At 38.5% G+C, this 60,948-nt stretch overlaps 1 long non-coding RNA gene across 5 annotated transcripts; it reads right to left on the reverse strand.

Annotated features, from left to right (window-relative positions):
• Positions 1-30,532: 30,532 nt before the first annotated feature.
• LOC135301306 (uncharacterized) lies at positions 30,533-49,694 on the reverse strand. Of its 5 annotated transcripts, none has more exons than XR_010363051.1 (4): positions 49,623-49,694; positions 47,297-47,462; positions 36,615-36,724; positions 30,533-30,663 (listed from the first exon to the last, which is right to left on the reverse strand). It is a non-coding gene; the product is annotated as an uncharacterized LOC135301306 (long non-coding RNA). The 5 variants fall into 5 exon arrangements; XR_010363053.1 differs by lacking the exon at positions 30,533-30,663 and adding an exon at positions 35,459-35,580; XR_010363052.1 differs by lacking the exons at positions 30,533-30,663; positions 36,615-36,724 and adding an exon at positions 41,683-44,034.
• Between the last annotated feature and the right edge of the window lie 11,254 nt (positions 49,695-60,948).

Raw genomic sequence — 60,948 nt, forward strand, 5'->3', positions numbered from 1 at the left:
CTTATTGCAGCACAACATTAGGCTTCTCTTTTAAGGAGAAGTTTTATTTTAATTTTACTGCGGATGGTGAGTTTCTATATAAATGTTATGGATGAATATTTTTTCACATATGGAAAGTGTCGCTAAAATGTGGAACTCATTCCCATAGGAAGTCACAGAAACTATAAATAAAAAATACTTAATAATGACAAATTCATGACTAAAATACTCACCAGTGCCTGTTAAATATCCTGGCACAAATGTAAACTCCAGCTAAGCATGTTCCAGACTTGCAACTGCTACAATGGAAGGTGTTGTGAAGCAGTGTGCAATTGCTTTGCTTTTAATTAACTCTTAAGCTGACATCTCTGATACCAGACTAGATAAAGGCTCATTATGAGTGTGTAGAATTTTAAGTATTAGATCTTCCTCTCACATGATAACTTTACTCTTTCCAAATGCAGATCTTGTCATAGAACACATAATTGCCAGAGATATTTGTATATGCCTCCAAGGAATGCCAAGCAGGGTTTGATGAAGAGAAACCTTAGTCCATGTCACACTTTCAAAGGAATTTTAATGAGGTATCTTTGGGAGCTGACTTTAGTTAGTACCATTCAAAAGTTTGGTCATTGGCCCTTTTTTTTCCTTTGTCCAGAAAAGAGAGACTGCTACCCTTCAAAAAGTGGTGTCTCAGACCTTTTTGTGCTATGGCGAGCTACAGAGACCACATCACCTTGCTCTGGAAAAGCATAGCTAGGATTTGAGAATGTCTGGCATGGGTTAGTAGAAGACAAAGGAAAGCAGGCTTCAATATCACTAAACCTGTACTAAGCTCTTACATGGAAAATAAGACTGCAATGACAAAGTCCTGAAGAATAGATCTTCCTGCCTCAGATTTGGGAGGTTAAGGGGCTCTTTTGTCACTGGCAAATCTTTTATGTATGACAAAGGTGAAGGTGACACACTTTGGCAAATAACTGTACTTCTTATGTGCTGCTTCAAAGAAGTTGAAGGATGTTATGAAGGTATATGTACGTACAGAGATTAATCAGTTTTCCTAGAAATAGGTGTATCCCAGATATTTTTAATAAATATGAAATTATTTTAAGAGATTTATGTTGCTATTCATAATACAAGCAAAAAGAATGTCAATGTAAAGTGACTTAGACATCTATAAAATACTTTCATAGGATCATAAAATGGTTTGGGTTGGAATGGGTTGCCCAGGGAAGTGGTGGAGTAACCATCCCTGTAAGTGTTCAAGAAACTGGATATGGCACTTAGTGTATGATGTAGTTGACATAGTGGTGCTCACTCAAAGGTAAGACTCAATGATCATGGAGGTCTTTTGCAACCTTAATGATTCTATGACTGAGATGTTTCATATCCACCATGTTTCACACTGATTTAGTAAAAATTAAAGAAAATGAATGGTGTCTGTAATAATACAATAAACAAAAAATTACAGTGTCAGGAGTTCTCCCTCTTGACATGCCTGTGTGTTTTGATCTACACTGGTGTTTCACAGCATAAGTCTAACCAATGGGACAGATGCAGACATTGCATTAGGTGTATGACCCCGTGGTTCTGTGCTCTGTTCAGAAGGACCTAGTAGTGGCTGATACCACGTGAGGCTTCAAAAAAAGGCAATAACCCTAACTAAAATAAGAAGTTGGCAGTGTAGTCCTGAATCTGATTTCAAGGCCCTCCTGAATCTGGGATAAACAATTGCTTTGCCTGTGATTCTTATAGGTTCAACTAGGCAAAAAAAAAAACCAAAGAGGTAAATACAGTTTTGATTCTCTTCCTCCCATAGCATCAAAGAGTGTTCTGGTTCTGTGGTATTACTCAGATTCCCTTATTGCTTTGTTTTCAGGAGAAATAGGACTTAGCAATAGCAATAGGTATGCTAAAAAGGAGGTAAGTGAACAGATGTGCAGAGAAAATCACTGGGTGGAAATCTCCCCCTTGGGCTACTAAACATATTGTATATGAACTCCTCATAAAAGCTCTGCATCCCTTGGCTCTCTGATAGTAATTATGATCAACCTGCAACCAAGCTGCTTAAAAGTTTGCTCAGCAGCTACATTTGCTCAGAGTTCCCAGAGGCAGCCATGAGTCAGTGGAAACAAATTTAGTCTGTGTGACTTTGCACAGCCTTCTGCTCACAATTACAATCAAGATGGATGGGAGGCACTTCTCTGATTTTTTCCTCACAAGGGGGCCCCTCTGGGGACCACACATGCACTGCTGCAGTTACAATCCAGCAGGTCAATAGCAGGACAGAAAAGTGTAGTTAATGAATGATCCAAGATTACTGCCAGTCTGTGTAGTGTCATTATAAAGGGATGCAGAACTACGTGTAGAATTACATGAAAAATATTGGGAAGGCTTAATTTCCATAGAAATATCCTATTTTTACCCTTTCCCTCCACATTCTGGACAAAATCTATGCTACAAATATCTATACATTTCCCTGTTCAACTCCAATGAACATAAAAGGAGGTTGACACTAATCTTGTCGCTAAAATGCCTTTAGATTGCATGAGCACTACATCTAAACACCATCCACAGGAATGGCACAGTACCCTGGCATAGATATAATGCTGGTTTGAACCAGGCTGAGGGGCAGTAGCAGGCTGGCAGGCGGTGTTTAGTCAGCCTATGTTGTGTTTTCTTCTAAGTTTTGGGCTTCTGCTCTTGGGCTGGCAGCACAGCCAAGAGTTAGGTAGGTGAAAGATAATATAGGCCAAGACTGACAAATCAGTAGTGCTGGTTTAGGAAAAGTCAGTTTCTGGCCCCTAAATCTCACTGTCTTGTTACACTGGTACAAAATGAAATGAAGATATGTTTTTCTAAATTAACACAAGAATTGGACTCCCAGTGTCCATGTGTCATTACACTGTGATCTTAAAACAAGAATTTAGCAGACAGTTAAGACGTTTTCCAGTGGAAAACAGGTTCAGCATTAACTGCAATTGTTCCATCCTATCCTTTTTCAAATATTTTCCTAGATTTTTCTGAATAACCAGGACAACAATATAGCAATTATATGTGTTAGTGGTGTGTACAGGTTTTAAGACACCACAAACAGTCCCTCAGCAGCTAGCAACATTACAGTTAAATCACATGGGGGATCATAGTGCTGCTGACTTCAAGAGTTTCTATGTTCCCTCTCCCTGACATCCCAAATCTGGATGCTGGCTTGTTACCCTGAGCCACAGTGCACCATATTTCTTGTTGCACATTTTGCAGCCTTGTTCCATGGGGTTTCCATCAGGATGGTTTCCACTGGTTATTTGGATAAGCTGCCCAAAAGCAGTGCTGTGTCTGGATGCCAATATTGCCAAGGAAGTGCATTTCAGGCAAGACAATGAACTGTTATGGGGAACTTTGGGAAGGCAGTTTTGGGGGGGTACAGACAGACAGCCCCTGCTGGTACCAAAAATGCTGCTGAACATGCTGGCTTTCTATTCAGGCCTGCCTGTGCCCAACATCTTAAATAAGAGCAGTATGCAGCTGTTTAGGGATGCTGCTGCTTTGCATCTAAAGTTCTCTGCTAATAAGTCAGCAGGACTGTCTCCTTGGAAAGGCTGTGATTGCAGGGCCTGGAGGCAGACACCTCTTATTCTGCTGCTGCTTGCAGGCAGTTTAAATCCTGGATTATAAGCTCCAGGACAGAATGGATATGTTGCAGGACTTCCACACCCCAAAACTGTCTAGGAGTGTCATTGCTACTTGCATCAAAATGGTTGGAAAATATCTGCTTGTGCTGCAGTCACATGTCACTTACACTGCAGAGGAGGTTTACCCTGAATCTGACTGCGCTCCAGATCTCAAAAGCATCTTTCATTTCCTGGTCTTTTTGGTGTCTGAGTCAGGAGAAATTAGACTGCTTGGACACTAAATTACTTGAAGCACACAAAATAGTACAGTTTTTATAGTGTATCTGCTCATTAAGTACTCATCAGTAACCTGGTTTATTCAAGAGCTTCACATATTACACAGCAGCATCCCAAACCAGCTGCCAAAGGGGAGGCTGGTCTCCCAGCCCCCACAGCATATCTGAAGACAGCATCCATCCCTGCTGGCTTCCTTGCTTTTGCAGTCTCAGCTGGGCAGTAGCCTGCTTTCCACAGCAGGAACAGAGAGACCCCTTCTCCAGTGTAGCTGGGAAAATACAGTCTGGAAATTCAGATGGATAGACTGCATAAATTACTGTCCTAATATTACTGCACTGGATAATTACTGCTAATGCATGTCTTCCTATGGCACAGTGACATCTACAGTCCATGTTTAAAATGAGTATAGAATTTTCTTAATGTCATGCTGTTCTACACTTTAGGTCTGTTCTGCTTGAAAGGAAATGCTGCCATTGTCTTTGGTGTTCAAGTGTTGTACTGCAGAATGATATCAACACAGTGTGCTCAAGTTCTGGACCAGCAGGACAGGTGCCAGCTTCAGCCTAAAAGATCTATGACTTGTTATTTTCATCCTGAGCCTGCCTTGTGACTGCACTTCCCATAATAAATGCACAAACAGGCCCTTCTTTTCTGTGTGAGTGCAGTGATGCTCAGCCCTTTTCTAATAACTGTAATGTGTCTCAGGCTTTTGGCCATCACTTTCATCCCCTGCTCTTTTTTGGTCTGAAGTGCTTGCTGGCTGTTGACCACGGAAGCCTAATTAGATGTGTTTTCCTGGGGTGTTTACCATTTCAAGGAAACTTTTTATTTCCAGCACTCCCAAGACAAGTGACTTCTCTTTGCATAACTTCCTTAATGAACTTTTCATCTTCTCTTTCATTTGTCTAAACTTAACTTCTTGCCCTGTTTATTTAGCATTAACCCATCAGGCTGGGCTTTTCCCAAGTTGTTCTGAGCCATCTGCCATGCTTTTTGTTATATAAATACAAAGATCAAAACTTCATCTATGTAAACTTTAGCACATTGAGCTGTTTAGAATATAAATATGGAGAAATCTTCTCCAGGTGGTTCAGGTGAAACACCTGGAGCTGAACCAACTCAGACCATGGTCTGAGACACAAACAGTGATTATGTCAAAACAGCTGGGCATGGGAGATCTTTGCAGACCTTTGGTCTGGGTGTTCTTTCCATCTTTCTTCTTACCTAGTATCAAACTGAAGTTGGGAAAGTCAATATTTTCCTCACCATTTTCCAGACCTTGGTATCTCACAGGCCCTAACATCAGGGAAAGAGATACAGGGTTTAGGAATTTCCACAGTCTGCAGTTGCTTTTTGAGATGCAGACAATGTCTCCCAAGGGAAGTGCTGAATGAAAACAAGTCTGATCTATTACTTTCTCAACTCACCTATCAGACCCATGCTGATGCATTAGGTGTGGATAATCTGTGGACAGGATCATTTGTCCTGGCAGTTCTATCTAGTTGAAACCTGAATATGTTTACTTTTAGTGCATTTGATCAGGCCAAATTCCAGTAACTGACTAAGCAGAATTTAGGTGGTTTTGTCCAAACTGTGTGATGAGGATGCTCAGTTGCTCCTTGACTTCTCAGGGTGAGTAATTTCCAAGAGCATCTTACATTTTGTCTGGACAGCTGAGAATAATATCTTTTTCATTTCTGAATAATTTTCCTGGATGGTCTGAACAATTTGACATCTAGGTGAAATCTCAGCTCAATCAGAAGCCAGAAAGTAGGTACCCCTCTCCTTCTGTTATGACATGCTCAGTCCTGCTGCAGCTTTCAAAATGCAGCAGAAGAAATCATTGAGAATGGGCTTAATGCTCCATGAAGATGTATATGCTTTCTTTTAAAATGATGATGGAGCTGCCTTTGTCATGCCATCTAATTAGCCTGGATGTCCATGGAAGATGGGGAAAGATACTGCAGGCATTCAAAATTTTGGGCTACTCAAGGCAGCTACCTTAGCTATGAAGCAGAGTACTCAGTGTCCTCATTTTCTTTATTTGTTGAGGGAAAGGGTTGTCTTTGGAAGTCAGTTCACCTAAGACAGTATAAGGCTCCCTTATCTTTTTCTCCACTCTGTGACGTGCCAAGGCAAGATTCTCTGCAGCTTGTTTTGTACCTTCAGAGTGAGGCACAACTTCTTGGACACATAAACCACTTTTTCCAGATCTATTCTAGTGCCTTATGCAAGATGTTATAAATTCTTTCTTAGTTTGGATAGCTCCTTCTTATTCTTATTCTTCTCCAGCTTTTGCCTTCAGTGAAAACAAGAACTTCAGCTCCATTCTAAGCCAATTGCTGTGTGCTTTTGCTGTGGCATTCCACTGAACCACACTTTGTAAGATCTGAATGTTTCATGTTCTTTCACTGTTAAAATGTCTAGTCCTTGTGCTATACTGCCTTAGACATGTTATATAAATACATGTTCATTTGCTTTCACTGTATTGACACATTCTTCAGCTATGTCTGCTTTCAGCTCCTTTTGTTCGGTTACAATCTCAGGAAGACTTCAGCATTCCTATTGTATGCATCTTCCTTTCTGTGTTCTTCATGGTGAAATGCTATCTGCAATCTCTTACAAAGTTGATAATTTGTTCAAATTCTTGCATCACCTTCCAACATCTCTTTGTTTTGACTTGCAGAGTTTATTGAAGAACACCTGCTCTTGTGGATTGTGATTTTAATACTAAGATTCCCCCCTGTTTTTTTTTTGGTTTTTTTTTTTTTGCCTTGGGCCTATTTTTATTTTTATTGGATGCCAAGTAAGACATTTTTGAAGTCCAGACATTGTTTGTTTAGAGTCTGATGATTTTATTTCTGGGACGTAGTCCCTCTCCAAATGGTAAATTTGGCTCTTTCATCTTGGCCCATTCTCAAACTGTGGTTTCAGTTTCTGTTTGAGCTTTACATACATACATGCTTTGTTCTCTTGTGGGAGACACAGCTTCTCCCGCTGCCTTCTGCCACAGCATTCCCACATCACAGAACAGGACCCATTCTTCCTGCTGCCCACAGCCTCCCAGTGCTCTGTGGATTCAACATGGGGGCTCCTCCTCTCCTCCTGCACCCTGTCCCTCCTACCAGAGTGCCTGGGCTGCTCGTGCTGCTGCAGTTGGGCTCCCCCACTTTTTCACTTCTCTTCTACCTATCAATCTTATTTGTAGTTTGGCCAGGCCAAATTATGACACTAACAATTTTGGACAGTGCCAACATTTTCACTGTGCTCTTATCTTACTTTAAGAAATTAATCACTGAGAAAAAAAATGTAGACTATGTTAAGAAGTTTTTGGAGAGTTGATATTTGAGGAGTTTCATTACCTTCTAGAGCAAAAGAGGTAAAGAAAGTGGTGAAGGAGGAGGGAGCAGAGTTTTTTTTTTTTACTTTTTTTTTACTTTTCTTTAGAGTTTTTTTCCTGCTGTATTACTTGAAGCAACCAGGCACTGTTGATCACATAATAAACCAACATAATAAATTTTTTCTTATGATTGTTCAGGAAAGTATTGAGAAAACCTTCAGCATGACTTAAGGGATGTGCAGTGATTAGTGTAAAAAAATTTAAGCAATAATACTTATATTTGAGGTAGGGATATGAAAAAATACTTATATTTACACAAAATATGGTGGGCAGAGAAAAATGAAATTTAATAACAAGAAATATTCACAGAACTGTGTCATTGGACTGTTTCTGCAAGATTCTTATAAAGTGCAGTGGATGTTAAATATTTACGAAAAATCACCTTGTCCAGTCCTTGAGTCCTTGTCATTATCTGAGTAGTTAAGAATCTGGAGCAAGATGTCTTGAGGACAGTCATTCATAAAAATCAATACATTGCAGAAATTTCAAAGTTCTGAAAAGGTTCCTTAAATGCTGTGGCTGTTGCAATTTCCTTGTTTTATCACAAAAAATACAACAAACAAAGACACGAGAAAATAAATCAAAATGAATGAAAGCTTTGCTTCACCTCCTGTAAAGGAGATGAAAGATTAATGTCCACAGGGCAGATGACTTCTCAAGGAGGGTAAAATATGTTTTTTTACCCTTAAGCAAGGTAAAATATTTTTTTTTATCAAGAATCCACTTCGGATCCTGAAAATCCTGGAGGTTATAATTTAGCTTTCCATATTCATTTTTATGAATGCTTACAAAATCTGGGGTTGGACATGATTTGAAATTAGAAGGATAAAATTATAAAAACTGTGGAGGCCACAGGCCTCTAAAGAGTGACTGCACCATCTACACTACAGTTATTAAACATTTACTAGGACAGCCTGCAGGGTCCTCTCTGTTGTCTTAGCTGCGCAAAACCTCATTGATGTTAATGCGTGCCATTTGCCTTAGGAGAGAAGTTCTTCCACTATCTCTGTGAGTTTTTGCACTTCAGTTTAAGGATCTGACAGGAAGAGGTCTTACACTATTTCTAGACAGTGCTATAAGAAAGTTAATCTCTCATCGGCAGTTACCTCAGAATGAAATTTGTATTTTTGTAGTTTCCCCAGCTGAAGCTAGCGGCTGATGTTCTGGCTTTTATTAGATCCTACTGGTAACAATAATTCCTCATGGGTCCCCAGTGAAATTTTGTGATGAAAGACAGCTATTAAAATGTCAGTCACAACCTGCTCTTCCTAGGAATCTGCTGAGAGATGAATGCAACAAAGATGCAGAGAAAAGCCGAGGGTGCACAAGTTCAGGTTTGAGATTGTGTCTTTGGGTCTACCATCTACTGTGCCATTGACAATAGACAATGAATTCTGCAAATTAAGAAATACATGAGAGAATATTATAGAGAAGGGCATTGCTCCTAGGACTCTTAGATTTGAAGATTTTCTTATATGAGTTTATGTGTGGTAGGCCAGGGAGAGAAGGAGTATAATTGTTTCTATTCCAAAGCCCTTGCTAGACAAGGATGAGACTATAGAGGTTAAGAAACCTGACCTAAGAAAGAGTGAATAAGGAAATGTTGTTAAAATTCTACATGTAAAAATTATTAATTCAGGAGTTTCAAGTCCATCAGATGTTGAGGCAAAGCTTAATAAAGGACTGCATGCACTTCAATCACTTCAGAAGAACTTCCTCAGAAAATAACTTTGAACAATATGGATATTTTGTTTTTCCAGAAGACAGATACTAACTTCATATTAACTCAAACTTTGAAACACTTCAACATAGAAATAATTATAAACTGTACAATAATATTAAATGCACTTTTTATCACTAAATTCAAAAGGACATATTATAAGATTTATGTTCTTGTGGAACAGCTAATCCGGTAGATGGGGAGAAGGTGAAGCAAGTCAGGCTGACCGGAGAGGTCAAAACTCACTGGTTTTATCCGAATGAGATATGATGCCCAACATTCCATTATAAAACCGCAGCTATCATCACTGGGTTTTTTGCATTTTCTTTATGACTGTTCCACACTGGGCAGAGAAACAGAAGGTTGGCTAATGTTTGGTTATGATAAATCTTTGGTGTATCTAGGTTTTTGACTTTTTTTCCTGCTGTTCCATAAGTTCATGTTTAAAGACTCAGTGGAATGCTGCAAAACTTGATCTTTTTCTTTGGGGACAGGTTTTCTAATACATAGTTTAACTATCCAGGTTTACTCTGTAAATGACAATTTAGTCTTGGAAGAAGACCTACTGACTTTGTCTTCCAACAGGCCAGTATGAGGAAGAAATGAATTATTTCATTCTCTGACATAATTATTTAGTACTGCAAAGTTGTTTTTTATTTCTGTTTCTATTTCTTGTCACTGTGCCTTTAAAATGCATATTTGTCTGAGACATGATTTACACTCTGGAGTTAGGAAATCTCAAAAGTTCTGATTGCAGAAAATTAATCTGAATTTGTTATTTTTATTTTTCTCTTTGTTCTGCTTTTAAAACAAAGTTTTAGTTTCTTTCTTATTAGAGAGCATCAAGAGATCCCTGGAAGTAGAAATAAGGTACCTGAAAGGAATTAATTGAATTTCAGAAAGCAAACTTTCTGTGCACTTTATAAAGTCTTTTGTTTTCTGTTTTTCATAAATAATTCTTAAATTCAATTGAAATAACTGAAAAAGTTCAGTGTTTTTCGTTTGCGTCATTTCAAAGGTTTAAAAATACTAGTGAATTTTTCAGATTGGGCACTCCATCAGTAAATTCAAGATATCCCTAAAAAAAATTGAGTCGTAGAAGTGCACTTTGTTCTTAGGAGTCCAGTAGAAATTTTAGCATTAAGATACATGTGTATTTGGGCATAAATCCTGGGATTAAAACAGAATAAGCTTGTGGCTGTAAGCTTGGTATAATTACAGGCTCAGCCTTAGCTCCAAGTGTAGATATGGCCCACAAGACCAAAATGAACTTGGTATTGAAACATATGTAAAAATACATTACTAACACCTAACTTTCCCAGCTCTTTCAGTCCAAGAAGCTTACAGTGCACTTGCTAAAGATACACAGACAGTTGCTTTCTTGTATTTGAAATGCCAAGGGTTCTTTCTAGGCAGTGAATATGACCCTTTCTTATGTTTCACACCTCAATTTTTTAAAATTTTGACCAGCAATTTAAAATAATATGTTTTCCCTAATTCTGTGCTTTTTAGACAAAGTCTTTACCATTTTCAAAATCCATACTGAAAATGAGACCTTGCTTTTTATCTGTGGGATTCATTTTGAGATGGAGCTCTGAAATAATGGTTAAAGGGTAAGTATGACACAACTGCAAAACATCTGTGAAAACAGAAATGAATTGACAGTCTTGTTGGTACATGATGAGATACGGCCTAATGACTTGGTTTCACACAAGAATTTTTCATGCATGGCTAGTTTTAGAAACCTTAGCTGACACACAGCTTCCTTCTTGAAGGTTCACTCAAAATAGATATGATCACTTAAGGCCATTCAGTGTGAATAAACGTTTCAAGTTTAAGCTCTGAGTTAATGGGAGGTGTGGAAGGATAAAAGAAATCTATTGGAGGAAGCTGTGGCTGAGTTAGTGTGGTCAAAACAAGAAGGCTTTTTTCTGTTAGGGTTTTCAAGAGCAGCATTGCTAAACAAAATATAGTTGAAGATCCCTTCACTTTTCATTATTTTTGGCATAAATAGGCAATTTAGACGTGAAATTTGCTTTTCCATTCATATTTGAAGAAGAATCCTTTCCATCTATCATTTTCAACTGCTGTTCCTCCCCTTACCTTCCAAACAGCTATTTTTTTGCACTGTTGTGTCAAAGAGACAAGTAAAAAAGAACCCAACTTTGAATATTGTAAAAAAGCATTACTCTCATTAGCTGAAAATTAGCATTTGGATTTTATTCCTCCTCACATGATTGGCGAGAGTGAGGAGAATAAATAACAGTCATTAGGGTTAAGCATGTTTTCTGTCACTTTAATGCAGGTATTCCCCATACCTGAGTAATGAGTCAATCTTTCCCTGCTTGTCTATTCTCATTTGACCCAACTGCAGTGTGAGATGACTCAGAAGCAACACTGGTTTCAGAGTATTTATATAACTTAAACACAAGGAAGTAGAATTTAATTCAAGCAGTCGGGCCAGAAAAGTGTTTCTGCACTGGTTGTAGGAAAGTCATGAGGTATAAGATTATATAGGTATATCCTATACCCTGACTTGCTGTATCCTGGGTTTTACTGGAATTATCATCATACAATATTTTAATGAGGAAATGGCTGCAGCTTCTCACTGGGAGCTGCTGCTCTGCCATGTTTCTTCAGACACCCCTGAATAAATTAGAAGAGAACATCTCAGCTCATCTTGGCCTTGCCTTGTCCTCTACCTGGTTCCCAGTATGGAGGAGGGTAGGATTGAGAACCACATGAGAGTTAAGCACACAGGAGGCCCTTACACTGAACATCATGGTGCCAGAGCACCTGGAATCACTGCAAAGTGTTGAACCACATTTTAACTAAGCTTGTTCATCATTGGTGCTACCCTGCTATTCTGCTTTAAGTTATAGAAACAGTGATCTCTGCTGTCTTAACTTCCTCATAGGCTAAATGTATTAGTATTAACCAGACCTTTTATACTGGGCCAAAACCCCTTGAATAGTATTTTTTATACCTGCTTTGTGCAACATTTTTTTTTCCACACAAACTCTATGCTGAATTTCAAGCTTAAAATAGTTTTACTGTGCAGAGCTTTGATTTCCCCACGCATAAAGCTACAGAATTTGTGTAAAAAAGAAATGCAGTGATTTTTGGGAGCGTACTTCATACCTTTCTAACAATATGAATGCTCCTTAATGTCATCCAGCATACTTCTAAAGCTGTCATCCAGAAAATGTCTGTCAAAGTCTTCATCATTATAACTGAGTTTTCAGTTCTTAGATTCTTACTCAGAACCCTGGAAGTCAGAACTGGAAAATATTGTCCATGGCATGGTGTTGAAACCAGACATTATTTTGCTGTGTTCCTGAATTTTTGTTGAGCTCATGATTTTAGTGCTCTGCAACCTGTAAAGTTTGTCCCTTTGTGGTAGTGGTGGGAGGCAGGGGAGGAAAGGTTGGGGTTTGGGTGTCTGGTGGTTTTTGTGGATGTAACTGTGGAGATTTGTCCAGATTTTCAGATGAAACAATTGTCTAAACAAGAGGGAACCTGTTCCAGATTAGCAGCACAGTACAAAAATTTTAAGACCTTAACCCTGTGGTGAAACTCCTTACGATCCAAGTAAGATTATTTTCTCTTTTGTTTGTTAAGACTGCTGTCAAAGCCATTTCTCCTGTCCTGACAGTAGAATCACAGAATTTTTTGGGATGAAAAAGACTTTTAAGATCATTGAGTCAGACTGTTAATGCATGTCCATCAGGTTTTGAAATGCCACATATATGTATCTTTTAAATACTTCCCATGATGGTGATTCTACCATTTCCCTGGGCAGCTGATTCCAATGCTTGACAACTATTTTGGTGAAGAAAATTTTGCTAACACCCAATCTAAACCTCCCCTGGTGCAACCTGAGTCTGTTTCCTCTTGTCTATCACTTATTACTTGGTAGAAGAGACAGACAGACAGACAGACAGGCTCCCCCCTTTCTAGATCCTTCTGTCAGGTAGAAAGCGCTAAGGCTTCCCCTGGGACTCCTTTTCTCCTAGACTGTTTAATCCTGTCCCTTCAGCATGTCCTCAAGACTTGTGCTGTAAACCCTTCACCATTTTCCTTCTGTGGACACACTCTAGCCCCTCAATGTCCCTCCAGTAGTGAGGAGTCCAAAACTGAACACAGTATTTGATGTGCCCAAAACTGAACACAGTATTTGATGTGCCCAAAACTGAACGCAGTATTTGAGGTGCCGCTCACCAGTGCCGAGTACAGGGGGAGAATACTGATGAGATAGACTGAAGAAGTAAGATTTTAAACAGCCACCATGAAAACTCTTTGATAAGCAAGTCAATCAATGAAAAAGCATTTTTCATGTCCCTGGAGAAAGTCAGCAAAAAAAAATTCAAGTTGCTGTAGCATTTGGTTTTAGAAAATGAGGAAATACTGAGTTGCCAATCAGAAATACAAAAGGAGGAGAAATGTCTTGTTCCTGTTTTAATGAGCTTTTTTGTTTATATTTTATATAATACATTTATATTTTATATTTTTATAACAACATTTTATATTTTGTTTTTAAGTTCAGCTTATTAGGAATCAGCATATGGTTGCTTTCAACTATGAAATATGCTCTGTTTCACTACATATTGAAGATTATTTTCTTGTTTTTAATAGTGACCTTTAAATTTGCCATTTAGAGACAAACTCTTGGTGCTGGTGTTGTTTGGGGATTTTGAGGTGATGGGGTGGTAGGTCTTGTTGTCTGGATGACATAGCTACTCTTTCTTCTGTTGCCTTTTGCTCTTTGCATTGTGCTCTCCGTGGTGTGGCACTACAGGAAAAAAAAGCTCTTCAACTGTACCCATGGTAACAAAAAGGGGTGTATTTTCTGTCTGGTTTGAATCAGCATTTTCTGTATGAAATCCTGTTTATCTGCTGTATCCTGCAAAGCTTTCAAGGAGATGATGAAAATCTAAGAGCAGGACCTTGTCCCCATATGATAGCCTTATTCGAGCCCTTGTCCCTCAAAGTCTTTTTTCAGTTCATGTGGTAAAACTACAAGTGAAGAGCAGGAAGATTTGTCATTCTGACCTAGGAGATACATATGACTTTTTAGGAGATCTAACCAAGTAAACATTGTGCTGTTAACTGGGACTGTGATCTTGAGCCTAAAATCCCGTGGAGGAGTCAGAAGATTTCCAAAATAATGATGGTGCTTCTCTTGAAATGATGGCTCACACCACTGAAATTGAGTGGGAAGGAGTAGGTGAATAAATTCTCTTTCATATTTTCTTAAACTAGACTTTTTCCTGATCAGATTTTGATCCATGTCTTATGGCAAGGATATATCAACTTCCTCTTTCTACAGCATTGCTGATCTCATCCTGGGTGATGTATAGCAGCTCTACTTCTTCCTTCTCCCTGATTGAAATGTAAAACTTTACACAGAAAATTTGTGCCTTGCAATAGTTCCATGGAATGCTTTACTAAACTCTCAGCAGGAAATGCAGATGTTAACCCTGTAGTTATCAAAGTAGTTCAATGCACTGACTATAGGATGTATTTTTAATGTGATCAGATTTTTTTTCCCATTTTCTGAGTGGGGTTTCCTGAATACTGCAGCAGAATCTCCAGTTCTAAAGTGAATAGCAAAGAAAAATGGGAACAGGGACAATTTCTCTCTTCCAACTAATTTCAATGCATTAAACACACTTTCACTATGAAAGGGACTACTATACAGCCCAAAGTTCAAACAATTGAGTTCTTTCATTCCAATGATGCTCTGTATCACACTGAAATCATTACAGAGCTTGGTCACTGCAAGTCACATCCTTAATAGGTGGCAAGGGTAACCACATTAAAGAGGGATATTTTCTCTAGACTTATTTATCTCTTTCCAGACTTCCTAACTTCTTAAAAATCTTATTAAACACTAGATTTAATGTACTTAGCCTAATTGCTGTCTCCACAACATTAAAGAATGTCTGTTACAGATAAAAGAGAACACATTAACTTTTCTCACATTTTTTCCACTTTTTCTACTATGATTTTTTCCTAGCTTCTTAATTGAAAGAAATCGCTTATTTTGAATTCTATTGCAATTTTTAAGAAAAGGATCTGAAATATATATCACATTCCAGGTGATACACAACTCCAACATTTTAATTTCAAAACTCACTCACCATTTCTATTTTAATATGAAAGCAAGTCATGTATTAACATGATTGTCTATCATGTCTTGAAGAATTCCTTTTTCTTAATCCTGTATCTGAATTAGCTTTGATATCTGAACTTTTTTAATAATTAAACAATATCATCAAGTATTTTTTTGCAATTAGTTGCTGCAGCTGGGCATAGGGCAGCTTGGAAATTGTGGTGTGCTTTTTTAGTAAAATTCATTTGTGCTAGTCTGCCTGGCAAGGAGTGAAGGAAGTCTGTGGCTCTGGTCCATTTTGTGATGCAGGTGACAGTTTTTCCAAAGTTCACCAACAGGCATCTTGGGAGCCTGGAGATCTCCTGCTGCAGAGGCAGGAGTGAGAAAATCCTTGGTGACCAGGGGGTGAGCACTCCAGTGAGATGTAATTCAGCAGAGGTAAGCCGAGTAGATGACAAAGGCCTAATTAAGACCAATGCCTGTAAACTGGAGACAGGGAAATTAATGTTGGGATTATAGTGTCATAAGATCACAGGATAGCTCAGAATGGAAGGGTGATCAGAAGTCACCAGTCCAACCTCCTACTGAGAGCAGCATCACCTCTGATCTCAGACCAGTTGCTCAGGGTTTTATCCAGTCAGGTCTAACCACCCGAATGGATGCAAAGCACAGCTTCCCTAGAGAACTTGCTCCAGTTCTGATCTGGTAGGGAAAAATTGTTTCCTGTATCCAGTAAGAACCTTTAATGACAGAGACACATTTATATTGTTGTGCACTATTGGGATAGATCTGCCACAGAATTTGGGAAATTCCACATTTATTGTTACCTTCATGACTGGATAATTTTCTGGGAAACTTATCTTTTATCAAAGGTAAGATAATATTTTCTGTATATACACCTGTTTCTTGTGGCTTTAATTTAACAAATACATGAACACGTAGCTAGCTGGAAGAGCTGAATGAGGCACTTTTGACAATAAAGGAATTGTTGCCTTTTTAAAATAACAATTTCAAATCTCTTTTAATTAAAATTGCTAAAATTATAGTAAAAGAATTTACAGGAAGTGAAAAATTGGTTAAAGGAATTGTTGCCCTTTCTAATCTTTCATTGGATTTTGAACTTCAATACTTCTGAGACATTCCTATGGCATTTAATTATCAAGTGACTTGGAAAAGAACAAAAATATTCTCAGAAACTTGTGAATAACCTAGTTTTTGCTTGTGCAAAGCCATTAAAAACCCTTTTATTTTGTAAAAATAAAACAAAAATGCATCAGACTGTTGTCTTTCATGTGATAGAAAGACACAGCATATATGGTTATCTGTCTGGACCACCACCACCCTGACCCCTGTAATGCTTCAAAATCTTTATTTGCTGAGTGATAAAATTTACTGATATTTTGATTATCAAGTACATGCCGAGAATAGGGACACAGAGGTAGTTTTGAGGTTCTTCTGACATTCCTTTGCTGTTGCTGTCATAATAACCTGTAAGCAGGTGGCTGCATGGTCAGAGAAGGGGCCTATTGCTGGGACACATCATTGTTATATTAATGCATTTTTGTACCACTTTGTACCCTCAGGTTTCTGAGAGGTTCCATCTTAAATGAGAAAATGCAGCAAGATCAAATTCAATGCAGATGCCACCAGTCCATTCTGTATCAACCCCCAAACCAGGAATGCAATGACACATGATGGACTGAACCCAGTTTCACACTATACATTTAGCGGTGGGCAATTAAAGCATACAAACTTTGAATTATCCAAACTAGAAATGCTTAACCTCTGTTTAGCTTTGGACTGTACAACTTAATCAGCAGATGCATGACAACATTGTTTATTTATCTAAAGCTATTTATTTAATTCAGCTGTCATATACATTCAAGACCTAGGGTACAATCGTGTTCTGATTCCCCAAAGGCGATGGTAGCATCCTGTTCTCATTTTTGGATGAGTTACACTCTCACAGTCTGCCTGAAGTGCAGGTGCTGCCTAATTGTATAGTACAAAGAGATTTGACTTCAGTGGAAATTTAGAAAAAGGAATAGTCTTGTGTAATGCCTACACACTTCTAAAAAGGCTTTGTCTGGAGGGAAAAAAAAGAGAAGCTTGAATCTGAATCCTATCCAAGGATTTTCTTTGTTAACGAGCTGAATGAGTCCTAGCGTGCAGATAAAAATACAGATAAAGGGGAAAAATTGTGTGTGGTACAATGGAGAGATAAGGTTCCATTTGGCATGGGCTTGTGTGGGCATCTACAACTTGGCTGCTGTGCTGGTGGTGTTTCCAGCACTGGGAGTCAACACAGCCCTCCTTCCCAGGTTATGTTCCTTGCTCTGCTGCCTCAAAGGTTCCAGCGATGTCTTTCTACTTCTGTTGTCCACCAGGAGTTGTGCAACACCTGCCATATGGTGTATCAAATATGACCACACACATAAAAATGGGACTGGGAACAAAAGTGGATGAAACTGTGAGAACTTTGGTGGTTTTGAGTGAGGGTTTTGCAGTAAATAAGTTTCAGCATGAGACATGAAAATTACTATTTTAACTAATTTCTTCATCATTGGTATCTAACGACCTTTAAAATTTATCCCTACTCAGTTTTTTAAAAATATGATTTCTGGATTTCGATTGTTCCTTTTATGAAAATCATCATAATTATGATTTTATTCCATTAAAATATTTTTCTTTCTTAGAACTGTGAAAAAATTTTCAAAAAATAATAATCTTTTTTCACTAGCATTTTCAGTAATAAGTCTTGCCTTTGCTAAAAATTTGTGCCCTTGAAAAACAGACTAATATTAAATACCTAACTATGCACACCAAAACTGAATATTTATTTTATAATAAACATCAAAGATAATAATAATGCTAAGTTAGAAATGTCTTGGGGGTAGGGGGGAGAGGGGAAATAAATCACTCAAGTCTTGCTTTTGATACATATGTTTTTCCATATGAAATTCTTGTTGGAAGCCCTGCTACATAAGAGACTACAGCAACACTGCAGTGAGCAGACACAGCAGCTCTGGTTCAGCTCACCTGTGCTGCAAGGCAGCTGGGCAGCCTTGGCACTGAAACTGAAATGTGCTGCAAGACCAAGCTGAGGGCTGAGACCTTGGAGCTGAACAAGGATTTGAGAAAGAGCTGTCTGAGTAAGCTCTTGTTTAAAGGGTCATGAGTGTTTTTACACAGGCAACGTAGCACCACACAAAAAGTTGGAGACCCACCACAAATATATGACGATTTTACGATGTCTTAAAGAGGATATCTGTGTTTAAAAATCTACTGATAATCAAATAATGTTTATTTCCATATGTAGTAAGACTTCCCATGATCAATTTCCATTTTAGCAGTGAAGTTCAGTATTCTGGGACTACAAGATAATTTACTTCTTAATGCTAATCACTTAGAAGGTTTGGAAAAAATTAAAAGAATACTTTTACTGTGTTCTTTGTAGTCATAACAGATGGTGACTAGGTTTTGAAAATTAACCAGAGGCAGTAGTGATACTGGGTTTTAAACAAGGCTGTAAAAATTTGGTACTCCCTGACATGGCTTGAACAACTAGGACCTACAGAAAAAGGTTTTTAATCTTTTTGACCAGAAGTAAAACATATCATTGGAGATGAAGTTTGTATCCCTGTGACTGTTATGTGGAATAATGACATTTATTTTATGATCTTGATGTAAATGTCCTAAGTGATAAACTGACTAAAATGTATTTTACATGTAAAAAACCTGGTGAAACTGTGGTGCTCTGGAGCACCTTCCATGCATGTTTGAAGTTAAAAGAAAAACAAATTTGAGAACAAAATCAAAATAGGCATTTGTGCTAGAACTCCATGTATTACAGGAAGTGTTAGGGGTTAGAACATAATATTTTCTTACTTCTAAAAAAGATGAAGGGAAAGACAAGGGACCTTGTATGGACCTTATGTGAAGATTTATTGTTATCAGCCACATCTATCTGAAATAATTTCCTGTTGCTCCATCAGGCCCAAATTTATCCCATGGATGCCCTTTTCTAGCTGTGTTGTTTATGCATGTCATTATATATAAACCATGAAGTCTGATGCCCTTCACAGTCATAACAAAACGTTTGTAGAGATGGGAAATGAGGGATATCACAACACCACGTCTCCAGCCTTCCAATTGTTGTTGACCTAACAGTGTATATCCTGTAGTATTTCATAGATACTCTGCAAACATATGGTCTTCTGGTTGTTGTTTTGGGTGAAGATTTGTCATTTTCATATAAAGATAGAAATTAAAAATAAACTTCTCTACCAAATTCTGGAAGAACATTAAATAGGTAATTAGCAGCACCATAGATTAATTTGTATCTGCTTTGGAAATTCCAGATTTTCATCTAAGCACTGTGGATTCAAATTGTTTTTTATGAGAAAGCATTTTTGAGAAATTAAAGTGCTTTATCTATCTACCTGATCTAACCTTCAGCTAATTTGAGCTATTTTAACTTTGAAAAATGATCTGATTAAATACACTGGTGGGAAAGACACAACATTCATCAAAACCCTTCTAAAAGGGTTCAGACTTCAGAAATGGAAGCAGAGGTTCACCACATGAAGACATTTCTCCAGTGATGGCAGATTTAGGTGACAAGTTACTGATCATTCTGGTTCTGCTCACAGCTGTTGGTGACAGCTCACTCTTGCTCTTTTTTCCTAGACAGCAGCCTAGATGAGGGCTGCAGAGGTCTGGGGCTCTGGTTTGGAAGACAAAATGCTGATAAATCAAACACAGACTACTCCTGCTTCAAGGACCTTTTCCCACAGAGATAAAAAACCACCTTCATCCTCAGGGAGCTAATCTCCTCACCCTTCATTGAGAGTCTGAGAAAGACCAAGTAAGAGTCCCAGAAGGGAGTGTTATTTAGATATTCTGACTTGGTGTCTGTAGAATTCTACCTTCTGTTGCCTCTGGAAGGTGTTTTCTCTGGGACTAAAACTCAAAGAATGCCTTCTACATAACCAGGCTGGTGGAGAAAAGAGTCAGTTTGTGAAAAGGTAGGATATAAAAAGCTCTCCAGATGGAAGCTGTCATTCCATGACCTGGGTATGCCACAGTGTGGGTACCCCCCAGAGTTTCTACTCCTCTTCCATGTAGTCATAATAGCACAAAATGGCCTTTTTTGCCTCAGACAGTAAAGCAGTAGGAGGTCCTTTTTTATCTCGAGGTGTGTGACTGCACAGCAGGAAGAACTGACATAATACAGCTTTCAAGTATTGGGCTCATCAGAAGTTTGAAGCAGACAATGAGTTTGTGGCTTTAATAAGAAAAATATTTGGAAAAGTTGCTGAATAACCTGAGATTTTTGTATTGCATTATGGGTCTTCCTACATTCCAGGAGTAGGTGTGTTCCTGAAATTACTGGAACTTAGATATTCAGCATGGGATTCCTGCTAGTCAATTCTGGATGTCCACGATGAAGATGACTGTAAACTACTCTTCTAGACTCCTTTTATAGTCATTAAAATGTGAGTAAGCATTCCTAGGATGCAATTCATCTAATATTAGTGTAGATGTTCAGTACAGCACAGCTGAGTCATCCTCCTGAAGTGCCTAATCCTCCCCAGTAAACACGAATTTAAAAACCTGACTTCAGGGTCTGCTATTAGGTGACATAACTTCCACCCATAAATTACCATATTTTCTTCAGCCTACCATGCTGTGGGAGATAGAGGTACTCTACCTTTGATTACCATATTTCTGTCATTTTGAGAGATGCTAAGCACTGAATGGAAAAAACAGGAATTATTTATAATTAATTTTGAAGGCATCCAGGAAGACTTCAAATTACAGGTCAAAAATATATTAAGAATATTAATAAAAGAGGGACATTTAACTAAAGTATCCATTCAGTTGAAGAAAAGATAGATGGAATGCCAAAGAATGAGCTAGTGGAGAAACTAAAAAGTTAGTAGAGAAGGAATACTATCACTACTGGAGTCCATTAATAAAAGTGGTATTTTTAATAATGAACTAAGTGGCTGCATGAAAAATTCCTTTGGTTGTACTGAGAAATGAATCAGGTATGTGACCAGGTGCATCTCTTGCACAGTCTCTGTATCCTAGTTTTCAGAGGAACCCTCAGTTTGGTGTGCACCTGCCCATCTTTCCATCCCTTGTCAGCATTTGAACCTCTGTATTCAGCTCTGGGTGCCAGAAATGGGCCACCTGGGCTTCAAGAAGGAACATATTGCAGTCCAAGAATGGGAGACTTCCAAAAAGCGGGAATTTATAAAACAAAGATAAAACAGAAACAGAATGATGCTCTCATGAACATTATGGAGAATCCCCCTTTTTATTTTGACACAGCTATCACAGGTTTATGCTGGCACATGGAAGCTATGCCAAGAACCCAACCTAACTAACTTGCTGCCCCTAGAATATTTTGGTCTGAACACAAAAGTAGGCTAGGGGAAAGGAAGTCATATACCCATTTATCTGGTAGGCAACTGGGGCCTAAGTAAATCAGAGAGTGTTCACAAAGCTTGATGATCTGAATCAGTAAGGATTGCTTCTCTTCTCAGCAGTTTACAGGAGTATCTCAGTGGATATTCCTTTCTCTTACTCAGAGATCTGCATCATTACTAATTCTGAAAGAATTAGACAAAGGACAAAAGACAAAATTTTACAAAGATTTATTTCTTCTAAGTTTATTTTTAATAAAAATAACTTTTCTCATGCTTTGATCATTCATCTTGTTCTGAGATAGTAGTATTCTTTTTCCTAATTGCACTCATAAATTTTTAACTAGTACCTGGACTAAGCTAAGTTACAGTGGCATTTTACTGCACTGTAGACTACAGTTATATGGAATGAACTTAATCAGATGAAATGAACAAAGGAAGAATCTGTAGTGCCAGATCACCTCCCATGAACTTTTGTGTATTTGTGCAGCTAATCTCTTAATTGGATTTTTATGAGGAATGTTTGCATATTTATCCAGCTTAGTTGTTTTCTGTTATAGACATGGCCCCTCTTTGCTCTGAATGTCTAGAGTTCTGTTGAATACTTTATGCAGTTCTGTGCTTGGAAAACACAGAGGCAAACAAACACTATGGGAAAAAACAAAATACAGAACATATCGTGTGACAAACTGTTACATTAGTACCCAGGTCATTACTATCAGACAAATCTGCTTCCATGAATAGCTGCATTTTTCATTCTTCATTCATTGCACAAGGAAAGAATGGCTGAAAGTGCTACTATCAAGGCTGGATTCCCTCCAGCCAGCAAGGTCATTGTTTGCAAAACGTTACAGGCACAGCGCGGGGTGGCACTCTACTGAAGCAAGGCCCTTGTAGGATATATGCAAAGATGTGGAATTTTCCACTGACCGAGACAGGTTCACAATCCTACAGAGGCATACTTTGGTAGGGGACCGTAAAAATAACACTGTGATGGATTGAGTAATATGCAACTAAAGGTTAATGTAATTACCAGGAAAAGTCCTCTGCTAATTACAGACTGTCCTGTCTTTTAAAGCTGTTATAATCACATTGCTTTCAGAACTGCAGCTGAAGCTCAGTTAATGCAGTCTGCTATTTGTGTGTATGTGACAACTTGAGTCAGCTCCAGTGCTCTCTCAAAAATGCATTAAACAGTGATTTTACTGTCTCAGAGGTGATGAACAGGAGCCTGACAGAGCCTAAGGTGCTTCTATTACTGAAAAGAAAAGGTCAGGAGCAAAACAGAGGGCTGAGAGCATGTGCCAAGCAGAGAGGGCAAAGATTATTTGAACAACTGCTTCTGCTGGCTGGAGGCAGAGGTGAACTGTGGTGTCATTTCTCCAAACTCTAACCAATATCCCATGTGCCATATCCCATGTGCCCGCCAGTCCTTACAGCCTTCCCCTTCCACAGCTCAAGCTTAAGTAAAATAGGCAGTGGGAGCTGCCCAGAACAGCCTTCAGAACCTGGTGAATTCAACACTTTAGAATTTACTCTACACAACAGAGGACATGATAAAAACATTTATTCTACAGTGTAAGACTTAGTCTCAATGATTTAAGATCTAAATACACAGGCCAAGCATAAAAAATGCATTACAAGGAAGTGTTGTGACTTCTAAGAAGTTCTCTTGCACTCCAAATACTGCTATAGATCAAAAAATAAGTTATGTACCTAAATACTGCTATAGATCAAAAAAAATAATGTACCCAAACCCTGTGCATATATCTATTGATTTTCTCTGTATCTTCCAGATGTGAATAAAATGAAAATAGAAATAAGTACATACAAAACTAATAATAATTTTATCAACAACAGTGATAATATAGTATATTTTAATATGCTGTTATGAAAAGAGCCATAGGGCAATTTGTGAATGCTGGGGGTAGGATTCTTGCCTGAGACAAACCCTGCTCAAACCGTGTCCTGCAAAAGGAGGTCTTGATTCCATGTTCATGTGTGATGGCAGCTAAAATGAAGGAAATTAATCCCTAAAAACAGCACTGTACAAAAGTCTGGACAGATGCTGAGACACATGGGCACTGGGGTTAGTGCAGGAGTTGTAATTAGAATAAAAATTGGGGATTAACTGCTGTTTCTGTCAACTGGCATCAAGCAAGAACCTGAAAAGGATTTGTTCATAGCTATGGCCCTGAGAGAGCTCAGGAAGTGTTTGGGTCTGATGGTTGTGGAAAAAACAGGCTGGGAACTATGACAAGGAGTGCTCTCAGGGTTTTGACTCTATGATGCACAGGAAAGAAAAATTTCTTTGTCCATAGTTTGCAGATCCTCACTTGTGTTCAAGAAAATACCTGATTCCATAATCATCTTGTATAAAGCAAATGCAAGGGACTAAATATGTCCCAGCAAATGAAGTGACTTGCATCTCTCCCAGCAGAAACTTCTGTTTGGTCCTTGAGTCATTACGTGGTTGCATTTTGGCTTGAGTGGGCACACTCACTCCTACTAATTTTCCACACATCTTAGTAGCATGACAGAGCATTTTGCATTTTCAGTGCTTATTCTGTAACTTAAGAGATTTTTTTGAGCTGGAAAACCAGCTGTTAGCAATTACACCCTTAGGTGACTTCATTTTAGCACTGGGGAAAAGACTAAGAGCTCTTGGGAGAGTTTTTGGTGCCTTTCCCCTCTCTTTAATGTACTTTTCTAAATTTGCTCTGCCCCTGCAGACTTCCACAGGAAGGCAGACAAAGCAGCAGCATCAGCAATTTCAATGGCAGAAATCTGCAAACCTTGTCAAGCTTGTTCCCATAGCTGATCCTGATCCCAAAGGCAAATGGGGCAACTACTCCTCCATGTTCATGTCCAGAGGTACAGAGAAGACTTCTTCCTGGATTTATTATAAAAAATAAATCCTTTTGATGGGATCAAAAGGCCAATTTATATGATTCTCCAGCAGCTGTGATCACAAGTGCTGACTGGTGTATGGTGAAGAGGAAATAAAATGTTAAATAATGTTTCTTTCCTTGCAGCTGCTCCTGGGTCTCTTAGATTTAAAATAATTGTTTGTACATTCATAATGTTATATAAATAATGAAATTTTACTCTGATTAAGAGCTGAATGCTAGAAGATCTTAGTGCCTCTGCAAAATGTACACCCCGGAAAGTGTCTGACTGCACTCCTGAAGATCTTCCACACCTCTCAGTCTGGTGGAACAGCCCCTCTCCTAGGGCTTTGTGACAATCTTGTTCCAGACTTATTTCCAGATGAAGCCACTAGAGTGTTGTCTGACACTCAGCTGTGCTTAGTCCCAGCTTTGGGAGGTAAAAAGGGAAAGGCTGTGTTAACACTTTGCCATAGAAACCTTTAATGATTCCAACAATGATTCCAATGTTGTCCAGACTTAAAAACCTCATGAATAACATGGAAGTTGAAGTATTCTTTGTTCTATATCACCAAGCCTTTGTTAATTTGCATACAGATGGGCCTGCATTTTTCGCAATATGCCTAATCAGAGATGTCTGTGATAGGCAGTCTGGACTGTATCACACTGCCAGTTTGCCATCTAGTGGTATAGCATAAAGCAAATTTTACATCCTATTTCATAATTTCAGCAGAAAGATGCCCTCAGAACACAAACACAAGATGATTTTAGCAATCTCTTAGCAGAAGACAGTCCATGCATATGATCCTTAATTCTTAGACCTTCCAATTTGTCCCCCAGGAGCAGAGGCTGGCTCAAGGTTGAAGTTTTTTGACTCCATAGGAGAATGCCTGTAGAGATCCAGTTTTTGTTTAACACCTTAGGCTTTATTATTTTCAGTGTTATCCTGGTCTTCTTTTGATTGTATTTTTATACAATATCAGGGAATCTCAAAAAGTAGAACATGAATGGCACTTGAGAGAGCATTATCTGTATGACAATGGTCTTCACCCACATCAAGAGAGATTCAGTGTAGCCTCAAGAGCTCCCAACAGATGTTTGTTCAGGCTGTTCCACAAAACTTTCTGGTTCTCATGATTTCACAAACCTCTTTGGTTGTGCTGCCAGGCTCATGGTAGTTGTCCTTTAATGCACTGGTCCTGACTGCTGGAGGAAGCATTGCAAAGGAAAAATACCATTTCCCTGCAAAGTCTGTGAACGCTGCTGAGGGAAAGCTCATCACTTCCTCACTGGGCTGCTGTGGGATGGGAATGTCATCCCAGCCAAGGAATTCAATTGGCTACTCTGAGGAAGGTTAAAATATCCAGGGAGAAAGTCTGACATAACCAGCCAGCAGCTAGAAGAGTTGAGAAAGTGATGAAAAAACATGTCAGGGCATAGGGGACACTCGCACAGCATGTCTAGGTTTTGTTTCATTCTACCTTAAGAGTACAGCTAAGAATTATTTTCCCTTATACAATAACTCCCATGTTCCATATTCCTTATATCTGACAGGTGCACAGACTATTGCTATATTAATAACCACTTGGGAACTCTTCACTGTTTTTTTGGGAAGAGACAAACTATGGTTGCACAGAGACCAGAATGCCAGGGTAGTCAGACAGTCACTGTCTCAAATCTTTGTCATCAGTTAATTTAACCTCCTCAGAGTTTCAATAGCTATTCTGGCAGCATGCTCAGCCACACAGGCCCCAAAGGACTTCAAGCAATTTTGATAAGCCATTAATTTCTGATTTAAATAAAGAAGGAGCTGATGACAAGACAGTAAAAAACGCCTCACTTTGGGAAAAGTCTCAGATGTGGAACTCCACAGGGAAAGGAAAACTGGGGAGAAACACTTATTATATTTCTTCATGCCCAAAAGGTCAAACAACAATTTCCATCAGCTGCACAACTTAATTTTCTCACTCTGTCTGCAGCAGTAGCTGGAACAGAAGACTGCCTTCCCAACTAGTACAGCTGGGTCTGTGAATGCAAAGAGATGCTAAATACCTGTGAACTGGTTTATATTACTGCTTCTATCACATACCTGCCAAGGAGCAGGACGGGAAAGACACAAGCTGGAGGAGCCATTTTTGGAAAAGAGACACTGTAACTTGATGAGAAAAAAAATCAGTTTTATAGCAAATCCAGTTCATATGGACAGTTCATTTACTCTGCATGTTTTGATGTGAAACTGGTTGCCTCAGCGTGTTTTTGAAAGAAATCTTTCAGAAATATTGCTGAAAGTTAATTTTTAAAAAATGATGATATAGGCACATGAGATACAGTTTCGGCTGTCTATAGTACATTTAATTGCAGAGCTGATAACAGACCTTGCACTAACAGAAAAGTAGGAGTGATAAGCTCCCTTTGGTAGTTTTGAAGTCCAAATAATTTCTTGTATACTGGGAATTCCCTGTGGTGAAAAAAGTCAGAACAAGTACACTGCATAAAATATTGTATAGCAAAGAAAAAAGTAGTTTCAACACAGGCAATACTTCTTCCTGAAAGGTATAGAGGTAACATGTTTATGGATAGAAAATATAGTATTTTTTTGACACAGAAGTAACTTAAAAAAGGCAGTTTTAATAAGACAGTTAGTTGAGTTAAGATAGAACCCTTGGTAAGATCCTGACAAGGCACAGATAGAACAGACAGCAAGAAGTGGTAGCAAATGCAGCTCTTGTTACTGCATAAATATCTCACCCAATAATCAATATATTGGTGTCCCCATACAGTAAATACGTAGAAATGTACATGTGATGATATTTGAGGAAGTCATTGATTGAGTCCCTTACTAAAATGAGAATGGGACAACAGTATTCATCTTTTTGTTTCCTTCTGATATATGCAGTCCTGTATGGCTCAGTCTTGGACCTGGGATGGTGGAAATCTGTCCTTCCACCTCTTCTCTGAGAACTTCATTTGACAAGGTATTTACCTGAGCTTAGATACAACAGTGGGCTGATAATATGTGACTGGGTAGTCCCTTATCAAACTCAGAAAATGCGTGAATAGTCCTTCTTTGTGAACTGATTTCATCCCACTGTCTTGGATTTGCTTTAATTTCAAGCCAATGGAGAAGAAGAATCAGAGGTTTCCTTAGAAATTCAACTAACCATATTTAATTTTTCCATTGAACTGTTGAAAATGGCCCACTGTACTGTTTGTAAAATGCTTCTGATATTTAAAAAATATGACAGTCACAGCAGATGAAAACTGAAAAACAACAAGTTTGGCCTTTGTAAATTATGTTTGTGTTGTCTTCCACCTGATAAAAAATAGTTGTATGGAATTTACAATACCAAGAAAATGTTTCCTTTGAGATATATAATTTATGTTTGTGCATTTTCAGATTATTGTTTAGGGTGAGGTATATTAAATTTTAAAGATATTTCCAGCATATGATTAAGCTGACCTATTGATAAAGAAACTTCAAGATTAGTCATATTGCAAAAGCTACCAAACAATTATGTTCGTTATTTTCAAGCACAATTTTCTTTTTTTAAATTATTTTTTAATAATACCAATAACAGGGATATATTAAATAACCCAGGCATATTTATTTTAACTTAAAAAATAATTGTAAACCAGAAAGCCTCATGAGTAAATTCTCAACAGGGCAACATTTGCTGGCTTTTAAAATGGGTTGATTAATGGCAAACCCTGAATAAACCAATCTTAATGCCTCTTCTGTTCTGGTTATTAAGTTTGCAGTAAAAGCCATTTCTCCTCTCCTGACAATAGAATCATAGAATAGTTTAGGATGCAGAAGAATTTAAGACCATCAAGTCAAATAGTTAACGTAATACCACTGCTCACCACTGAACCACACCCCTAAGTGTGACACCTGCATCTCTGGCAGCTGTCTCCAGGATGGTGACTCTGTCACTTCCCTGGGCAGCTGCTTCCAATGCTTGATAACCTTTTCAGAGAAGAAAACTTTCCTAATATCCAACCTAAACCTCCCCTGGAGCTACTTGAGGCCATTTCATATCATCCCACGACTTGGAAGTAGAGACCAACACCCACTCCACTACAACCTCCTACAACTTTTCCTTCATTGATTTAAGCCAAAACGAATTTGTCTTCTCCATTCTGTTATAGTCTGGTGTCTTTCAGAGACCATTGTAAAAATCTTTAGAGTTCAAACACTTCTGCAGAGCTCTGCACTGAAGCTCAGTTTCAAACTGTAACCGGTGTATCACTGAAATTAGAATGAGCAGTAACCTACTATATAATTTATCTTAGTCTCATGACAAACTAGGCCTTATGAGCTGATGTTCCCACTTCTTCCAATGCATAATTGTTTAATGATCAAAAATGAGTTAATTACCAGGAAGTTTTCCATGACATTTGGCCAACTAAGTATTTGTGAGTTTTTTTGCATCTTAATGTTATCATATCAGCTTGAGTGCCCTAAAATCAGTATGCAATACTAATAAGAAAACCCTGAGCCAGGGAACAGTGTTTCAAAAGAGATTTTTAAAAGTGAGAGTAGACTAGACTGTCATATTAAGTACAAGGAGTGAACTAGTGATTAAGGTACTTATTTTTCCAAAGCTTAGGCACCTGCGAAAAAGCAATAGAACTATTTATATCATTCAGCTGCATTTAAAAAATCTTATTTCTTCTAAAACCATCTGATAACCAACACAAAAAATACTGCCTGCTTTGTTGTAGTTACATTGAAATTTGGGAATTGCACAGCTTAGTGCTTTCCCCAAATAATAGTTGTAATACAGAATAGTCTCCATCTGTTCTGAAATAAGCAACATGGATTCTAATACCCTCCCATCTGTATGTATATTTTTAGTCACACATTCAAGTTTGTAATCCCTCTGCTCCAGTCTACATTCCTGGCACAAAACATAAGGCTTGTTATTCAAACATTTAAAATTATGTTTGTGTGCGCATGAGTCTGTATTTTAAGTTCTTTTCTTAACTCTTTGGAAACAGTTTAAAATGTCTGCAATGAGACATTTCCTATTTCTCTTATATCTTCAAAAGTTTCTATTCTTGAATTTGTGTGTCATGTGGTTTCTAGATAGCTATCAAGAACACACCAAAAAGTGGAGGAGAAATTAGAGGACAGAGAAATCTGAGCTGAAACACCATGGGGCAAGTTATACTGGAAAGTACCTTTTAAACATGGATTTCCACTTTATAATGCTGAGTTCTTGTTTATCAGGATTTGAAGGACAAGCTGAAGTCCTAGTGTGACTGATAGATCACACAGGAAGAAAAATAGCATCCCACATGGGGTTCCCAGGTGTGTTTTTGTGGAAGCAGTGCAGAATATGTCAAGAGGAAACCCAATTACTTAACTACATGGAGGGAGATGGAGGGAAAGAAAACAAATATTTTCAGTGACTGAAGAAAATGTAACCAGTGGGGAAACATAGCTCATACACAGAATTCTTAAGTGTTTGTATTGCCCCAGCTTATTTTGGTGAAACTATTTGCATGCTGAGAACAACCACCTATTTAAGGAACAGCAACAGAGATATCACTGTAACAGTTGAGAAAGACAAGACAGATTCCTATTCCAGCACTGCTTTAAGGAAGCTGGAAGGTCTTTGTCCCCTGTATTTCAAATTCATAATGTAAATCCAGTTTGAGCTGTGTTGTAAAAGTGCAAATAACTCCACGCTGCAAGTGATAGAGGCCTGTTTCTCAAAGGATGTGACTGGTCTTCCTAATTCCTAAGTGCAGGTATGCTTGCTGGGCTTGCCTGGTGGCAGAGAGATGGAAAATGCATGCAAGGACAAAGAATTGATAGAGATGCTCTCAGTCTGGATGAAGAGGGGAGTCTTCAGTGGGGAAGGGAGGCCTTCTGTGGAGCATATTGGCATTCAGATAAGCTGCAGCTACTGTCTCTCTTCAGAGCACACATAAATCCAGTGGCAGACCTCTGAGGATCTGAGCTAAACAACAGCCTTTCAGCACTGTCCAGAAGCTATTTTGATGGTTTTGAGCAAGTCATTCAGTTTTCGTGCCTCAGATTTTCATTTCTTTATTTTAGAGAGGTGATGTGAAGATACACAGACTCAGGTTTACCTTGTACTTGTGTGAGGACCTCAGTCCCTGATGGTGTAGGGATCAAGAGTCCCTGTTAGAAGATCCCAGTGAAGCCATCTCCCCCGGAACTCTGGTCCTGGTGCCAGCTCATGACACATCCTTTATAGGAAGAAGCGTGACACTGAGCAATAAAGAAAAATCTTCCCATTAAGACAGATGCTCTTTCCATACAAAATAGTGTTGCTTTATGACCAAAGACATAAATTCTTCTGATGCTTTATTAACAATCTTTCACAAATATCTACTTCACCAGAACTGTTAGTTAATCCTTTCTCCTCTACTCCACCCCAAACTTCTAAGACAACTATTGTTCTTTGACAAATTCCAGTCGATTGCTAGAATTTACTGTGGATAAAGAGAAATTTGTTTGTTTATTTATTATGGGTCAGTGCTAGAATTCTTTCCCCAAGACTTTATGTTATAATTAAGAGGAAACAGGAAAGTTCAGTTCAATTTTTGCCTGACTCTTTTTTATTTTTAATGCCTCTGTTAAATTCTTCCTAAAGAAAGCTCTCATAGTTGCTACATATGACTCTCCTGCAGGCTCTTTTTCATCTTTGATTTTTCTTAAAGTTCTTTTTCACACTTCATGTGTAACTTCCTACAGAGGTGATGTTGACAGTTGCTGGCTCGGTGTTGTAAATACATTAGTCCAATGAATGTGTAGTGACATATAAATATATTTTAGAGTTATTTTCCATTACATTCCCTTAACATTCCTGTATTTCCATGGTGACTGGACTTTAGGTTATGGTTTGCAGCAGAGCATTGCAGATGTGCTGAAGCTTAGAAACTACTAGAAAACCATGTCTGAGGAAGCTGTGTAGTGAGCTTAGCAGAATACAAATTATTTAACTTCTAAAAACAAAGGAATATTTAGAAACACACAACCACTGACTAGTTATGTTCTCACTGCCAAAGGCTATTACTAAATATTTTGGACAAGGATTCTAAAAGAAAATAAAGAAATAGAAAGTCAAAGGGAGAATTTTAATTTATTTCAATGGAAATTTCAACCAGAAATTCAGATACAGACTGGACATTATTAAAAATATGCTAAATATCTAATAATAATTCCTCCTCCTTATTAGGTTTTCCCCTTACTTTTATTTGGCACTTATTTAAATGCCATGGGCAGCTTTGAGAAGAGGAAAATAAAACTGTGGCATTTATAGGTCTTCAATAAGAGTAATTACTGCACCATCTTTTTGTGAAACAAAGGAAATTAGGGTCTCAGAAAAAATGTGGAACAATATAGAATAAGATCATAAGCAGGTGGAGTAATTTTACTTGCAGCATACTCTGGATGAAGTACAAAAAGCACTATGACAGTTACAATACATTGCCACAAGTACTGAGCAGGCACGTTGTGATTTTATGGGTGACTTCTAAAGAAAATGCCACAGTCAGGTAGAAGTGTCAATTAGTACAACACTTCCTAACGTCCCACTGATTCATTTCTTTATCTTTGAGTGTTAGAGGAATTGAAAATGTTGCACATTACTCTCCACTAATTTGATGCTTTTGGGCTCCTCATGGTACATTTTATTCCACTTTGGTCATTTAGAAACAATGTTCTACCTGAACACAAAGGAAAATGGATTCACAGATGAGCTGTTATTTCAGTATGACAGCATGTGGGAGGAAAAGTGCATTCAGGTTTCAAATCAAATATAAGGTATGTAAGGTTACATCTCCTGCTTTGTTCAGGTTTTTCTTAGGAAAGGAGTGCGGAGAACAGCTGCCGCTGTTGCTGCTGAAGGCACCAGGGAAGTGCGCCCCTGAGATCTCTAGCCAATATCAGGCATTTCAAATGATCTGGCCACTACCCTTTTTTACCCCCTGTTATCTCTCTTTCATTAAAGGAATCTGGGGCACTTATAAAGTCCTTTCCTGACTGCCCACTAGAGGTACACTGGGTTGGTTTAGCCATGATCTTGGGATCACAAATCCTATGAGAGATTTGGGGATTGCTCTCGGTAGCCTATAACAGCAGTGGGCTTGTCTATACAGGAATAGCTATTGAGGTAGTGCAAATTCACAATCTGCATTAATCTGCTTTAACTTGCAAGTCTGCACAAGCCTTTATGCTTTGTTAACTAAGTAGAAGTGATAATTTGTGTGAAATCAGGAAAGTGAAAACTCCCCAACCAACAAGACAAAAAGGAAACTAGGCTTTGAACAGGAGATACATTTAAATAAACTTTTTTTTCCCCTGTGGGAGATCTGAGCTGCTAGTTCACACTTAAGGTGTGAGGATGAGCATGATACCGTGTCTGCACAGGTAAGTGTTACCAGAGACAGTACTGATGTCCTACTGCAGCACTGGCCTCCTCCTGATGACTTAACACAACAAAACATTGTTGTCAGGCAGCTAGACTGCTTCCAGGGGTGAAGAACCTTTGCTTGACATGTTGTGCTGTACATATGTACTGTCTGCTGCCACCTGCAGCTTGCTGGAATCGAGCATCCTCTTTACAACATTGCCAAGTTGTAAAATCAGGCTTCCATGAGAGAGGCACCAACTTTGAGTAGGGTCACATCTGCCAAATCTTGTGTCTCAAATCTATAATGATTACTGACAGTCATAGCACTGGTCAGCTGAAGAGATTTAGTTCATAATTAACCCTCTCCCTCTGCACTGACCACAATAGGGGGGGGACTTTTGGGGACTTCTATCACAGTTGCTGAAAGCAGCCCATGAACTAAGCTGCAGCATAAACATGACCTTTCTTCTATTTGTTAACCTGTATATGCTCTAAAATCTCTTCTGACACTGGACAAAAATGTGGCATGAAATTTTCCTTTATTAAAAGTAGACCTGAGAACATCTGCAGTAGTTGTATATAAGTAAGACAGCAGCAGTAAATTGCCCTGCTGCCAATTGTGATTTTATTGTGAACCCTCCCTAGAAGCTGCTTTTCTCTGGAGCTCTAAGGGAGAAATCTCCAATTTTACATAAAAATAGGTTTCTAGCTGGAATCTAAAGACACTTTTATACATAAAATGCTATACATGAGGTTGAAGATCAGAAATCAGGTAAAAAGAAACCCCTAATACCTTTTATACGCTGTCAAGAGTCTAATAAAAATCTTATTATACAGTGGAAGTCATTGACCATAAATTTCAAACATTCTGGCTTAGCAGCACTGAAATTGCCTCTATTTTTAGCTCTTTGAGTACCTTCAAGTCTTTCTCCTACTATTTTATAGCAGTTCCAGGTGCTTAAAAAGGTTTTATAATCTTTAATCTGGCTTCCAAAATTTTGGGACAAAGAGTCAGCTGTCCAGATTTTGTAGAATATAGTGTGGAAGGAGGCCTCAGGGATCATTTTGTCCAACCTTTCTCAGCAAAAGCATGTTCTAGACAGTATGTCCCAGCACCCTCATTATTCTTAAGAGTCCAACACTGGGGAACCCATCACTTTCCTGGGGAAATTACTCCAATGACTGATTTGCCTCATTCTAAAAAATTGTTGTCTTGTATCTAATCAAAATCTCCCCAGGATGAACTTGTATCCATTATCCTTTGTCTTTTCCATGTGACTCCTTGCAAGCAGAAATTCTCCATCTTCTTTGTAGCCACTCACGTCTTGCAAAACATCAAGCACTTTTAAGAGAAAACACTTGAAAAACCCCTTACTTTACTGCGGAATATGGTGCTGTGTTTCAGCTGAAGCTTTTTTTGCAAAGCCTGAGACGGACTTCAGGTCATGTGACATTTGAGGGGACACAGTGCTGTCCTGCTGCAGCATCCCTCCAGGGCTTAGGCAACAAAGAGTGCTCTTTCTCTGGCTGTAGAGCAGCCTTACAGCTTAATTTACATGCTGGGCCATCTTCATAGATGGCAGTGAGAGGTTCAAAGTGGTTACTGATCTGTTTCCAGGTTTTGGAATAATAGAATAAGATAGGACACGAAAAGCTGTGCTATAATTGTATACTTTGCAAAAAAGCCACTGCACTTAAGCAGAATAAGACGAAAGCCAATTTTATGTCCCACTCTTGTTGCATTGAGCATTAAGCAATCATGAGCATTGAGAGGTCATAAAGCTTACAGATTTGCCACATCCGTGACAGACTGGGAGTGTTTTTCCCGCTGATGAGAGCAGTTCAGGATACCTCTTGGGACCACAATCAGCCTTTGGCTCTACAAGGTTGATGGCAAAGAGCAACACCCGCTTTAGAACTACTTCACTGAAAACGTTGATGAAAAAGCAGGGACACAGCCTAAGAAAGACTTTAAATTCTGCTGGAAGAAAAGGAGGAGGAACTCTAATTATGGTTTGTATTTTGGTTTGAAAGTGGTGGGGCTGAGTTTTGGAAAGATGCCATTCCTCTTCCCTGATGCTTCTGTAATGCCACTAGAGGGCCCCGAAGTCCACATTAAAAAATTGTCTTTGGCATTTTTGAAAAGACAACACAGCCGTGAACGCGTTTTCCAGAACTCTTGTGCTTTCTCATTTTGCTATTCTCAATGGAATGTGTAGGGTGAACACAATCACAAGAAAATAAGGATTTGGGGAGAGGGATACCATGAAGGATAGCATCACCAGTAACTTCTATCCACTAAGGACTTGCATGGCTTTCTGCAGTTTGGTGGAAGTGGTATCTCCTCAGCAGGAGCTGGATTTCCCCTGTGTCTTTTCTATTTTATGAGACAGAGGTATATGTAGCAGGTTCTCTGAGAGAGCACAGGAGGCTTTTGATTTCATACCATCCCCTATGAGGATGTTTGCTGTTTGTTAAACCTCACCTTAAGCTTTTCTTCCACAGCTTGTCTTTTGGTTGTGGAGGACTGAAGTACCTGGGTTACACTTGCGGTTGAGTGTGAATTATAAACAGGATGAGTTATTTAATAAACAAGAAAATGTTCCTTTTGAACAATGTTTCTTTTTCCTTGTAGAGTTGCATGTGGAAGGCAGCAATGCTGTTCTGCTCTGCATTTGTGGACGTCTGGCCAAAGGACTTCCTGGCTTTTGGTCATTCTGAAGAAGAGCACTTCCTTGTGCTCTGTCTCCTTGCAGTCCAGAGTAATAACCAGATTTTTGAAGGTGTTCAGACACAAGAAAAGTTTAAAAATAAATCCAGAAATTTTTCCTTTTTTTTTTTTTCTTTTTTTTTCCTTTTCCCATTTACTGCCTCCCCTTCTCTTTAATTAAATAAGCCTGCCACCTCACGTGCCATGGTCTTGATCTGAGACATTTTGATAAAGACATGTAAAATGATATTAAATTTTTGGCAGCACTCTCAGGACTGAAACTGTGGTTGGATCACATGAAGAGAGAATATGTCATTGGGACCAACCATTCAATCACTTCTGTCCTGGGAGAGTTTGAAATGTTGGGCACTGAAATAAAAAAATGTCATCACAAATTTTATGACTTTTGCTGAAACACTTATGATTTGATGAATGACAGTGAGAGCAACTGACTCCACAATCCAGAGAGGATAAAATACTAAAATTGCCAGAAACCTCCCCAAAATACCATGCCTGTGACATATAAGGAAGCATAGTGCAGTGTGGGCTGGCCCTACTGGTATTTGCTTTAAATGACCTGCATCATATCAGTGGCCCTGCCATCCCAGACTAATGAGTAGCTGTTCAGAGTGACCTCTGTTATCCATTTAATGCACTGTGCCTACACTGCCTTGCTTTTTTGAGGGCTGCCAATGGATACAAATGAGGCATAAACTGTGTGTTTTCCTTTAGAGATAATTTTGCCTTTCCAGAAACGAATTAGACTTTGCATAAGAAGTAGCATTTGAGACAAATTATGTCTGCTGGACTAGTGAATTCCAGAAAAATGGTTCACTAAGTCTAAAGGTAGATGACTAAAATATATTATACATGTCAAGTCTGAGAAATATTAATTTATCTCTCTTAATTACAAAAGAAGTCTAGATGACTTCATGGGTTGTATATTATATATATCTACTTTTTGGCAATATGAATCCTACCTGTACTGTCAGTGTCATCATGTGAATCTTGAATTTGTTTGTGCCAAATTACCAAGTACAGTGTCTGTGGCACTTGGGGAGAGAAAAGCTTACCCTGGAGGCAGACTCCAATGCATATAGGGTCTTGAGAGACACTGCAACTCCCAGGTAGAGTTCAGCTACTCCAAAGGTGGTCCCTTTCCCAGCCTGGGACTCTGGAGGCTCTGGTAAATAATTTAAAATACATATCATTCTTCAGGCTGTAGATTAACACATTCTCTGCTTTCTTTTTTGGTATCCTACTGCAGATGTTTCACTTGTGTTATGAGTGAATGTTCTATTCTTAACATAATAAAGCTTTCTATTAAGGAGTGGTTTGAATTTGCATCAATTCAAATTTTATTTTTTAATTTTATTGAAGAGGGCATAAATTGAATGACAGAATTCTTTATAGTATTTTAATTCCTTTCATAAACATATTTTGGGTCTTGAGGGATGTTCATAACAAACATGTGTTAGTTCCAAGTACCTTTCTTCTTAAAACCCTTTGTGTTTTGGGACACAGCCAGATAGGATGACAGAATATATATTATTTTTATAGCTCATATGTAGGGTCGACAGAATGAAGATTTTCCTTCCAAGAAAATTAAACATTCCTGTCTAATTTAAAAAAGGGATTGTCTAAAGGACTTGCTTTATATGTTTTCAGGATACTCTTCTTGTTCATTAGGAACTGTTCTGTATTCTTTTGCAATCAGCTCTCATCTTTTATTGTGTCATTTCAATTGCAAGTGGTTTAAAAACACTGAAAAAAGCTCTGTGGACATCTAGTGTGTTAATTGGATGGGGAAGAGGAAGGTGTTCTTGTAGTGTGGTATTATATGCAGTATAAAATATCTCTGGGCAAGATACTGCAGTTTAGTGGCTGATTGTACGGCTCATTCAATACTGAATGAGGAGCAAGGATTCCTTTCAAACAATGGTTGTCTTTTGTGTTGTGTTTGTTTTTAATAACGCTGCTGAGAAGTTTAGGAAAAAATAAGAAGTTCATTTAATTTAAAAAAAAAGAGAAGACTAGCATCCTCAGAAAAAAGAAAATTTTCTGAAATGGAATTTATCTCACCCTCCTTCAGACTAATGAATAATAACATATTCTGCTGACAAAAGGCAACTTTAGAAATATGATATCATCACAGCTAAATCTTATTGATTGATCCCATGCAGTTAGCAGGACAGTTGTGATAGCCTCATAACAACTACTCTCTCCTTGAATTTCAGATCCACTTTATGTTTCTTTTTATTATTTCTCTCATTGTCACTATCTCCAGCACTGGTGAGAAATACCTGGAGTACTGGGTCCAGGCCTGGGTTCTCAAGTAAAAGAGAAACAGGGATGTAGAGAAATCAAGTCAAGCAAAGGACCATAAGGAATGGGAGCCTCCCACAGAGGAGCATCCAAGAGAGCTGAGATCATTAAGCCTAAAGATAAGATGGCTCCAGACAAATTTCATCAACAAGTACAAATATCTGATGAACAAGAGTAAAGAAGAGGGATGCTGGCTAATCTCAGAAGTCTGACAGGACCAGAGGCAGTGGACACAAACTGAAATGCAGGAGACTCCCTCAGAATACAGAAAAACACCTTTCTACAGGGAGGGTGATTGAACCTTGCACCGGCTGTGCAGAGAGGTTGTGGAGCATCCATTCTTTATTAGCCTGAAGAAAAGGAGACTCAGGGGTGACCTTATCACTCTCTACAACTCCCTGACAGGAGGGTGTAGCCAGATGGAGGTTGTCCTCCAGTGGTCTCCCAGATCTCAGTCTCTTCCAGCCTAATTGATTCTGTGATTCTGTGATATTCCAAATCACTCTGAGCATGATCCTGGACAGCCTTCTCAGGATGACCCTCCTTGAGTAGGGAGGTTGCACTAGACCATCTCAAGCCTCAGCTCTTCTGTGTATCTGCAGTTTGACAAGAGCCAGGACAGGCTGTGGCTGAGCAGCCTTAGTGCTACTTAGTTTATATGCAGGCATGAACTTCTGAAAAAGGCTTTATGATTTTCAGACTGAGAAAGAAATTTCTTCATTTCCACAGTGAAATAGAGCCAAAGACCAGTATGGACAAAGCATACATCCAGACTGAAGGCCTGCACATTAAAAGCCATAATGCCTAGTCTAAATGAATTAATAGTAAAATAGGATCTTCAGAGGCTATGTAATCTCTCTTTGTCCCTAGGCAGAGTTAAATGTGCCTAAATCATTACTGGCAACGTTTCCAGTCATTAGTGATCCTTGCTATTAGAAAAAGTTCCTTGACATCTAAGTGAAACTTTAGCAACTAATGGCCCCAGATTCCCATTAATGTCTTTTTGCTACACTGATCATTGGGCAAACTTTTCAAGACTGCTGTCATTCCCTCCTCAGCCTTTTCTTCTTCAGGCTGACAAACACTTCAATTCTGTCCACCTTTTCTCACTAAAGACACAGGAAAAAGTCAATGGGCACTTTGAATCCAAGGAGTGGCACGTGCCTGCAGGTTGTCTGCCTAGCCTAGGCTAAGTGCTACCAAAAAAATTGCTGGGATCTCTCAGGCTGACCCTTGAAAACAGCCCCTGATGTGATGTGTGGCATGTATTGAAAAAAAAAAAATCTTGCAAGTGCATTTAGAGGCTTTTGGAGCATTTTATCAAGACTATCAAGCAGTGTTTAGGTCAATCCATATGTACCTAAATGAAAGCAGTGTTCCCCATGAGGGAAGATGGACACATGGTGTCTAGTGCCTGGTGTCACTGGGCTTCCTGCCTTGTCAGGCAGTGCCTGAGCTTTGGGACAGCAGTTCACTGCAGCTTTACAACTGAGATTCTTTGACAACTTCCTATGTGGAGGATCTTGCCTCCCTCCCTTAGTTAAACTGGGAGCACTGGGAGAGCTGCCTCCTGCTCCAGGCACTCAGCTGCTTTCCCAGGGCTCAGGAGAGCACTGGTCCCTGGGGGCATCACCAGCACCTGCAGCACTGCTGAGATGCACTCACCCACAGGATGCACTGAGGTTAACCAAGTTCACAGAGCACTGGAATGTCCCCAAACACCCCTGGTGGGAGTAGAAACTGCACTAGCAAGCACTTGAGGCATTTTCTTTGCTACCCTCAGAGCATCAGGTAACCATTTGCCTTCAACCACCACAATTTGCCTGAAGAAAGTAGTAAAACAAATGGATAAATACAAGTTAAAATAGGAAAGAGAGTAGGGAGAAAATTACTCCACATTATGCCCCCTCCTCCTAGCCTGGTGAGGCAGTAAAAGCAGCCTTGAAAGAAGGATTTTTCTTCTGTATTTGTTACAGTACAAAGCTGAAGGAATTACAGATTCAACACAAACAATTCAACTTCCCCCAGGAACAGCACTATTTGCCCAGAGACAATTTAAAAAATAAGAAGAGTATATCTTGTATGCTGAGTTAATGAAATCCGTGGCTTCTATAAACATAATAGGGCTACAAACAATAAACCAAGAAAACTGGTGAGATTTTACAATCACAAAAAGGATGCTGCTATGGGGAATAACAAGGAACAAGAGTCTGCTCTTATGAAAGTCTCTGAATTTTTTTTTTTTTCTCACTCATTTCACTTTGAAAATACCTTGAGAAATATGAGGTATATTCTGATGTCAAAATTCTGAAAAATGAATAGAAATTCACAATACTTTTCAGTGCCACCTAATCTGTATTTTTATTCAAGTGAAGTCACTGAATAAAAACAGATAAAAGAGGAATCAGACCCAAAGTACTGAAGTAGATAAAATAATTTAAATGCAAAGTGTAGTCTGCTAAAAGTAGAGTGCACATTTATATGTTCAGAAAGATACTGATGCTTTCAATCTCTCCCACACATTACTGAAGTATAAACTATTTTAGTTAAAATGTTTTATTCTAATTCTTTTGTCAAACTCCATTGATTTTAATAAGATATCATTGTTGTATCAATGTGTAGAACTAGAAAACAAAACATTTTAATGCAGGTATTTGCTTTTACAGATCTGTTTCATATGTCCTTGATTATGCTTTGCTGTGGTCTTTGAAATCACCTTCCAAGTCCTTTCTGTGGAGGCCACTGGGTTATTCCCAACCTCTGAGCAATGCTTTTTCTAGGAATTGGCAAGGCCCCTAAGGCAGTTTGCAAAGTTTACATTTCTCATGGAACCGAGCACATGGGCTGCCCCTGAGGGTGTTTGTGGCTATGATAGCAGTCCCAGCTTCTGGCAGAAAGACTCAGTTTTAAGTAGAACTTCTTATTGTCTGCTTTGACACATTGTTATGAGCCCAACAACATAGGAGCAAGATCACCTACAAATGCAAAAGACAAATAGACTTGATAGCTCAACAGAGTGGAAATTATTTGAGAAAGCTTGGGGGTTTGAGCTATATTGAAGATGTATGGGTTTAAAGTTCTCTCTGGCAGAATGTCAATTGTAATACATTTATAACTTGAGAAAAATAACATAATATCATTTTTCAGCAGTTTGATAAATGAGACATTGGGGAAAAATGTTTATCCTAGAACAGAAAATGCCCAGAAATCTTCTGTCACAGACCATGGACTTTTCAAACCTCTCTTGCAGTAGTTGATTAAGCCATATTTGGGACTATCATCAGCTTACCTTTGATTTCCTTTACCGTTGTTTTACAAAAAACAGAGCTGGGTGAAGGTTAGAAAACAGATTTAATTAGTTTTCTTGATAACGTTATTAAGCTCATGCTTTTTTATTAGGCATTCATATCTACTCTCTGTTTCCCTCAATACCCAGAGGGTAAAAGAGATCAGCAATGAGTAGGTCTGAAAGAATAAGGACTTGTATGAATAAGAATAAGAATATAGGAACAGAATTACAGGGAATGTTTTGAGGGAAAAATGTAGAAACCTGGCTTGGGGAAAAAAAGTGAAAGTAAAAAGATACTGAGACATTCTGTGAGTTTTTTTTTTTATTTTGCGGATTGGAAACAATAATCAAAACCATTTCCCACAATGGTTAATTTCAACATTTTTCAAATTAAAACACTTCACTTTCCAAACTGAAATTATTTGCTCTCCTTTGATTTCATAAAATCACTACATAGTTTAAATGGACAGCACTGAAAGCACATTGACTTATTTCTGTAATAAGAAAAAAAATCCTCTTCAGCTACAGATAATTCTACTCCTTGATTTTGCAGTATTTTCAGAATATTTCAGTTTTTATTCTTGCCAGGAAATACTACATTTTGTAGTTGCTAGTGAGTTAAAAAAGTAAAATAGACTATTTTCTTAGCTGATCATATTAGGTGATAGCACTCTATATCATCATGAAGACTAAAAGACAATACACTTAGACTCACAACTGAGAAGGGAAAAAGGCATAGAAAAGTTAATTACAAACCCCTGCTAGTATTCAAGTATTTGGTAGAAAAACAGTTGCACTGATTTTGAAGGTAACATAATCAAAGGTGAAGTAGTAATGATAGAGCTGTAGCAAAAACACTCCTGTTTTCTCTGAGATTAAAAAAGAAGTGGTTTGATAACTTTACCCAGTAAGGTGGCTAAAAATTTTACCTTGAAGTTTTGGCTTAATTTGCTTCATTTTTTTAGTAGTGGTTAAAAAAATTAAAAAAGAATTCCCTGGTACAAGGAAAATATCACTTTTAGAGAACGGACAGTCAGTCATCTTTTCCAGATTTCCAGGATTTTGGATAGCACTAGGAGGGAAAACCACACAAAAATTTTATGGGAAAAAAACCCAATTTAATGAAAAGTGTTCCTGAAAGATATGTAATTTTCCCCATCAGTTTTCTTTCATTTAGAGCATCATTCTCGTTTGGAGAATTAAAATTGTACCTTTTGGTGTAGTGGGGACTGGCAGGCACTCCTGCTCTTTTTTGATTGGAGTAGAAACTCAGCCAGCAGAGACCCTGTTTCAGTGGCATTGACTCCACCCTGATTTTCTCCAACTTGAGTCCTCAAAACAAGTGCTAGTTGCACGACATGTTATGTAGTTTGAAGTTGGTCTGGGTTTATTATCCAAATAAATTTTATAGTTATGGCAAGAATGCAGTGCTTTGTGGCTTTGTGAGAAATATACTGTTCTCTGTAAATAGTTGTTTTTTTTACTTTTCACAATCTGGATCTTGTCTTTTTTTTGTACACCTAATTATCTGTTTTGCATTCTCATTCCTTCATTGTTTTACCATTAACTTTTTTGTTTTGTCATTCATTTTTTTTTGGTCATTGATTACAATCATACCATTTGTCACAAATTTCTGCCATAATTTTTTTGCCATACATCCTCATCTTGCCCCATCCCTTTCCCTGGTGGGCAGGGGTCTGGGGCTAGAAGTGGGTTATGATGGTCACTGTCACAGCCTAAGGCTGATAACATCCTCACTGGGAATAACACTGCAGAGATGGCCATGGTGCAAGGAAAGTCTCTCCAAATCTTGCTGTGTTCTTATAAAAATATAAGGCAGAGGAGTAGCTAGGGTATTTTGAAGGGATTTCCCCACCACAAAGCTAGAGGGGTGATGAAGAGGGAAATGAAGGAACAATACTCCTAGATCTTGTCATGTGCTTTTTCTGTCCTCAGTGCTGGAAGGTGGAGTTACAGGAAGAAAAGGTGCTCTAAGAGATCTTTGATCAATATCTACAAATTTATTTGACAGATGCAAATAAAACTGAAGTAGTAGATTCTGAAAAGAGTAGGACTGATCTAGTTTAATGAAGATATTTGACAAAATTATATAACATGGTACAAAAATAGCACTTCTATTCATCTCCATAGTAGAAGAACAAAGCAACTTACTGTGAAATTGGAAAAATCCATTTTAAAGCTCATAAAAGAGAATGTGTTGATACACTGTATGCTGTTAGCCTGGGACTCCTCACAATTTCTATCACAGGCAGCTTTTGGCTGGGCTGACCATTACTTGTGGGAACACTGAGACAGCTGATAATAAAACACTGAAATAAACTTGGTACTTAAAGGTGCAGAGGGACACACATGAGTATTAAACCATATATTCTTGTCTTTCATTAAGTCCTTATAACAGAGGTAAGTGGCTTTTGTTTTCAATTAAATATAAAATAAATCAATAAAATATATTAATCTTCAATGAAATTAGTCTGTGTGAGCTGCTTGCAAAAATAGTTATTTTTCCATTTTGCTCCAATTTCAGGCCTTTTTCTTAGAATATGTGTCTAAACAACATAGCTCATCCCTAGTGATTAAGATGACAATAATAATCTCTTTCAATAACCCTACAACTCTACAATAAGTTTTAAGAATAATAATAATAATAAAAAAACATTTCTCTACTATTTCCTTTCCTGTGCAGGAGGCATATCATGTATATATTTATTTCATGTTTCTCGACTTCTTTATTCACATTTTTTTACGGAAGTAAAAAGTATATTTTGTATGTAAAATAGACTTTAACAAAATTTTTAGAGTGGAAGAAACAGAAAGGGGCAAATCTTCAATTATCTTGAGTTTTCCATGGTTAAAGGAGTCTGTAAGACAAAGGTGAATTCATAACATTGTTAATTTCCACCAATTTCTGTTTTACACTTGTGTCTCTCTGCCATTCCCTTTTTATGTGAAGTGTTTAAACAAGACTCACTGGCAACCATCTGCCATGGATTTTATTTTCATTGCACTGCACTAATAGCAAAGTTGTTTATCTCTGAGAGGCTTACTGAATAAAAAAAATGTCTAGCAGTGATTGCATGGGGGGTGGCTCTCTCTGCTAAGGAGAGGAGTTCATAGAAAGAACATGGGTTTCTTTCCCTCTGGTGCAGTGAAATTGAAATCCATGTCCACCTGATTCTTGTGCCGTGTGTGGTAGCTGTGTGTCTGTTGTCTGAGTGTGGGCCATAAGGACAAATGACTCTTCTGTCACCAGCTGGCAGTGGGATGGGACCTCAGTGAGAGCCAAGGGCCATGCCTGGAGCTCACCACGACTCCCGTGCATGCAGCTGAAGGTGCTGGGGCAGCAGCCTGAGACATGGGAGGGAAGGGCAGAAAAACACCTCCAGTTCAGCTGCCTTCTGCTCAGCCTCTGGGTTTGAGGGGTGCTGGAAATAATCCTCAGAGAATAAAAGACTTTTCCTTCCACTCTCTCAAGCACCATGCCATAGGGAATAAATAATTTCTATAAATTCCTGTGAGTCAGTGCAACTATTCTACCTTATTTTATATATACAGTTATACAGTAGGTACCTATATATTTTATTTAATTCTGTCTACCTTAAAATGGAAACCAGTTCACAATTATGCACATAGAATTCAACCCCTAACCCATTCCCACCAGTAGTGGAGTTTGCATGGGTGCTCCCTGCCCCGCTTCACTGAGCATCATCATTTCTAAAGGCTGGCTTGACTTGGCCTGACAGACCTCTCTGGAGCAAAGAAATAGATTAAGAAATGCATGGATTAAGAACTGAACTCTAAAAGGTACAGAATTGGACTTTCAAAGGTATGATATTTTCAGTGAAATTTCAGCAAAGTGAAATTTCCTGGAACCCACCAATTAGAAAACTATTTGGAAAATATTTAAAATTTTAATTATTAATTATTAATTCATTAATAATAATTTAGTAGTTTAATTATTGTTAATAGTTAATTATCTATCAATTGAATGATTATTACTATTATATTATTAATAATATACTACAAATATTATATAATAATATAAATATCAATGATAATAACATTGGTAATTATTATTTATTAAATATTATTTATTTTTAATGTATCACTTTGTTATTTATAGGTTAATGTGCAATTACAGCTATTTCCTCATATTTGAAAAAATATGGTCAACAAGCATCAACTAATTGAGTCTCAATTCTGAAGTAGTTACCTATGAGTTTATAATTTCCATTCTTAAATCATGTTAGATTTTAAGGGGTTTGCTCTGAGGCATGATTAACTGCAGAGCATGAGGTAAAGTACAGTAAGTGTAAACACCCTGTCTTTCCATACGTGTATGAAAATTTTTGTATTTCAGAGCCTTGGTGCATGTGGGTAGTATACACAATTTTAATAAAAAAACTAACAAAAATTACTTAAACCAAGAAAAGCATTAAGAAAGATAGACTGGCTATGTCTGTAATGTGCTTGTGGACCCAATGTGACCCAGCTGGGCTCTCTGTCTCTTCTCTGCCTGTACTGGCAGAAGACCTCTTGGAGGACAGCCCCTAGCAGAGAGCCACAAGTGATGTGCACTGACCCTTCATCATCTTCTCTCTGCACACAGGGAGGATGTGGAGAGGTTTGGCCAGAGAGACTTAGTGTGTGTTTTCCAAAGGGAGAAATGGTGTGGACCATGCTAAAGATCACCGTTATTTGCCTCTCTTGTGACCTTTCAGTAAGACCCACTGCACACACAGCTGACCTTTCCATGGTCCAGCTGCTGCCGTTTGCAAAGAACGTGTTTAACTTTGCTATTTGCAACAGGAATTGTATATTTATAATGAGGGTTAAGGTCTTGCACAAAGACCATAGGACTTAATCACCCCATATTCTCTAGACCCAGGATAGTCTTAATCTGTTTTTACTATGCCCCTTCAAGTAATGCAATGATGATATTTTAAAAATGATTGCATTCAGATCCAGTTTGAGCCAAGATAGATGCAAAGTTGTCCTGGATAGAACTATGTAAGAATGCAACATTTCTGTTAAATGTGCTATGTCCACAAGTCATCTGTGTGCTTTGGTTGACTTGCTGTTGATCTTCTCCCCTTAGCTGCCTGCAGTGGGGCAGACTGGGGCTGGACTGGTTTGGGGTGCTCTTCATCCCTTTTATGTTGATGGGTTAATACAACATGGATCTAGCAGGGATCCTTGCTACCTGCATAGCTACAAATACTCTGTGTTCTACTCAGCGATGAAACTGGAAGCACTAAATAAGAGAAAACAAATCCTTGTAATAAAGGGACTTTGGAAATAAATATACTGTGAAAACATTTCTTACATAATCGTAATCTGAAGCAATGAAATTGGTGAGAGGAGCTAAATGAGGGAGAATGGGGAGTTTGGCTCATGGTGGTCACCTTTGGAATAATTTTTCTGGACAGGTGTTTACCCAGTGGTTTCACTTGGTCTTTCTGTGAAAAGTTGGTTAATGCACATTTTTGCTTTATCTATCTTAGAATATGAGAATCTGCTGTATACATTGTTCTTCATTTCCATTGTTTCAGTAACAATGTTTCAGTGAAGTGCCACAGCTCTGAAAGACCAATTCTGATGTGTGAATTAACCGAGCAATGCATGGCTTAAAATAAATAGTTTTAGAAGGAAATCAGGAAGAATTTATATTACATATGCTAATTATAATAAGTCACTGAATGTAAGTCTAAAAGGCAATTTAATATGAAATCTGTCTTGCCTAACTCTAGCTGTCAAAGCTAAATTAAGAACACACAGGGGAACTAGGTTATCAAAGACAGTAATTTAATGTCTTTCATATAAGGGGAGAGAAACAGACACCATCACAGAGCAAGTTTTTCAAAGATACTTAGATATGTATTTTAGATATACTTCATTGGTTATGGAAAATCCTAGCTGATTAGCTTAGACTGTGTGATGAGCATGTAAATTAGATGGGGCAAATCTTTGTCTTGATACTGTAGCAAAGCAGACCATGAGGTAAGGCAACAGCAAGTTATTAACAGCCATGGCTAACAGTAATGACATTCTAATCATTGAGATGATATTAAATAATGAAGAAATCATTCCTGAAGAATCAGCAGAATTCTGTCATTAACTTACCTGCTCACAGTCCCCCACATTCACCAAGGCTGTACTGTCTCTCTGCACAGAAATGGTTGTTTGCCTTTCTTGTCTGGTCAGTAGGATACAGGGCGCACTGGGTTGAGATGTGTGGAGATTAGGTTATGTAGATCTGTACAGGGTGTCTAAAATGACAGAGGTGTAGCTGAAACACATTTAATGTGAAAAGAAGCAGTCAGCATCAATGAAAAGATAGCTTTTGTTTGGAACTGAGGAGTGGTCATTTAGCAGTGACTGGAGGAAACATGAAAATGCTGATGTAGAACCCAAGAAGTCATTCAAATATTTGCTGTTTTCCTGCTTTGTATTTCAGTTCTGAACTTATGGTTGCTGCAAATGAGGCATGGTAGTCAAAACATTTTAGTGGCCATAACAGTGGCAGACATTGCTCGTTGCAATGAAATCAGAAATGCTTGTTTAAAAATCTCTCAATATTAGCTCTAGTACTACATAGAAAAAATACTAACATTTTTTTCCCCCCAATCTAATTGCTTGATTGAGTGAATATTTGTTATAGGAGTTATTTGGGAGCTACTAAAAAATGACACTTATAAAATTCTGGTGTACCAGCAGGGTTGCTCAGCTCCTAGGAAACAACCAGCACCAAATCAGCAATAGGCTGTGTGCATCATGAGGGTATGTTGCTGGTTACTCCTGCTCAGTGACTGCTCTTTTGGTTCAGACTTGAGAAGAGAATTAATGAGCTCATAGTTTTCCTTCCTGTCTTTGTAGCTGGACAAACAGGATGTGCTGAGACTATGAGAAGGGTGACAATTCTTTATGACTAAGTGACTTTAAGGCATGGGAAGGCTGAAAATCTTTGCTTTGAGAATGGGGAGGCTATTTAAAAACTATTTAAATGCTGCGTAGCTGGAATATTAAATATTGGAGACTATTAAGACAAAAAGATAGAAACGGCAGGAAATTCTTGTGGTGGATTGTAATTTTCCTGTGTGTAAGAGGTGTCATTGAATTAGCTGTGAATCATATGAACTTGGTACTGCACTGTGAGTTTTGCCCTCTATCAAATTGCAGTGAGTGACCTGTGCATTTGGTGGCTATATTTCCATGTTCTCTCTAATAATTTCTTGCATGTCAGTCATTTTGTGATTCTATTAAAGGCTATGCTTGAAGAGCAAGCTGTATGCAAATCCTGTGACATTGCTGACTTTCTATCTGTGCTAGAAAAAAAATGACAACACAAGTACAACGAGTGGGATGACCCTGCCTACTGACAGTATTGCAGAGCCAGAAAACATTTCTGTAGGGGCCATGAAAAGTGTGAAAAGCAGAAATAACTAGGACAGAAAGTATCTGTATCCCCAGAATAAACACAGAGTGGAAGTCAGTGTTTCCTCTAAATGTTAACCTGTGGCCATTCTAAAATCCACATTTGTGTCCATCCAGATGGCAGCCCCAATCACTGTTAGGAGACTATCCTGGAATGCATGACAGTAAGCTGCTGGGCAGCATGCCCTGGGCTGTTCTCCCAGATGCTCCTCTGCCAGTCTTTGAGGGTTCTGGAGATGCATCTGCTGTTTTCTCCAGAGCCATAGAAGAGGAAAGAAGGCCTGACTGCTTCCCTCCAGCAACTAGGAATGTTTCTCCTGAAATCAGAGGGATCTGCACTATCTCAAAAAGGAAGGGTTTCTGTGCCCTCCATCCTCCCATGCAACTATGGTCCACTGAGAAGGGTGGTCTTGAAGGTAATGTTGAACCCTGCAGTATTTCCCACATTTCTGCTGCTGAATGCCTACCAGTTGGGTTCTAGGCACTATGTGTTTCTAAAAATGGATTGCAGGCTGTCCTAGTTCCAGCCAAGGACTGAGTTAATTTTCCCAGTAGCTCTTGAGAGGGTAGTTTGGAGCCATGTGGGTGTGGCAAACACAGTGTTACCCCATACCATCTTACACCATGTCTGGGGTGGGGGAAACAACTCTCACACTTCTGAGAGGAAGGGGCACCATTTCCAGTCATGGCAAAACATGGTGGATGTACCAGCTACCATTGTCTCAGTTTGGTGAGTATTCTGCTTGTAAATCACCCTCTCTTTGTACACTGTTGCTATTATATTGCTGCCGTGACTGTTAATTTTCTTATCTCATTGCTGTTTCCAGTAAATTGTTCTTATCTCAGCCCATAATCTCTGCCTTTTGTGTCTCCCATTGTAGGTCGGAACAAGCAATGGACATCTGATTTGGGAGAGTCTCCTTGTAAGGGGGCACTGAACTAGGGAGTGTTGTTCCTAAAACACAACACAGCCCAAGATCACCCCTGCAAGTGGATGGGACTTGTGATTACTCACAGTGGCAGACTTAGAGTATTTGCTCACTTCCCCCCTTGCCTATTCCAATTCCCTGACAAATCCGGTGCTGATAGTTAGTGCATTTATGACATGTCACACAGAGGCAAGCCAGAGCAATAGTACATGTCATAGTAATGTAGCCAGTATCCATAGTTTACGGTGCAGTGAATCTTCTATTATTTGAAGCTAGGATAAAGAAGTCAATTAAAACCAAGATTATTGGTCCACAAAGGTGAAAATTTGCCTAATGTGTGAGTTTCACTTAAAAAACATGAAATTGTTTTCTGACTGTTACTTTCCTTGAAAGAAAGATATCACAAATTTTATAGTACTTGTTTATGAGCAAGTTTTATATTACTCATGGATAAGACTTCTTGAGCCAATTACACTTTATTCCTTGTCATTTGATTCTGCTCTTCTGGAGAATTGTTTCAGCTATGTTTGGCTTTGAGATAACCCAAACATGGGATTTTGTGCTTCTTAGAAGTTTGTCACCTTTTGGTCTTGCTCTTGATAGTTTAAATTTTTTCTCACCCACCCACACACACCCACACCCACACACAATGTTATTGTTGTAATTTAGAGGACATAAACCAGTTCCAAATGTATTTCCTCAGACTCACAACGACTGGAAGGAATTGACATTTTTATCAGCTGCCTGCTTTGTGCAAAAAAGAACACAAAGAAAACAAGCAGAAATGTCAAGTTTAGGTAACAGTGATGACTTCACAGGTTATACAGTTTGGAATATTCTCTACCATGAGAACTTTCCTTCAGTGGCTCTGAAATGCATAAGCTTTTCTGCAATTTAAAGACCTTGTACATTTTTGTAATATGTTGTAGTTGATGAAACCATATTTTGTGATGAACATCTGTGGTTTTTACTGTAAGCACTTCCCTCTGCACTGTATTATTGTGGCTGAATATACTCCCATAAAAGGTCACTGCCAAAGTCTGTTCCTGTGGACAAGCCTCAAATCAGGGAAGTGCATCTGTTGAGCAGGATTAAACCTTCTCTTTAACTGTGAAGAGGCCACACAGTGTGTTTCAGCCACAACTGTGCACCCAGAATAGAAGATGGGCCTAATGCTTCTGTCACAGGTAATTTTGTGCCCTAGTGGCTTTGCACTGTCGGACAATTTCTCTGGGATAGGTTTCACAGGAGTCTATGCCTGAGCTAGTCAAGGGGATGCACTTTGTAGTCAGAAGAGCCATGTAGGGCATGTAACTGGTATTGGACAAATGCTTCTGTTCATCATCTATCCAGGGAATCTAGATAACCAATTCAGATGTAGCCATCAGCTGAAGAGATGGCGGGGGTTTTCTGCTGAATTTCTCTGTAGGTATGCCTTTGTTCTCCTCTATTGCTGAGCCTCTGCATTTTGTAAGCTGCCAGTGCCTCCACTGGGAAACAGGGCCAGAGTCAATACCTGGCCTTGCTGCTGCAAGTTGTTCCACAGAGCACGAGCATCCTATGGCCCCAAAGACGAGGCACTCAACTCGTGTGTTGATCTGCTCACAAATTAGTGATGCTTGTCACTGATTTTCTCAGAGTACATTTGACCATGTTCTTCCCATATTTAGGGTTTCTCAGGGGTGGAGAGCTGTTATAATTTGTGCAGAAGTTTTTGTGAAGGGACATTTTTTTTAAGGTTTATGTCCAGGCTCAGTACAGATGGAAGCGTATCTCATCTGTTTGTCTGGCTGAAACATATCCCACCACTAATCTGGAAAAGCCAAGGCTTTTCTTTTGAAAAATTGGCATGCAGAGGCAAATCTGGTCCCAGTACTGCAGATGCATAAAGCATTTAGCAGAGATATAAATGTGGTTCTTCTGCATAGACTGTGCTGCTTCTCTCTGCAAAACCCAGTCCTTCTCTCTGAGGATCTCTGCAGGAAAGATAGAGTGGGGGTGATCTTGGGGGATAGTTTGCAGCTTTTCACTGTCAACTTTGCCACTGATTCAATTCATGAACTCAAAGCCTACAATAAGAAGAACTCTGAAACCACTTTTGCCTTTAATGAAGATAAAGGGCAATTTGGAGTCTTCAGAAAGAGTCATATTCTTGTCAATCAAGAATCAGAAGAAATATCTGCTACCAATGTCTTTTTTTTTTTTTTTTTTCACAAGGTGGCATTTTGAGGTTGTTTTGTGCCTCTAAAAATGTCTGTGAAACATACATGGAGAATGGAGAGGGAGATTTTGCCTGAGTGCATTAAGGTGAGATATAACTGTGCAGTGGCATTTTAGATTCCCTCTAAACAAAGGCCTGAACAATAGAGGACAAGGCCCAGAACAGGAAGAGCATTCTTTCCACATGTTCTTCTCAAATTATTCAGGATAGAAGTGAAACAAATACTTTTCTAATGGTGGACTGGGAATATATAATCATTATTTTGTCCTTACGCTATTAGACAGAGGCCTGATGATTCTTCAAATGGACTCCTGCAGGTGAGGATGCATTAATAAAAATGTCCTGCTTATCCTGCTTTACTAGACTTTCTAGAATAGAAAACTGGGAATAGCTTAGTTTTTTCTATTTTCCATAAAAACACCTGGAAATAAGTTAATCCCTCTTAGAATGGGCATTGGAGTTGAATCAATAAATAAAATATTGCTGTTCCCACATGGTCATGTAACTGAACAGAATTGTATTTTAATAGTCAACATATATATATAAGAGCACTGAAAGACAATTATATGCATAGGAGAAATTAAGGGAATTCTGTGGTGTTGTATGACAAGCTCTGCATGAGTGAGAAGTAAGATGTACAAACTATGACTGGATGTGAAAGCACTGACTGTCACTTTGGTCAGAGTTTCATGACCTGTCAGACCAGGGAGAAACCATTCAGTATGAAAGCCATCTCACCTACACAGAAGTTCAATGTCCCATATCAATGTGAATTGTACAGCACACATTTTAGAAACAGTGGAAAGAGACAGATTCTTCTGGCAAACAATTCTCTGCCTGTTTTTAGGATTGAAAACAGTACCCTCTGAAAAAGTTTATTTTTTTAATGAAAGGACCTCGGCCTGAAGTGCTGATTTGAGCTGTAAATGATATATGTTTAGATTCCTAACTTAAGGCAGTTGAATCTCACTACTAAATTAATGAGACATCTGTGAAATTAAATTTTTGAGCTAAAGCGTCTTGTGGAAAAAACCAGCAAATCTTGTGTTTAAAATGATCAGTCATGAAGAATATGCTGCATTTTCTAGTAAATCTAGTAAATTCTCTAGTGTTTTAAAAGACCTTTGCTTTATTTATAGCTTGGTTTAGTCCACCTTCAACTTTTAGCAGACAGATCTCATTAAACCCTGGCCTGCTCCAGTAAGCTACTGCATAGCTTTGCTCAGATGCAGTGTATGTGAGAATTTATCTCCTTTTAATTCACTTGTCTCAGTATCAGGTGTCTAGTCTGAATAAATCATTTACTTTCCCCTCGTGGCCCATGGAGACAGATAATGATTTATCTAGGTTGTTTGGGACATTTGTTTTCTGCTGGAGGAAAAGCATCCTGGGGTGATGACACTTTCCTTCAGTTACACAGGAGGCCTGGAAGAGGTGACCTACACTAGGTGACACTAGATCAGTTAAGATCAGGTGGAATAAATTCTTCTCTGAGATGTGCTCATGACATTCCTAACCTTGGTTTCATTAAATTAAGCACACTAAGCTGCTGGAAATAGCCTTTAAAGGTTTTCTTAAATGATTTTTCCCCCCTTCCTTACCACTCTTCGATAGTTTGTTATGTTATTCTCAATTGAATTCTTCTGAATTTCTTAACACTACTCTCAATGAATGGACACCAGGAGTGGACACTCTTGGCTCAAAGGAACATACTGTCCTGCTCCTACTTGGGATTCCCACTTGAAATTGTAAAGATTATGACAGCCCAGTGCTTTGAATGAAGCTCAGTCACTCATGCCTCAGTATGATTGATTTTCTCTCACGAACCTCAAATCCTTTCTAAATAACCACATCCCAAAACATGGTTCTCCAGCCTGTGCACATGGCCTACATTCTTTGAAAGGATAAATGTTTTGAGGGACTAAGACAAGCTGATTTATTTTTAAATTCCAGATCTCAAGACACATAAGGCAGACACTTTGTAGAAGGGTAATATTTAATCTGTAAAACATGACCTTAGCTGAAATCACGGGGATGTAGCTCAGAGGAGATAGTATTTTGTAAACCATATGTTCTCCACTTATGGAACCACAGTGAGCAGAATCACAGAAAGTAACCATAAATTAACTGTTTGAATGCCTGAACAACCTGTGATACAGAGGAATCCTGCAGGAATTCTGCCTCACACATCCCTCATATGTGCAGTGGCAGGTCTTTGGAAGGAGACCTACATTTTCTGTACACATAAATGTCAGTTTGGCTGGAATCTGATCTCAGCTGAACCATTCTGAATCTAAAGGAACATCACTGACTGTGCAGTTGTCACTCCAGGTTTACACACTTTTAACTCAGCCTGTTCTGAAATCACAGTCAGTCTGCATCTTCATGGACTGAGTGTATAATTTACTGAAAGTTTGTCTGCAAGAGAGAAAAGAAGACAAAGAAAAATTGCTCAATTGCTCAATTTCTCAGATGTCCTCAGAATCTTAGGAAAATGTTAGGTGCTTTTAAAGAGAGGATACAGAGACTGATTTGGTGTATGTAGAAATGTAACCTTGTGGTTCTTTGGCTCCAGGCCAGAAGTTACTTGCCAGTTGCTGTTGCTTGTGCTCCAATACCAGGTCATGCCAGTAGTTTTGTTTTCTGGAATGGAATATAACATTAGCCCATGGTAAGAAGAAAAGATTGGAATATTTTAACCCCATATATTTTTAAGGAGCTCTCAAGTACTCCAGTGTCACAGATACAAGCATTCCTATGGAAATATATAGCCAACATCAGTCCTTAAAACCTAAAACTAAACTGTGTTACGCTTGAAGTTGTATACAAAAACTGCAGGCACCTGCTCCCATTTCTGTTCCATATATACAAGTGCTCCTGGGAATGTTTTCTATTTATGTCTTGTTTTTATTTTATTTACTGAAGCCTTCTGGTTATAATAAAGAAAAATATTCATATAATTCAATATGGTAATTAAAAGAAAAGACTTGCTTTCAACAAAATAATTGCCCTACATTTTTTCTTCTGGTTTATTTATTCACCTTCCCTCCACTTCTTCCCACGTGGGTCTTTTACTCAGCTTTTTTCTCCCTGAGGAGTTAGGGATGAAATCATCATCATTAAACATTTAATTTTATTCCATATCTCTCACTGCCTCAGATTTACTCCTTCAAGAATGTGTTTTATTTTAGCCATAATGGTTTGATGGTGGTTACCAGTGGCTAACGGTAATAAAGGTGACTAAAGGTTTTCCTAGAGAATAATTTTCTTTTGGAAATACTCCAAAGAACAGATCTTTATCAAGAATGTATCAAAAAGTGAATAAATTACAAAAGGAAAAAACTGCAACAATAAAACTGCCATGATCATACCAAAATGTTTTATGCTGGCTATGCAGAAATACAAGTCTTTGGTTTTATTTATTTTCATTTCAATTTGCTGTATGCTTAATGTATCATGAAGTATGTACTTCCCACTATTTAGTGTTATACATTTTCAAATTGTCAGAGTAAAATGATATTAAATCAAAATAGATTATAACAACTATATAAATTCTTGCACAGTGCATCCAAACAACACAAGACTGGCTCCTTTTGGAGTTGGTGCAGCAAAACAACACCCAAGCTCCATCAGGCTTTCAAGCAACTCAACCAGCATTCCTGGAGTTTCCTGTGCCCTGAAGACATCTTAGCTCACACCTGAGCAATGCACTCTATAATTAACTTTTTTGTTCCCATTCCTTTACACATTCCTACCTCTTTCCCCCAGCCTATTTCTCTCTCCCTCCTCCAAGCCCCTCCTCTGTGTCCTCTCACCCTCTGTGATGGAGTGATGTGCCCCATCTCCTTCTGGGCATGGCACAGTTGTGGGCTGCTGTGTTTCTTGCACAGGGAGGTGGCAATCACATCTTCCAGCTCACAAAAAAAGCTCTGTCAGCCGCTGAACAGAGCAGAGAGCTGGGACTGGCTCTGAAATGCATTTCTTATTATATAAGGATTTGGGCTTGAGGAAATATAATGATAGCAGGTGGCTTTAATGAGAATTGTTTTGGCATGATATGACTCAAAAGCCCTAGCTCTAGCCACCATTTGCCCCTTAATATGCTAGTACACACACCAGGAAGATTTGAGTCAATTAGCAAGCCTCAGTCACAATTGACTTGAGGAGGAAGCGCCTATCCACTTGAGACTCTTCAGATGTGTAACTAATAACAAGTTGTCAGCTTACATTAATTTTTACACGTCTTGGCTGCATCAGAGATATACAGGCAAAATCTAGTGTTCGGAGAAATGACATGGAGTTGAGGACTCCACAGGGAACTTAATCAGTGCACACATTATATTGATCACAAGTAGTTTTTTCATTGTGATGAGATTTCTCTCCTTGTGTAACTCTTTTAGAATAATGTGTAGGAGAAAAGATAATAGAATGGAAATTGCATCTGTGAAATATAAGAGGCAGTTGGAATATTTTGGGAAATGCTGCTCAGTGAAGCAAAACATCTTTCACAGTACGATTTCTCTGTCTGAAAGATGCATCCAATATGCATAAATGTAGGTGACTTTCAGCCTCAGGAGCATGGATTGTCATATAATCATAAAATCATTGAATGGTCTGAGTTAGAGGGGGCCTTAAAGATTATCTATTCCAATCCCCCTGTCATAGGCAGTTACACCTTTCACTAGACAAGGTTGCTCAGAGCCCCACCCAGCCTAGCCTTGAACACTTCCACGGATGGGGCAGCCACAGCTTCTCTGGACAACCTGTTCCAGTGTCTAACCACCCTCACAGTAAAGAATTTCTCCCTAATATCTAATCCTAACCTACTCTCAGTTTGAAGCCATTCCCCTTTGTCCTGTCACTCCATGCTCTTGTGAAAGGTCTCTCCATCCTTCTCACAGGCTCCCTTTGGGTGCTGGAAGGCCGCAATTAGGATTATTTATGAAGGGCTGGGTCTGATCTCAGTTAAATCTGCATGATCTGAAATGAATTTATTTGACTTTACTAATGCAAATGGGATCCAAGACTGGCATAATGTTTAACCTGAGGAAACTGCTACGCTTTTCTGCAACAGCACAGAAAATTGAAAGTTTGTCTAGATCCCAACCTCCCAGACATCTACCTGACACCAGGAAGCAGCTATTCCAGATCTCTGTTTTAACACCTGGAGTAAGAAGATAGACAGCAAGGGCCACACAGAGAAAACACTGTGCCTGAGTCCCGTTTTATCTGGGAAACATCAAGGCATAGATGAACTCAGTGGCTCTGCCTGAAGACACACAGATAATCTCAAGTTACAGGATACTCTCAGTATAAAGGCTCATTCCTTGCTTAAAATACAGAGTTAGTTTCAGTATGAGTCAAAAGAGAAGCCTAGACCACAAACTAGTCCACAGCTGTCCACAGCTTGCACCATTTTGTGCTCTCCAGAGTTGACTTTATCATCTCCAGTTTTCCCACACAGCTCCCTGCAAAGTTATCTGAGAGTCTCACAAGCGCCAAGTGTCCCTAACCTAAAGGATGGGAAACATTATGTTACATAAAAAGAAATTGTTCAGATCAATGCTGTTAAAACTTATTTTTATTCCATCAAGTACATCAAATAAATTATTTAGGAGCCCATTCTCATAATTCTGATGGCTGAATGTGTCCAGAATACTACAGTTTAATAGAAAACAAATAATGTAGGAAATCCAAAATTTCTCAGTCAGGTTTCATACTTGGGGTAAGAATTAAGATGGATGCTACTAGTTGTGCAAAGTTCCATCTTGCTGTTGCTTTGCTGTTCAGACCTCAAGAGGTTACTGACTATATTTAGGGCCCTAATTCTGCTCTTAATCTAGTTTATTGTAATTTTATTAAGTTTAATTTTTATTCTGGTGCTCTGATGCAACCATCTGAAAGAGCACAATCAAGCCTAAATCTGTATGAGGCTAAAATATACCTTGTATTGTTTAAGAGGTCCCCCTTTAAAAATAAATGTGCCAATTAGTTTTTTATAAAATCTCATTCTTTTGATAAAACAACAGTTTTTAAAGATGTGTTTAACATCCCAAGCTTGTTCAGAGCTTAATTCTGGTTTTGTTAAGATATAATCAGCAAAATACACTTTCAATAGGCCTGAATACATTTATATTCCATTACTAATGATATTTTAGTAGCTTCCATTTTTTCTTAAAGAGTTTCTATCTATAATAAAGACCAGGCAGCAAAAGTAGTAAGGAGATGTTCTAGTGGAGTGACTCTGCCTTGCTCACTCAGCAGATTAATGTTTCCTCTGAGAGGATGTGCTACTGGAAATGTGTAAGGATTTCCTACCACTTGGGGACAAAGTATTTTACTACCTGAAATATTGACTAGCTGTTACACCATTAAATAATAGACAGACAAATGAGATATATAATGCACAGTGAAGGCAACCCTGCCTTTGAAGAGACAACATTGGCTTTCAAAACTTGTTACACTCACACAAATTCAGGGGAGTGGGGAATAGTTATTTATTTCCATTTTGGGGCACTCTTTAGTGACAGGCCCACATTTGGAGAGGTGAAACAGACCTCTCTCATTTTCCAAAGTCTAACCCAGACTGTACAGTTTCCTCTTGCACAGTAATAGAAAATCCTGCAGCAATCCCACTGACCACATCTCTCTTTCATGCTGGACTACGGTTACTGCGAAGCAAACTTTAGCCTACCAGTCCCAAGATATCTCTGTCTTCCAAGGCCACGTTAAACCTGTCTGCACTGATAGAAACTGTGAAACAGAGAAAGACTCATCTTGAATGATCAGCATTTACAGCTAAGGTAATATTGTGGTCCAGTGACCTGGAAATATTTGAAAAGTGTACCCAAATGACACTGCTTGTGGAGCTGCTTCAAAAGCAGTAGCATGGCACAAGATTTTTCCAACATGCTCAAGTTTAGTGCAAGGCAATTTTGGGAAAAAAATACATTCACTTCTGCAATGGAGTGGCCACAGCTTTTCCCACACCAAATAAATCAGTCATCCTGTGTATGACATTTATTTCAAAGGTACTGTTGAGAAAGAGCAGATTTCAGAAGTACCTATTGTATAAACTTAAGGAGCAAAATCAAAACAAACTTCTGGGGAAAATTACTGCTTGCTTTCTGCTAAAGTTTCCAAAGGAAAATTTAGTGCACATGAACATTTTCAATTTCAGATCAATTTTAATAAAAGAGTTTATATGTTACCCCAGACAATCTTCAGTAGCCTGCACTCAGGGCAGAAAACATGTAATGCAAGTCATGGGGCAAAGGAGACCTAAAAACACTGCTTATGTAATACTACAGGCCTGGAAAAACCTTGCAGCTCTTCCAGTACAATACCCTACACTGAAGAAAGGCCAAAGATGCCAATAACTTTCACAAAAGTTGTATGCCTAGCTTGTTTTTAAAAATTCTCCAGCGAAAGAAAAGAAAAAGCTGCAGCAGCATCAGTCAATAGTCTCCCCCATTGTTTCACTGTCCTTTGCTCAAAAGCCTGTCCTTACTATTCAGTCAAGGCCAGTTAATTTGTCAGCAGTGAGCAGGGTCAATACAATTCATTCTTGTCAAATCTGTCAGCTGTTTTTACCATTTTAATATGTTCCAGGCACTTATAAATTGGTTACCTAACCACCTCTTCTAGAATAATTCCAGGAACTGGTGTTGCACTGAATAATCTACAATTCCCTGTTTGTGGATGGATTTGTTTTTAAAGGTAGGTATTGTATTTGCTTTTCTTGCGTGGGATCTACCCATCTTCTGTGACTTTTCAAAGATAACAGAACAACTCAGAGATTTTTTCATATTTTTTCAAAGGAGTGAAGTTGAATGTCATCAGGACTTGATGGGTTCAATTACACTTAACTTATTCAGACATTTTTTAACTTAATTTATCATTATTCTAGTCATGCTTCCATTTTTACATTAAATTCAATATAGTTAAGTATCTGATCGGAAATTAATCTTTTTATGTGAAGACAGTGAAGACTTCAGGACTCTGTGAATTGTCTGTTAGGTTATGAACCTTTACTTTGCCCTTCTTTTGCTTCTCATGTACTTATTTTACTTTGTGTAATTTTGCTACCTTTATGTTCCAAAATGCTGTTAACACCTTACCCTCTGAACTTTCTCCATTCCTATTAAACTCATATATAATTATGTTTTGACTTTTGTATGACTCCTTTTGATTTTAGGTTCTTAGGAAGGTCTTGATGCAGTTGTAATGCACTTTGCTCCTAATATTTTAAGTTATCATCTCCTGTAAGTTTATCACTGTATGTTTGATATAGCTCCTTCCATTCCTGATGTGCTTTATCTCTCAGATTATGTATTTCAGAAACTCAAGTAACATTTCTTTTTACTGATCTCTAGGCTTCTCTTATTGTGCTTTCTTCTAAAATTTAGCTCACTTCTCTTCTAGCTTTAACAACCTCACTGATGTAGTGATTGCTGGTTTGTGGGTGACTAAATTAGAGGGTTTTGTTACTGAGATTCTTAAATTGGAAACAATGATAGAAAACTGAAGTGCCTTTGTGCTTCAGCTTCGAAACTTAAAATTGCTCACAGACACAGTATATTTATATATATTGTTCATGTAAAGATTACTGATAATCTCAGAGGATTTTTGAAACATTCAAGAAACCATGCTTTGAATACCAAAAGTCAATTTGAAATTCTGCCATAAATTGAGCAATGTGTCTTATGTTGTCAAATCCTACCTGGATATTAATCACCTTTGCAGGGAGTCCTCAGGGTTAAAAGGCCTTCTTGGACCTCTTGACATGTGCACATCACAACCTCATCATGGTCATGAGCAAGGCCCATGAGGCAGGGAGAGGAAAATAAAGGCAAAAGAGGTTGCATAGGGACAGTGGAGTTAAGTCTAGCTTATATTCATGAATTAATGTGGAAGCTAAATAAAAGCAAAATGTAAAGAAACCTCAAAAAAACCTTCCAGATGCTGCTATTATTTGAAGAAGGAAGTACAGTTGACAGAAAGCAAAGCCTAAACTCCAGTAGTGTCAGCAGATTAATGTCAGGAATATGCCACTGTTACTCCATGGAGCAGTCAGTGATGACAACATTTCCTCAGCAATAAGAGGCCTCAAATCCATAAAGCCAAAATCAGCATTTCTCTGTCAGCCTGGAAAGGTCAGCTGGCATCCAATCTTCACTGATCAGTAAGGC

The sequence above is a fragment of the Passer domesticus genome, chromosome 5, assembly GCF_036417665.1.
Source record: "Passer domesticus isolate bPasDom1 chromosome 5, bPasDom1.hap1, whole genome shotgun sequence".
Classification (NCBI taxonomy): Eukaryota; Metazoa; Chordata; class Aves; order Passeriformes; family Passeridae; genus Passer; species Passer domesticus.